A 72,089-nucleotide genomic window follows, 5' to 3' on the forward strand; every position below is an offset into this window, starting at 1 on the left:
CAACTTTCTCTGGCTTTCCCTGGTTTTCCTGCCCCTAGCCCTCCTTCCCCCTTTGGGCTCCCTATTCCATCTTCCTTAATTTATATTTCTTTCTAGCATTATCACTTTCTAACTTCCTATGCTACTTACTTATAAATTTGGTCACTTATTTTTTCCCTATCAACAGAATGTAAATCCATGAGGACTGCTGTTTTTTTTAAATATTTTGTTCACTGATGTGTCTAGATAGAGCAGAGCCCAAATGAATAATTTAAAAAATTGATCAGTTCAATATTGTCTTTATAATATTTAACATTATTGAAATAGACTCATTTGATGAAGAAAACCCCCTAGACCCTCAGGAGCAGCAAGTCCATGGCACGCACACCACTGCTCCCCCATCCTACCTTATGGCAGACTTCATAACGTTCACAAAATTCTTTCAGTTCTAATCAAGCACAACATTCTTTCCTATTAAACTTGGGCATAGCTACATAATGCTGGCTAAAAAAGTGTTTTAGACAAACACTACCAATTGAAAAGAGTTTGTACCCATTTGCCATCTAGTTCTAGAAGGAAGATACATACTTCAGGGTTATCTTACCTATAATTGTGGGAGTTTTCATTTATTAATACATTTGCAAAACTTTTATTGGGTACCTACTGGTTTTATTACTCACTTAAACATTCAGGATACAAGTGTTAATATTTATTTAGTGCCAACCATGTGTCAGGCACTGTTCTAGGTTCTGGGGATATGGCTATGTTGTGATGTAAACAAATAATTATGCTATATTATAAATATAATAATAGGTACAAGGTGCTATAGGCACACATTGGTGGGTGTTTGTGGGTAGATGAAGTGAGGAAATGTCAGTGGAAGAGCAAAGTCTTGGAAGATGTAAAATAATTTTTCCGAATAGGCATTTTCATAACAATTTCAATAGGTGATAAAATAAAAGCCATGATTTCATTTATTTAGTCCTTACAATAAACAACCCTTACATAGTCACTTTATCTGTGTTGTCTCATTTAATTCTTACATCAGGGCTCCCTAAGTATTCTATTTTATATATAGTATAATCAGTTACCCATCTAGGATGTGACAGAACAGACTGAAACCCAAGTCTGCTCTTACCCACTGCACCATTCAGCAGAAGAGTAATTAAGAAGAAATAGCAGGATAAAAAACTGAAAAATTTCCTAAAAGGCCTTATGTGTCTTGATAATCTTTGAACTTTATCCCCTAGGCAGTGGGGAGTTATTAAAGATTTAATCTGATACTTAATTGAAAACCCAGAGGAGAGTAGTAAAGAAACCGAGAAGGAAAATATTTGAGTGCTTGCTACATGCCAAATCATTCACATTCTTAGTTTATTTTAATTCACAAAACAGCCCTTGTAAATGCCATTTTATAGAAGATAAACTTGAGACTTGCAAAGATCAAATAATTGCCCTGTGGTCACACAGCTCAGAAGTGGTAGCAGTAGGATTCAAACCTAAGCCTGACTTTAAAGCACCTGCTCTTTAAGGTATGCTCTGATTCTTCCTAAGAAAGTCTAACTGATGAAGGTGGAAAAGTAAGCAAGAGTGAGTAAATGTTTGCCATTTGGCCATTTCTGCTGAATTATAGTTCCAATTAAACTTTCCCAGTTGGTATTAAATGATTGCCACTAAGTATGCTTTTATAGATGAGTTGTCATTAATATACTTTTTAAAAGTATAAAAATATTTTCCCCAATATATTTTTACTTATTGCTTTTAAATTGATTTTTTAAATTGTACCACCAAACATTATTGATTATCTACTACTATTCTTATAGCAGTACATTTTTCTCACCCTATACAATGACTATTACAAGATGAGTTGATTTTCTCCACAGGTTGGAGAAATAAAATAGGAAAAGACAAACCTTTTCTGTCTTTTCAAGGATAGAAAGAAAAGCCTAACCTATTTGCTACTTGAATGCTTCTTTGTCACCTATGTGATCATTGGCAAAGGAATTTATTATAATTTTAAAATTTCTTTACTGAAATATAGTTGACATAACAGTATTATGTAGCCTCAGATGTACTACATAGTGACTTGACATTTACATCCATTATGAAATAATCACCACCATAAATCTAGTAATCATCTGTCCCCATACAAAGTTATTACAGTATTATTGACCATATTCTTTATGTTTTATATTACATCCCTGTAATTTATTTATTTTGTAATTGGAGGTTTGTACCTCTTCAGCCCTTTTACCTATCAAGCACCACCACCACCACCACCACCACCACCCTTCCCCCGCCCCCGACACACACACCCCTCTGGCAACCAATTGTTTGTTCACTGTATCTGAGTCTGTTTGTTACCGAACTTTCAGTCAGGCCCCAACAAGGGTCCGCCTACCTGGTGTCGTTCGTGCCAATAGATGGAGACCAAGTTCAGTTCAGAAGCAAAGGAAAGCCTTGTTCTTTGATCAGAAAATCGAGAGGTGTGAGGTCACGCTCTAGAGCACTTACTCCCCCCAACAGGCCGTGGGCAGGGCTGCTTTATACGGGTCTCGTGGCCGGGGGTGGGGAGGTGGGAGGGGGCGGGGTTCTTGCAGGGCGGGCACAGCTGCGCTGCTCACCTTCTAGATGGAAGCGCAGAGCACCACGCCTCCGCACGCAGCCCGCGGCCGCCATCTTGAATTGCAGTATCCGTGCAGGCCAGCCAAGCGGAGGCGTCAGGCGCAGCGGCTCCGTGCTGGGAACTCTAATCCAACGTGTGAGGTGCAAGGCCTCTGCACAGGCAAGTGAAACCAGACCATGCACAAAAGAAGAGGTTAGACCTTATCTTATCACCTAGATTCCGTCCTATGTTTCCTGGGAATTGTTAATGGGCTTTGCTGGTGACAAATCCCTCCTCTGCCTTTTGTCCTGCGCCTCATTTTTTTTTTTTTTTTTTTTTTTGCGGTACGTGGGCCTCTTACCGCCGCGGCCTCTCCCGTCGCGGAGCACAGGCTCCGGACGCGCAGGCTCAGCGGCCATGGCTCACGGGCCCAGCCGCTCCGCTGCACGTGGGATCCTCCCGAACCGGGGCACGAACCCGCGTCCCCTGCATCGGCAGGCGGACTCTCAACCACTGCGCCACCAGGGAGGCCCGCACCTCATTCTTGAGGGGCACTGAGGGTGCAGTTTCAACTTCTGTAACTGCTTCTTGCTGAGTGTGGGCACCGTCATACCTCCAGGGAGAGGAGCAGCACTTCTCCCCAACTGGCTTTAGACATGTTTGATTGTCCCCGGGCCTAGAGCCCTGATGGTCCGTATCCCTGAGCACGCACCATTGGTAGTTTTGTAGATTCTAACCTTTTGGAGAAAAGGACACCACGCAATTTAAGGTACATGGGCCCACATATCAGCAAGAGAACAATGGTTATTAAGCATCCCAGGAAAGGTAGAAACTAAGTGACACAGGAGAGGGCCTGTTTTACCCTGCTCCACATTTTTCGGCCAGGTTGGGCTGGCTGCTTCTGTTAGCCAAGTTTCTTTTTCCAGGAGCCTGTCTGTACTTTCTCCAATCAGGCCACTTGCATTGATGTAAAAGCAACATGATGTATTTTTGGCCAGTGCACAGATCCCTCCCTGGTCAGCTAATAGATCATCTAGGGCAATTCGTTTATCCCAAAATCTCTACTGCTTGGCAAGGCAAAGAGGGTTACTTATCTTTTGTTGTTTTTTGGAAAAGGAGTTTTAGGTCCAAAAGAGATTCACAGGAGTAACTGGGGTGGGGGTGGGTGGGATGTCCATTGCCCCGGGTTGTCTCTCCAAAGGTTGGGGCCTGGATGCCCTCCTCACTCAAGTATGATATATGCATGGAGTGGTCCCCTGCAACTTTAGGGCAGCATGGGTGGTTAGAATCACCAAGTGGGGTCTGTCCTCCTAGGAGTGAGCTGATCTTGCGGGCTGCTGGTTTTCCAGGTTTTTAGGTTCCCTCAGTCTCCTGGCCAGAAGGGGTGTGCGGCCAGGTCAGTGGGTGTAGGCGGCACCTGGTTACCGTATTCCATGAGAGATTTCATGGTTTCTGCTATGTGAAGGGGCATATTTGAGTTGTTCGATTTCAAGGAGGTTAAGGTGTCCCTCCTCTCAGGCTTGGGGAACGGATCTATCATACATGAATTCAAATGCACTTACCTTTAATTTTACCTTTAATGCACTTACCCTTGGGGCCAAGCGCATGCAGAGCAGGGCAATCAGAAGCAATGTAATCCAGCTTTCTTGAGTTTCCTGACATAGCTTGGTTAAGGCCCATTTCAAGTTCTGATTGGATCTCTCCAGTTTCCCTGAGGATTGGGGTCTCCAGGCTGAGTGCAAGGTCTGTTTTATGCTCAGGGCACTCGTTATCCCCTTCCTCACTTGAGACACAAATGCTGGACCATTATCACTTTCTAGGGATCCAGGGAACCCAAACCTGGGGATTATTTCTTTCAGTAATGCCTTAACCACTTCAGCTGCCGTTTCAGTTCTAGCAGGGAATGCTTCTATTCACCCAGAAATGTGTCTACTAGCAGCAAGAGATACCTGAAATTGTCCAGTACTCTCAGCATGAGAGTGAAATCAGTCCACCAGTCTTCTCCAGGATATGTCCCTCTGGTCTGCATGGACCTTATTTGGGGGCCTCTGGGGGGTGTGGTTTTGGGGTTGTTCCTTGTGCAGATAGGGCATGTCTCCATTATCTGACTGATTATACTTTTCATGCCAGGAGTTACCATAACCTCTACTGACTAATTTTATAGGGCTTTCCTTCCATAGTGAATTCCTTGGTGGGTCTCCCTGATGGCTTGGCAAGCTACGGTTTGCGGAAAGAAGTGTTGTCCATGTTCATGAACTAGCCACCCATAGCTCCCTAAATTTCTAGTGAAGTCCCATTTTGGGTCTTTGTCTAATTCTTCCTTTGTGTAGATTGGGGAATAATTGAATGGATCTAGCCTTTGAGCTATGAGGGGTAGATGCCAAAATCTATGTATAGGTTTTTGTTTTTTGATTACCATGAGATTTACATATAACAACACATTTATTATATATGTATATTTAGGTTGAATACCTTTTAAGTTCAAACACATTCCAACAACCCTACAATTTACCTTCCCCTTTATGTTTAATGTTTTTGATGTCATGTTTTACATTTTTTTTGTTTTGTGTATCCCTTAACTAGTTATTGTGGATATAGATGATTTTACTACTTTCTTCTTTTAACTGTTCTTTTTACTTGCTTTATAAGTGGTTGATCTATTATCTTTACTGTATGTTTGCCTTTACCAGTGAGATTTTCCCTTTCATAATTTTTATATTTCAAATTGTGGTCTTTTCTTTTATGCTTAGAGAACTCCCTTTAACATTTCTTACAAAGCCGGTTTAGTAATGCTGAACATTTTTAACTTTTGCTTGTCTTTGTAACTGTCTGTCCTTCAAATCTGAATAATAATCTTTCCAGATAGAGTATTCTTAGTTGTAGTTTTTTTCTTTCACCATTTTGAATATATTGTTCCATTTCCTTATGACCTGCAAAGTTTATGCTGAAAAATCAGTTAATAACCATATGGGAGTTTCCTTATATGTAAATGCTTTTCCCTTGCTGATTTTAAGCTCCTCCATCTTTAATTTTCACCATTTTAATTATAATATATCTTGGTGTGGACCTGTTTGTTTTCATCCTGTTTGGGACTCTTTGTGATTCCTGGACTTGGATGTCTGTTTTCTTCCCCAGGTTAGAGATGTTTTCAGTTATTATTTCTTCAAATAAGTTCTCTGCCACTTTTTCTCTCTCTTCTCCTTCTGGGACGCCTGTGATGTGAATGTTAGTACACTTGATGTTGTCCCAGAGGTCTCTTAAACTATCCTCATTAAAAAAACTTCTTTTTACTCTTTTCTGTTCAGCTTGGGTGATTTCCACTACTCTGTCTTCTAGATCACTGATCAATTCCTTTGTATCATCTAATTTACTGTTTATTCTTTCCATTGTATTCAGTTATTGTATTTTTCAGCTCTGGTTCTTCTTTATATCAATATTTTCTAACTTTTTGTTAAACTTTTCACTGTGTTCCTCTATTCTTATCCTGAGTTCAGTGAGCATCTTTTTGATTATTACCTTGAACTCTTTATTGGATAGATTGCTTATTTCCCCTTTGTTTAGTTCTTCTTCTGAGGTCATATCTTATTTCTTCATTTGGAACATATTCCTCTGTCTCCTTATTTTGCCCAATTCTTTGTATCTATTTCTAAGTGTTAGGTCAGTGGGTTACATTTCCTGATCATGGAGAAGTGGCCTTATGTAGGAGAGGTCCTATGGGACCCAGCAGCATGCTCCCCTCTTGTCACCAGAGTTATATGCTCTAGGAGCGCTCTTATGTGGGCTGCATGTGCCCTTCTCGTGGTGGGGCCAACTACTGTAGGCACACTGGTTGGCAGGCCTGGCTCCCAGCCCAGTTGACTACAAGAACGTGACTTTATAGTGGCTGCAGGTCCATTAGAAGGTGAGGTAGGCTTTCCATGTGATTGGCTGAATGGATGGGCAGGGGGGTAGGAGGCGCATGTTGGTGCCAGCCTGCTAGAAGTTTGGGCCAGGTCCCCGTGTGACCTGGGAGGGGTATATGGAGCTGGTGCTAGCTAACTGGTGGGTGGGGTTGGGCCCCTGCATAACTGTCTACATGGCCCAGAGTGCTCTGGGCTGGTGCCCACTTGCTGGTGGGGTAGGTAAGCTCCTGGTGCTAATTAGGCTAGAGGGAGGATTCCAAAATGACTCTTGCCAGTACCAGTGTTATTGCTGTAGAACGAGCTTCCCAAATTGACTGCTGCCTGCATCTCCGTCCTCAGGGGGTGTCCCAGGTGTCTCCTCTCTTTGGGAGGGTCTCCAAGATGAACAAATGGGTCTTACTGAGGCTCCTTTCAGACTACTTCCCCTGCACCGGGATTCAGAACATGTGAAATTTTGTGCACACCCTTCAAGAGCAGTCTTTGTTTCCTGTAGCTTTCTAGCTCTCCTGAACATAAGCCTCACTGGTTTTCAAAGCCAGATGTCTTGGGGGCTTGTCTTCATGGTGAAGGACCTTTATGCTGGGGATTCTGATGTGGGGCTTGGAGCTCTTGCCCCTTGGGGAGGACTTTACAATTGTGATATTCCTCCCATTTGTGGGTTGCTGACTGGGGTCCTGACTATACCATGTCTCTGCCCCTCCTATTCATCTCATTGTGACTGTCTTTTGTTGTGGAAAATCTTTTCTGTTAGCTTTCAGGTTGTTTTCATAGATAGTTGCTTTGTAAGTAGTTGTAATTTTGGTGTGTCTGTGGGAGAAGGTGTGCTCAGGGTCTTCCTACTCTGCCATCTTGACCGCTGTAACTGTTAATATTTTTTAAAAGTTCAATGGATTTCTGGTGTTTGTTGGAGTATTTATGGGCCACTTAAAGATCTGTCCCTGAAAAGTCTGAGTTCTATCCTTGCTCAGCAGGTCTACCCCTATGTTTGCAGGCCTGGGGCAAGAGTTCAAATTGAGGTCCACTAATCATAAGTTTACATACTTAAAAGTTATCAAACTAATACACTGTTGCATAATATATACTCTGTAACTCCCTTGACAAATATAGCTTCATAATAGTTTGGAAGGCCAGGTTATAATTCTTGGACTCCTTGGTGATATTGTGGCCTGCCCTCCTTCAGTTCCCACCTCCAGTTCCATCCTGCACTGCAGGGACCTTGTGGTTAATTCTATCCTTAGTTTAAACAAAACAAAACAAAAATAGCTGGCTTTGGCCATCTGTTGGTCTTTGGTTTGTAGTCTTCCTTTAGGAGGATAGGCCTAGGAAGAATCCCACCCACGTTCTGGAAGAGAGCTTGGGGTCATTTGGGCAAGGAAATCTGGGGTTCTGGGTATCCAGAGTGTGTAGGAGTGGGGACATGGGTTCCAGAAGGGGCATACTCTATTTTTGGGTAGATTCCTTGGCTCTGGAGGAGAACCAGAGTGTGAGGTCTACAGTGTGAGGTCCACGTCATGGGCCACATCTGCCCTGGCCAAAGAGTGGTTCTGCCTTTCAGTTTTGCACGGCAGTTTTGCATGGCCGTGGTAGAAGCAGACTCTGGCCAGTCACAGGTGCTGGCAGGTGAAGGACAAAGTAGGGTATAGCTAGTACTTCTTCCTACCATATATTACTGAATAACTAAAAAAAAGATTATCTCGATATGAAGTTTCTGGAAAAATTCTCAGCAGGTGTTTGGAACCTCATCACCCTTCCTTCGCACTGACTCTCTTAGCCTGGAGCTCACTCATCAAACTGTGAAATTGCCTGAATTATTCCGTTGTTTTGCTCTTCCTTAGCTTCAGTTATCTTGATAATTCAAGAGGATGTAACTCTTTAATCTAGATTTCAGATACTTGCCGTTCAATCTCCTCTATTTTTTTTTTTTTTGACTTGGTTTGTTGAATAAGTCTTTGGATTCATGATTTTCTCTAGACTTAGAATTTAAAGGAAGATATTCTTTATCCATTTTTTTAAGTTTCAAGGTATATTTACCACCATGGAAAAAGACATGTAAATACAGTTACAGAAAAATACATCAACAGTTATTTTGGATATTATGTTGATTGAGAAAAATAAAATTGTATTTCTCTAATTTAATAATCATTGTTTATTTCATTCATAGAGGAGAAAAAATTAAGTTCTTGTGTGCTAAGTTTAAATATACTTTAAGGGCAAAAAATTAATGTATAATATTACATTATATTAATACATATCAGTCTTTAACTTGAAGATAGTTAAAAAGCAAACTTGAAAATATTTGCTTTGCTGTGTAGACTTTTCAACAGTTATTTTTAAAGACTGAGGAATTAAGCACCTGTCATTTTTGCCAGCTGGTGTAGATGTTAAAAATTACTGTCACTCTTCCGCCTGCTACTCTATTTTGCACCTGCTACAACTTGAGTTATGGGCATCTTACACATGGTAATTTAAGAAGGGTAGGTCCCATGACAGTGTACTAGATTGTTATCCCATGGGGAGTTAAAGCAGTTTTATGAGGTCTTGAGAGAAAAGTATTAAATATGAAGCTTGAGAACAAAAAATTTAGTGCCTTGCAGACATCACGTTTTTCTAATTGAAAAGTGTTAAAGGAGTGTAGAAGATGGGAAATTTAGCCACATATTCCAAAGCAAAAATTACCCTTTTATGATTGGACTGTTTGTACCAGTCAATTTCTCTACATGCTGACATTTATAATTTTTAAAAACACATTTTATTTCCTGATGTAACAACCAAATATAAATATGTATTGAGAGCTACTCTGTTCAGTATGGTATGCATGAGCCACATGTGGCTGTTTATATTAATTAAAATGAGATACAATTAAAAATTCAATTCTGCAGTCACACTAGCCACATTTCAGTCAACAAATGTGGTTAGTGATTACCATACAGAACAATGTAGATAGAAATTTCCATTTTTACTGAAGGCTCTATTGCATAGTGCTGTGTGAAATATCCAATTTCTGGTCTTAGGCAAACTTAGCCTTAAAGATCTTGAGGCCATAGTAAATTCTCCTTAAAAGAATGATTGTGATGTCTCAACATCATCTTGGCTACAGAAACTTAGGTCAAAGTTAAAGCTGTTGGCTACTGAAATCTGAGTGACCCTTGCTAAAGATAGGAGCATGATGACCTGAAGTGCCCGACATCAGGACAAAATTGTTTCAGGTTCCAAAAATGTATAGGCAGGCAGGTAATTTTCAGAGATTTTGAAATCCCATATATTTTAAGGATATCTTTTTAGAGAGTGGGGAACTATTTATCAGTTCATCTCTTCTAAATATCCAACTACTAACTTGCAAATTCTGCTTCTATTCTAAAGGAAAAGTGATACATGATAGCAATATGATATGATGAAGTGAGTTTACACGATAAACTTGTCTATCAATTAATCTTATCATTTCGAGCATGTATTAAAAGATCGGTGCTTTGTGACCACCTAGAGGGGTAGGATAGGGAGGGTGGGAAGGAGACGCAAGAGGGAGGGGATATGGGGATATATGTATACGTATAGCTGATTCACTTTGTTATACAGCAGAAACTAACACAACAATGTAAAGCAATTATATAATAAAGATGTTAAAAAATAAAAAAGATAGAACCAAGGTTTTGGGGACATGGACATGCAAAGTAGAGGAAATCATAGCAGGAGAGAGAATTTTAATAGACAGGATCTTGAGTTCTTGACCAAGAGTCTCATCCCCAGAGACGTTTTTTTAAGTAACAGCTGAAAGGTCACTTTAAATTTTATCCTTGAAGACATTCGGTGAGACATATCAAGGGCTTATTAGAATTTTCTAATAGGCCAGACTGTCACTAGAAGTGAAATAGGTCAAGCTATGTATACAGTGATTTACACAAAACTGAAGAAACCTGCTTTCATCTTAAATTGCCGGATAGCTTATATTAAACCATCTCTGATCCTATCTGAATTTCCTCAGTTTTCTATTTTGCATTTTCAATGATATATGATTATCATTATTATTCAGTTATTGTTGTGTAGACTATAATTATTTATTCTCTTAAAATTTTATAATTCATCAATATTCTGTACATTAACAAAAGAATTGGGGTTTTAAAAATAAGTTTCTCTAAGCAAGAAGATAAAAACAGTGCGACTTGAACATTCCAGACTGACCAAAATTATTTATTGATTTATTATTTTAAGGATGTTCTTTGACCCATGGTAGAAAATAAAGAGCAGTGCTTGGATTTGAGATTGTCAGTATTTTATCCTTCTTGTCTAGAGCAGCAGACACTTGGTTTGTGTGATATGAATATAATTCAGAGAGAAACGTAAGGTGTATGAAAATTCAGGGAGTCCTTCAGTCTAAAATGGTCCAAATTGTTTTGTTTTTCTGAATGATGGTAAACAGATTTGGACAGTTAGTCATGGGTGTTCTTAGAATAAGGTTCCAGCCAGTCTTCATAAACAATGCTTGATCTGTAAAGGAAAAAGGAAAAAGAGTTAGATGTTGATTGCATCTTTTCAGAAAGGAAATGGGGAAGGAAATAGTGTAAAGTGAAAAAGAAGAAAAAGCACAAAATGAACCATCACTTCCAAGGTAAGGCATTTCCTTGCTGCAAGAACCTGGTTTCAAGTGCTGTACTTTGGACTGTGATAGTATGGTTTTCTAGAGCAGTAATTGTTAAAAACTACTTCAATTTTTCAAAGAATATAGGCTAATGCTTTTATTATTGTTATGTTCCAACTAAATTAATCAGCTATTCTCTGGTTTGTTGAATCTCCACTGCTTAATTATAGTACAGACAAAGATAGGATCTATACATGAAAGCAAAAACCTCAGAAGTTTTTGCTTGTACACTTTTACAAAAATGCTGTATTTCTAAATAACCCATATCAAGGAGATGGGTTAATATAAATAACTTGTTAGTATTAATATATTAATTATATTAATGTGTTCTGGTTAATATAAATAACTTCATTAAGAAGCAATACTAATTATATCCACAGCATATAAGTGAGGCTGTTACATTAAAAAAATACAATATTGAGAAACCCTTATATATTAAAGAGGAAACAGATACCTTGAGAGCTCCATTTAGACAGACATGATGTGCTTGACAAAAGCTGTAGGGATAATACAGTTTAGAGTTAGAACACAGTCAAATTTAATAAGAGAGAAGTATAGTAAGTTAACTCAATTCTAATTATTCCTAGTTATAACTCTAGAGTTTATTTAAACTCTGTATAGCTTACTGTTCTTAATACTGGATTTATGGCTTTTCCCAGATTTTGTAAGTTTAGCTTTCTGATTACGTGTTATGTTCACATGGTTAAAATTTTTTCTTGAAAGTATGAAAGAGTTTATAAAAAAAAATGTTCTTCACCACTGTCTCCCAGCTATCTAGTTCCTCTCTTTATAGCTAAGTTGGTAGAGCTATTATGCATGTATAAGAAAATACAAATATATGTTTGTAAAAATCTTTTTTACACAAATGGTGGCATGTTCTACAAACTCTTTTGCACTTGCTTTTCTCACTTCGTAATGTATCTTAGAAATATTACCATAATCATAAACAAGGGTGTCCTTGTTCTTTTTTTAGGTCTGTAGGGAAATTCACTGTGAAGATGTACCAAAATCTATTCGATACATCGTACATTGATGGACATTAAGTTGTTCAAATATTTGGCTATCGTGAGCAACACAGTAATGAATAATGAATATGAATAATCATATATCACTCATTTCACTTGAGTGCATGTATGTGTAAAGACTACATCCCTTGAAGTAGATTTGCTGGAATTAATAATTAATACCACATCACCACATAGGGATTTTAATGATTTATATTCCCAACAAGAATGCATGAGATCACCTGTTTCCATACACTGTCCTCAACCTAAAGTGTGGTTAAACTTTTAATTTTGGCAATCAGTATATCTAAGTGTAGTGTTAATCTGCATTTCTTTTATTATTAGTGAAGTTCAGCATATTATATTCATATATATTTTTATTTCCTTTCCTATGAATTGTCTGTTCATGTACTTGTTAATTTTTCTATTGGGTTGTGGTCTTTTTATTAATTTGTAACTTTTTTTAAAATTAGGCAAATGAACTTTCTGATGTTGACTGCAGATTTTTTTTTCTGGTTTGTTATTTGTCTTTTGACTTTGTTTCTGGTGGCTGGCCACTTAGATAAAAAAAATAATGTGGTTGAATTTATTGAAATTTGTAATACCTTCTGGGTTTTGTATCAGTGTTGGAAATGCCTTCCCATTCCAAAAGTTATAAATAATTTTCCATGGGTTTTATACTTTTAGCTTTTACATTCAAATGTTTGACTCATGTGAAATTTATCCTAGTAGGAGATCGAGATCTGCCTTTATTTCCTAAATGACTATACCCTTGTCCAAACAATATTTATTGAATGATTCTTCTTTTATCTAATGTACTTATGGCAGTACCTGAATGTAAAACATAGTTTATAGGAAAAAAGTAAAGTTTAACCAAGATTGTCAGTGAAGATATGCTTGGCTTAGTTTTTTCTTTTCTCCTGTTCTCTTTTTTTCTCTCCTTTCCACTTCTCTTCCCGCCCCTCTGCTTTTCTTGTCTTACTTTTTTCTAAGTTATTAGACTTTATAAGTCCATATTTATATCAAAGCTGTCAACATAGCTTTATTGAGATGTGGTTAGATTAGTTTTTTGGGGGGATGGATAAGTTTTTCAATTTTGTTGCAAAATTTTAAATTTACAAGTTATATCATGCAACTTTTTTTTTTTTTTTTTTGCGGTACGCGGGCCTCTCACTGCTGTGGCCTCTCCCATTGCGGAGCACAGGCTCCGGACGCGCAGGCCCAGCGGCCATGGCTCACAGGCCCAGCCGCTCCGCGGCATGTGGGATCCTCCCAGACCGGAGCACGAACCTGTGTCCCCTGCATCGGCAGGCGGACTCTCAACCGCTGCACCACCAGGGAAGCCCTATATCATGCAGCTTTATCTTGCATCTTTATTTTGTGTGGTGTGTTGCTTTTCAGACCCTCTGGGTGAAGCTGCTATAAATTGATGGCAGAAAGACATGTACCACAATGTTCATTGCAGCTCTATTTACAATAACCAGGACATGGAAGCAATCTAAGTGTACATCAACAGATGAACGCATAAAGAAGATGTGGCAATGGAATATTACTCAGCCATGAAAAGAAGCGAAATTGAGGTATTTGTAGTGAGATGGATGGACTTAGAGTCTGTCATACAGAGTGAAGTAAATCAGAAAGAGAAAAACAATTACCATATGCTAACACATATATATGGAATCTAAAAAAAAAAAAGGTTCTGAAGAACCTAGGGGCAGGACAGGAATAAAGACGCAGACATAGAGAATGAACTTGAGGAAACGGGGAGTGGGAAAGGTAAGCTGGGACAAAGTGAGAGAATGGCATGGACATATATACACTACCAAATGTAAAATAGATAGCTAGTGGGAAGCAGCTGCATAGCACAGGGAGATCAGTTTGGTGCTTTGTGACCACCTAGAGGGCTGCGGTAGGGAGGGTGAGAGGGAGACGCAAGAGGGAGGAGATATGGGGATATATGTATATGTATAGCTGATTCACTTTGTTATAAAGCAGAAACTAACACATCATTGTAAAGCAATTATACTCCAATAAAGATGTTAAAAAAAATTGGTGGCAGGAAGTAGAGAATTGGCCACTATGAGATAAATTTCATTTAAGCAAGAACACTAGAAAAGGAGATATAAATTTTAGCACCAGCTTTGCCATTAATGATGTGACCTTCACTAAATAGCTAAATATCTTTGGCCTTCGGATTCCTCATTTTCATAACTGCTTGCTGTAAAGGATTTTGAGATCTCTCCAACTGTAATATTAAAGGATATTAGTATTTAATATTAAAATTTATTCTGACACAAACCCCATCTTACAGAGATGTTGTGAAGATCTAACAAGAAAAGATAAAAGTGAAAACACATTTTAACCTGTATAATAATGCACAGGAATGTTAAAACCCACTGGAGTAAATCTTATGTATATAGTCAGGTCCTTACAAGATATCTTTTTAGAGTTATTATATAACTGATTGATAATAAGTAACATTTGTATGTTCTCTTATTGAATAAGAGAGATAGAGAAGATAAGTTGTTTTAAGCTCAAAAGTTGTCCATCGTCAACCCAATCAGTTCAGAGTTGCTGTAACCACCAGAGCATGTGAGATTGTACCTTCATAGTTGATGCAGCCGTTGGAGTCTTCTTGACCTGCCATCAGGGCTTCCACTTCTTCTTCTTTCATCTTTTCACCTGATGAAACAAAACTCTTTCTTCAAAAAGAAAACCAGAGAATATTTTGAACATTCCACTGTAAGTGATCAGTTTTGGACTTCTGGAGACTATAACCTCTCGGAGGATAGAAACTAAGCCCTTCCTGTTCTCTAGCCAGAAGGTTATCAATAAATTGTTTTTGAATAAATGACTTAAATGCACACTATATACCTGATCATCCAAACTCTATCCTGTAAGAACTACAATGCTGCACATTACTTATTCAATACCAATAATTTAAGTTATCATTTCCCCCAAATAAACTCATTGACATTGAGGTTAATTGATATGGTCATTAACTTTTGACTATTCTTTTTCATTTTCTGTTTGTAGTCTTTCCCCCTACTTATTTTGGTTATAACATGATTGCCCTAATTCATGCTCTTTCCTATATATTCTGTCCTATTAAGTCCACTGAAATGAATACTTCTTACCTAGTGTAGCTAGTACATGACGAAGTTCAGCACCCATAACGGTGCCATTGCCTTCCTTGTCAAAGACACGCAGACCCTCAACAAAGTCTTCATAGGTGCCCTGGTCCTTGTTGTTGGAAATAGATTGCATCATGGGCAGAAATTGTTCAAACTCAATTTTCTTGGCATTCATCTCTGGAAGAAATTGCAATTTGGAGAGTTATTATCTATCATTAAATGCCATCTCTGAGTCACAAATTAAGCTTGAGAGTTCATTCTAGATCATCTGAAAAATCTTCATACAGCTTAAATTTCAGTTGGTAAATGACTGATGACAAAATGTTTGTAATAGATAATAGCATGAGCTCTGGAGTCGTAGTGCTTAAGCTTTTATCCTCAGCCCACCATTTACAACTGTGTGATCATGGGCAAATTTCTTTTTTTTTAGTGAGCTATTTATTTATTTATTTTATTTATTTATTTTTGGCTGCCTTGGGTCTTCGGTTGCTGTGTATGGGCTTTCTCTAGTTGCGGTGAGCGGGGGCTACTCTTCGTGCGGTATGTGGGCTTCTCATCCTGGTGGCTTCTCTTGTTGCAGAGCCCGGGCTCTAGGCATGGGGGCTTCAGTAGTTGCATCATGGGGGCTCTAGAGCGCAGGCTTAAGTTGTGGCGCACTGACTTAGTTGCTCCACAGCATGTGTGATCTTCCTGGACCAGGACTTGAACCCGTGTCCCCTGCATTGGCGGGAGGATTCTTAACCACTGCACCACCAGGGAAGCCCCATGGGCAAGTTCCTTAACCTCTTTGTACCTCAACTTTTTCATCTCTCAAAAGAGATACCTTGTAGTGGTAGTGTGAGCATTAAGTGAGATAATACATGCAAAATGTCTTACAATATCTGGGACAAACTGAGTGCTTAATCAGTGTTAGCTACTGATTTTATTAGTATTGTCAATTTAATATTTTCTATAAACACTAGGGAAGCAATATAGAAATATACTGATAACAAATCCATTAACATGTAAATGTAGCAAAACCTAACTGAACTTTAATATATATTCCACTTTGGTCTGAGCTTTTGTAGAGCCTTCAATTTCTTTAAATTTTAAGTAATTCAGAAAAGAAGCCTGTGAGGAGAGTGTGTGTGTTAAATACTTTGCGATCTCCTGATTTCTCTGCGGTTTTAGAGGCCTGGAGATAAGAATTTTTTTAGTATCTTCTGACAAGATAAACAGTATTCACAGCAAAAGTATAAAACAGACTATCCAGATGTATACAAATGGATAAAGTTATGTACCCCTAAAATCTAAATTCCCATTCAGCAGTCTTTCCTTATAGTGTAGAAATCTAGTACATTGAGTAATATTAAGAAGATTAAATTTGAATGCTGAATAAATGAACATTTACCTAATAATTCCATTAAAGATTAATGTTTGATAAGTTAGAAAATGGCATTTAAAGATGAATTTGGCTTATTACGCTCTTCCTTTATCTCATGCTCCCAGCTACTTTTTGCATGATTTACTTGGACATTTTCCTCTGAAGAAAATGAAGTTTGAGGAAAATTCCTGCAGACTGATTTAGAGGTAGGTTTTTTTGAAATCAAATTTTTTTTCTTTTGTAATAAAGGAAAATGGTCTTTTCTGGAAAAAAAAAAGATTATTTGCCTTCTCCTCCTTATTTTCCTTATGGCAAGGATAAATAGCCCAAATATCTACTTGAAAAAACTTCAGTTTTGTCTCCTTTTTTTTTGTTCAGAGTGGTATTTTTCAACAGACTATTATACTTGCCATGAATCATGGGATTGGAAAAAATTTCCTTGTTCCAGACTAATGACTGGATTACTGTATCCAGCAATGACTTCTTCAGTTTTGCCTCTTACGTATCAGATCACTGACTTTTGCCTTAGGATTTACCTTGGGGGACTGAATGCAGATTTTGGCTTAGGTTTTTAAGTCATTTTACAGTTCTTGGAAACAGAAAATAGTTTTATTAAGGTGTCATCTGTGTGTTCTTAAATTAGAAAGCTGAGTTTCCTTTAAGATGGTTTTTTTTTTTTGGCCGCACTCCGCGGCAGGCATATGGGATCTTAGTTCCCCGACCAGGGACCGAACCCATGTCCCCTGCATTGGAAACGTGCAGGCTTAACCACTGGACCGCCGGGGAAGTACTGTAGGGTATGTTTAGATAACATGGTGATGATGATGATATCAGCATTAGATATCATTTCCTTTCATTAACATGAAATTATATCATGCTTACAAATTCTAAAGGAAGGTTAACTTATTTTATGAGGATAAAAACTAAGACTCTAGATGGCCAAGAGGCACACTTACCATAAAAAGTAAATTAAACCCTATTCTGTGGAACTTCTCTATAAATCTCTCTCTCACATAAACACACACACACGCGCACACACACACACACACACACTTCCCAACTTCTTGGAAAAACATGTGTTTACCTTCATTGCTGGGGTTTCCCAGAACTGCCTTGACCTCTGCATTGGTGGGATTTGTGCCCAGAGCCCGAAGGACATCACCAACCTGGCTTAAGGTGATCTTGCTATCGCCTGTTCTGTCATATAGGAGAAATGCCTCCTTGAATTCTGAAAGAAGCAAGAAACATTAGGATGCCTTTTTTCTACTTCAGACCAATAAATTAATCCAAACTTCATCAGGGATCCAGTTCAAACTCTCCTCTACAGCTTTTGCCAGTCACTTAAGTTTTTATTGTTGGGCTCTCCCTTTTCTAAGCTCAACTGACAACTCCCTTTGGACATTTCTTTTGGGGTCTATTTTAAAGCAGGATTTCCAATTTCAAGTCATATGTTCTTATTCATCAGATATGGAAATTGAAACTGCTAGTCATATTTATTCATATCTCCTTCATCTGCCTTGGACACAGGACTGGGTTAAGAAATTCTGAGGCCTTGAGAAATCTTAAGAATTCCTCATAAAATCCCTTATATAATTAACAACGTTAATAAAATTTCAAGAAAACGAATTTTTCAATCGGGGTTGTGTCATGTGAGGTTAAACCAAACTTCTTAACTTATACAGAAAAACCTGCTCTTGAGGTACAAATTTCCTAGGCTCTTCTCTTAACTAGTTTTCTTCAGGAGTAACTTCATTTTTCAGGAAAAAAAGTAGATGAGGCCAATTTCTAAGTTCTATAGTGTCATTTAACCACTTCAATGTATGACTCTAATAGGCTCCGAGTGTAACTGATTCTGAAGACTTATTTGTTTGGATCTATTGCTATGGTGATCACTTTAAACTTTACTCTTTTTTCATATAATCACGTATGATAACATGTTGCTGTATTAGCTTTAGAATATAAGTACACGTTTTAAATTAAAATTTTATGGAGATAAGTATAGATTCACATGCAATTTTAAGAAAAAATACAGAGATCTCTTAAATACTCTGTCTAGTTTCCCCCAATAGTACCATTTTACAGAATTATAGTACACTATCACAACCAGAATATTCACATTGATAGACTCCACCTATTTCACTCAGATTTCCCTAGTTTTACTTGTATTCATGTGTGTATGTAAGCACATATTTTAAAAGTGTTGTTTATTTTTATCACAATCACTCTATTGTTTACTTTCCCTAAATTTTGTCATTCTCCTTTGAAGAGGAGAACCTTTCAGGAAAACCTGAAAGGTTTTGCCTTTCAGGATTACATTAACAAGGAATTAAGAAGTATACACCAAAAGGACAGAAAGAGGTGCTACTATGGATTTAGGGGCAAGTAAAGATATTTTAATTGAACTTTTAAAACTTAACTAAATTAAAATTTCTGGAGAACCTAAAAGTACTGATGGCAACTTGTTGGAGTTAATACCAACAACATTCAAAAACCCATTTGTGAATGAACTGGTAGAGGTGAAAACATTCTTTTTAGTCCATTAGTGGTCTCAGATCGAGAGATGCTATCTAGATAGATTACTCAGCAAAACATCCTATTTAACTATCCCTTCATCCCCTAATCTAAGATTGCACCAGACATTATGTTAACAATCAACTATAGATCATGTTATCATTCTTTGCTGAAATTTCCGCCTCAAGTTCTATGCAAATTGACATCACAGATCATTTCCCCAACTTAAAAGGCATGCGACAGGCACTGTGGGGTCATTAGTCAAATATTATATTTTATCTTTCTACGGGACGTGTGAAACTGAACTATCCTTATTACTGGCTCCAGGCTTTCATTCAGATTGCTCAGAGGGCTCACTATTACCCTGGTCAGATCTTGATGTAGAAATAGGGTTTTATGAGCTGTAATAGAATCTCTCTGACATGAACCCTTTTGTTGATTTAAAGGCGAAGGCCAGAAAAATATTGCTCCTCCTACACCAGATTTTTAAGGCTTAGTTATTCTCTTGAAGAGTCTAAAACATGGGTTAGCAAATGACTGCCTACGGGCTGGCTGCCTGTTTTTGTAAATAAAGTTTTATTGGAATACAGACATGCCCATTCATTTATGTATTGTCTATGGCTGTTTTCATACCTCAGTGACAGAACTGAGTTGTTTTTACAGAGACTGTTCTGCCAACAAAGCCTAACATATTTACTATTTAGCTCTCTAAGAAAAAATTTGCCAGCCCTTAGTCTAGAACAACACTGTTCTAGGGCTTTTTGTGATGATTGAAATATTCTGTATCTGGGCTGCCCAAAAGGGTAGTAGTTACCTTCCACCTGTGGCTTTTGAGCACTAAAATGTGACTAGTGCAAAGGAGAAAGTAGACTTTTAAATGCATTTATTTTTACTTAATTACAGGTTAAATTTAAATAGCCACATGTGGCTAGTGGCAACTCTACTGGACAGCACAGGACTTACACCTTTAGAATGCTATAATTTTCTAGTGTTTTTTTCTTTACCCCAAACTTGTGATACATTCAAGTAGAGCAGCCATGAGAAAAACTCTAATCATTGAAGAAGGAAGCAAACAAAGTATGTCTTTATTTATTTCTTAAAATGTAATATTTCCTTTTAATTTAAAATGCTTACATTTGTTTTCCTGGTACAGGAGAAAACCAGTCCACCACACCGATGTTTACTGAACCTCTATATCTAAAACCTATTTTACATATGGAGTAATGTGGTTAATGTTCAGCACCAAGTCCTCTGTCTCTGAAAGGGTTTTTAAGCCTTCTGTTGCTTGGTGCTACCATAGTTTGGCAGTCATAATGACACATAAATTAGATATTTAAGAGGACTGGGGTACAGTAGCAGATAATGTAGCAGCATCATTAGTTAAAATACATTAAAAATCAAACAAATTAGAGTAGAATTACCAACTGTTTTCAATAAGAAAAATTAGTCCTTTGTAGTATAATTTCAAATGATCATGGGTTCTGAGTCATCAGGTCATCTAATTTGTCTGCATGAAGGCATTAACCATGATGTAGATATATATGAGTCTGTACAATAGCAAATACCCTTTTTTTTCTTAACTGATTTCCAAACATGAGATATTCCAGACACTGAAACAGGCTGAAAAATGTTGAATCCTTTAGATAGAGAACTGAGTATAATTATAATTATGTACCTATGAGTATTATCACAATTATTTATATATTATAAATCATAACATATATACATACTTATCATTATGACCAATATCCAATTTATACAGTATTGTATAACTGAAATTTTCTTCCATCCCTTCCATAGATGTATTTTTGTCTCAGTTTATTTAAATATGTGACTCTTTCACTTCATAAGACATTCTGCCCTACACTTTCCAGTGAAACAAGAGTCTTAGGGCACAGGATCTCTTGGATGCAAAGACCTGAAGAAGAAAAAGTGGAAGTCTTAGGGAAACTATTCATATTCTTTTGAATCTCCAGAATTTGAAGTCTTCTAGTTAGAAACTGTTTCTATGAAATAAATTTCTAATTAATTTAAAGTAATATTAGATTTTGACCCTATCACTAATTCTTTGGATCTTCGAGTCAGTCTCAACACCTCTCTGGGAGCCTGTCCTGCATCTCTAAAGATGGACCAGGAGATGGCTAAGGCTCCTCCCACAGTTTTTTGATAAATAATTTTCCCCTCATTTTCTCTGATTGCACATTTTTTCTATATCCACTTCACCTGCTATTTCTCTCAACTCACTATGGTGCCCACTGAAATTATGTGTATTTGGTAATTGGGCAGTTTTAGAATCAATTTTGTTTTCTAAATTGAATAATTTAGACCTGCCAAATCACTCTTTAGGGATTTGATTAACAAATTAGCCATCCAGACTCCACATATTTTGGGGGGGTATATGTATGGTATTACCTACTGTATCAAATTGGTTCTATTTAGAAATCAGTGAATACAAGAAATTATTTTGTGGTATTTAGCTTTTGTTTGCCTAAACTTTTGATTACTGATTATACGTGAAGGGTTTATGTTGAGAGAATTTATATTTAGAGTGATTGAGAGCATTTCTATTTAGAGTGACAACATCAGTGGGGATAATTAGAAAGAGCTAATCTCATCTCAAGAGAGTTGGTTTTCTCACATGCCATCTTTATGAGTGTGCACATATTATATCGTTTAGACTTACCATCCTGCTGTTGCTGAGAGAACTCGATCTGTTAGAAAGAAATTAACCACAAAGAATATTTTAACCAAACAAAAATGTCCTGATTTTTAAATGTATCCAAGCTCATTCCCTGAGTAATCTTCAAAGTAAGCTGAAACTGTATGCCTACTTTTCAGAGTTCAGGCATAGCTTGGATACTAAGAGGTTGAGCCATGCAGTAACATGTCTTGGAGATGAGTGATATTTCAGAGGCTAAGAAGCGCTCTGCCTGCCTCTGGAATAGAGAAGCTCAATTCACTTACCAGCAATCTGGTCAGCACTGAAGGACTGCAATGGCGAGAGAGAGGAAGAAAGAAAGAAACAACTAGTACTCTTTCAAATGCGTTGACAGAAGAGAGTGCTCTCTGCTCTGAGATTTTTAGGAAGCTATGTAGGTGTCATAGAATAAGAAGGTTGCCTTAGGATACTTTTGAATCTAGGAAAAATAAAAAGCTGTTGCAAAAGATAGTTAGGGAACATCTTTCTATATCTTAATCCATGAGTCAATGATTTAACAAATGCTAAATCAGATTCTTTCTGGAATAATATAATAACCTATGGTGTATTTAACATATGTCTAATATAGACACACTGCATTAAAAAGGTCATTTGAAGTCTTTCTTCTATTTAACCAGTATATTTTTACCCAGTGCATGGAAAGTAGTTTATTTAATTTTAGTTATCAGCATCATTGGATTTTTTTTTAAGGTATAGTATTTTGCTATAGTTGCAGGTTTTTCCCTAAATTTAGATATAATAAAACTTATGTGATATAGAAAGTTGGTGAAGCATAAAGTACTGTTTTTGGGAGTAAGACATATTTTTCCAGTTGGCATAATACCTTGAATTAATCTCTCCTGTCCTCAACCCACTTTAATAAAAACCAAGAGTAGATTCTACACACATACTGAATATGTTCTCTCCTCAATTTTATTCCTATCTACTGTCTATATCTGTCTATAAATTACAAGTAGTTTTCTCACAGGACCCACCATGATGGAGCTTCTGGGCTGCAGACAGCGGCGAAGCTGAAGAGTGAGTTGAGGGCTGCTCCAATCCCTGAGTGGGGGCCTCCCTTGCTGAGGCTGCCTTTTATTTCTGGAGAAGCTGTGACCTCACAGCTAGCATCAGGTTTCAGAGAGAAGTAGCCACTCCCCTTGGAGAGTTTTTTAGCTTTCTTAGGGCAAAGGGAAAGAGGGATCTGTACCCTGAGGTCTATTTTTAGGAAATCAGAACCTAAGAGTGGACAGCCATGGTGAGACCAATGCCTATCAGTACTTTTATGGTCTTTATCCCTGAGATGTTTTCTTGAGCATCTTCCTTTAAGAAACTTCCTATTTGTTCAGTGGCAGAGAAGCTTAGAATTTCTCTAAAGGCTACAGCTGATCCCTTCTCTTGATGAATTATGGACTTTGCAAACTTCAAGTCAGCAGTTTTGGTATAAATGGAACTTTCTGGATGGGACTGGTTTGGGGTTTCAAATGGCAACTGCTATAGAAGAAACACTCTCTGCAGCTCTGTCCCTTATGGTAAAGTTCAGAGGACTTGAAAGGGGTACATACATTTTGTGTGTTTCTTGGGTCTATCCAAGTGAAAATCTGGTCAGTTTGTGAAATCTCCAATTAAAGACCACTCTTTGTACATTGTATTTTCAGGAGTATAGAGTTTATCTAAGCCAGGAATGGTTTTAATCTCCATTTTCAGCACTCTCCCTCAGTTTTCTTACATTAGGGCCGGGTATTTGCTTTCCTACCTGTTATCTTTATGGTGGCTGACTAGTCATATTTTTTGAATTCATGAAGTTCTTCTAGGAGGGATAGCTGATGGACCATTCTGTGTTCTTTTTCTCTCATTCTGTACATGTTCTTTTAAAATTTAAAAATGTTGCTTATGTTCTTACCAGAATGTGCTGATTCCCTTTCTGCCATGTCAAACATTTTATGACTCAGTCACCAGACTGAGAACCAAAAGAATACAAAGCAGGTGTTGTGAAATGCAAAGTTGTACTTTAGAATTTTAAAGGTATCCATGGCATTGGCTGGTAGTAAGTTTTTATGACAGCTTACCTGAAAATAGGGGACAACGCCCTTCCTAGAATGGTACTGAGAAGAGACCAGTCTAGTCAGAACTAAAGTTCAGACATGTTTATCAGTTTTCTACATATTTAAAGCAGCTCAAAGGCATAAAGAATGTTAGAGATAAATTCTAATTTAAGTATTGTTTCAGCAACTATTTTTAACGGAATGGTCACAAAAAGCATAATCTCCCTCTGCTAGGCAGATGTATACTTTGCAGCTTTTCCCCATGCCATTTGGAAAGAAATCAGCATTTAAACGCATATCATTTTTTGTCCAAAGTTTATAAGTAGTGAAAAAGATCTCATGGAGTCTGAGTCCCAAAATTAGAATTGAAAATATAACTTAAAAAATATTAGTAGTTGGCGCTTCCCTGGTGGCCCCCCGATGCAGGGGACACGGGTTCGTGCCCCGGTCTGGGAAGGTCCCACATGCCGCGGAGCGGCTGGACCCGTGAGCCATGGCCGCTGAGCCTGCGTGTCCGGAGCCTGTGCTCCGCAATGGGAGAGGCCACAACAGTGAGAGGCCCGCATACCGCAAAAAAAAAAAAAAAAAAAATTAGTAGCCAGGTAGACATATCTTCATGAATAGATTGACATTTTGAGAGGTTGTTGGGAAATGGAAGTTAATAGAAAAAATTTAAATCCTTTGACTCATTAGGGGAAAATGAGAGGGAGGGACAAAGGTAGAAATTTGTCACCTTTGATAGTTGTGTAATTTGGAGTCTCATGATTTCTGATGCAAAAATTAAAGCCATTAGAGCAGACCGTGTTTCTTTGTGTTTTACTCTTGTATTTAGGTATTGTGTCATTAAATTTGAATTGCCCTATAATCAGTATTGAGCACTAGCATATATCTTTGGTAGAATTGATAACTATGGATAATACAAAACAAACTCATCAAAGTTGTCTTACATAATGCCCATCCCATCATATAACCTACATAATGCTCATTTTCATTTTTTTCAGATAGAAAAATGTGTCCTTGAATACATATAAAATACAATCAATTTGTGTCAAATCTGTCAAGTAAACTGGAAAGTCGTTTTAATAGCTGTATTTACGTTATAAATAAGCTATTCATAACCACTTGCCTATTATGTAAAGGTTTATTATTTATTAAAATATAATGGAGGCAGTTAAACTATTTCACTCTAGTTTTTACCTGTATCTTTATCACATAGAGAATGAGAGTGTAGATTTTTTTGTGCTTACTGAGGATCAAAGTAAACATTTAAGCAAGCTATTGACAATGGTAGAGAAGGCTACAGTTTAGTCTAGTCTAGACAATAAGCTATAGTTTAAAAGTAAGAAGACCTAGATATTGTGCCCATAGAATAAGTGGGAGATGCTATTTATTCTCTGGTACACTTTTACAAATGGCCAAAACATTCTCTTGTATCTCTTCCTGGGTGTTATAATGATGAAGTAATCAACCCTTTGAAGAAAGGTGTGATATGAATACAAAATGTCAGCTGATTTTGGACTCAGTTTGCTATGTCATCATTTGGTTTGTTTTGAAAATTAGATTTTAAGTCTCTTCTATCTGGAATGTTCTCCTGTCATTTCTGCTTCTTAGAAATTAACTATCCTTCAAAGCCCTTGAAAGAACCTTTACTATTTGCCTAGCTCCTAGGATACTAGGAGCTATCCTTTCTGCCACTGAAATATGTTTTAACCTTCCTGGCTGTAAACGTTTGGGAAGCACAGGCTGTTACTGGAGACCATTTCCCTTGGTCCATGGTGTGAACCCAAGTGTGAGCCTCTCCCTCCTGGAATGCTACCCCTGCCTTATACTTAGATTGTATCCCCCATAACTCTATAAAATACCTTGCCTATATTATATGCTCAGCAGAATTTTAATTAAATTAAAATCTTTAGAACAGATGTATAGTAAGTTCCTCCTTCAAACAAATCTTCTCCTCTAGGATATTATCTTTTAAAAAATTTTTTATTTTATTTTTTTCTTAAGATTTATTTTTTATTTATTTTTTAAAAATTTATTTATTTATTTAACATCTTTATTGGAGTATAATTGCTTTACAATGGTGTGTTAGTTTCTGCTTTATAACAAAGTGAATCAGCTATACATATACATATATCCCCATATCTCCTCCCTCTTGCGTCTCCCTCCCACCCTCCCTACCGCAGCCCTCTAGGTGGTCACAAAGCACCAAACTGATCTCCCTGTGCCATGAGGCTGCTTCCCACTAGCTATCTATTTTACATTTGGTAGTGTATATATGTTCATGCCACTCTCTCAATTCGTCCCAGCTTACCCTTCCCCCTCCCTGTGTCCTCAAGTCCATTCTCCACTTCTGCGTCTTTATTCCAGTCCTGCCCCTAGGTTCTTCAGAAACCAGTTTTTTCTTTTTTACATTCCATATATATTTGTTAGCATACGGTATTTGTTTTTCTCTTTCTGACTTACTTCACTCTGTATGACAGACTCTAGGTCCATAGGATATTATCTTCCTTGAGAGAACGGACCTTGTCAGTTCCTTCAAAGAGCTTACATTCTAGAGTAGGGGCACACATTCTTCTTTGGTGCTGTATCTCCAGCACCTAGAACTGCCATGCATATAGTAGGCATGCTCATTTTAAGTTATTGATGTATATGCCTTTATATTTCCAGAATCTTTCCTTAGATTTTATATAAATGTTATGATCAGGACTTCTAATTTGCCAACCCCCAATTTGTTTTTTTAAAGGGTGTTTCCATTTTAGCCTAAATACTTATCTTAGACTGTTGGTAAAATAACTGCCTTCCACATTTTTACGATTTATGTACTATTTAGTATTGGATTTAGGTAAGTAGTAGTCAGCAAGGTACTGGTACTAAAAAAGATTTTTATTGCAATGTTTTCAGATTATTTTTCACTTTGTGAAGTACTTTTCTAATAGTAATCATGAGGTTTGGTTAATTGATTAAAGACAAGATAAAATTTCTGGTATATAGAAGGAATTGATTTATAGAAAAATATTAAAATGCATTTAATCAAACAGGCTCTGGAATTGATGTATCTTAAGCTTTAGTATAACAAGAAGAGCTATAATTAAAGACGATCTGGAAGTTATGTGATGTTGAATACTGAGGGCTAATGCCCTAGGAAGGAACATAGACTACAGTCTTTAAAGAACTTCATCTTCACTGCTAGATATTACAATAGGGCTAATGACTGGTGAGGCTAAGTAAAGACCTTAATCTAACCAGGGCCAGTTTTCAATCAAGAAAACATTGCTGCATGTTCTTTGATTTAATGCCTGGCAGGGAGAACAAAGACCTGGATGTATGCAAACCCTAACAAAAACTTAATAATTTTCACTCCAATCTTAGAGTTATGAGGAATCATTGTAAAAGGCTAGCAGAAGTACTATTTTGGAACTCTGAGAGTTTTGTGCTTCAGAACAATTCACTTAATTTAAAGGAAATAGATATTTTTATTGCAGTTTTTTATTTCAACAAAGGATATATTTAGGCTGGTGACTCTAATATGGTATAAAAAGGAGAAATTAAGATCAATGAGAATACAGTAGCAGCCCAGGTTGTCTAATACAAGAGAGAATAGATGGTTATATTGGATAAACTGATCTGAATAGAAGAGGAAATGAGTAATTCTGTGGTTAGGATGCCTAGACTAGTCAACTGAATTCAGTCACATTAGAGCAAAGGCTGAATTATTAAAATAATACAATTTAGACCCACAGGAATTAACAAAGAGGTTTAAGTGAATTTTAATAAAAATGTGACCTAAGTCTATACTACTTTGGATTTCTTATCAGCTTTCCCGTGAGAGTTGCACCTGCTCTACTTTGTGCATTTGTTTGTATGCAATTTAATTTAAAAATCCAAGTTGTGTTTACGTTCTTTCCTTCCTCTTTTTATTTTTAAAATAAAAGCATTTGTGAAAAATGCTTTGAAAAATGCTTTGTGTATGTGTTTTAAGAAATTACAAGTATCTGCTTTTTCCTCCATATCTGGAGTAGAAGTTCTGTTAGTGACAACAGGGATATATGAATATTGATATTACTATTTTGGAGATTTCAGGTCTTTGATATGGTGGAAAGAGACTTAGATGGGGATTGAGGTATTCTGAATTTTGTTCTGGCTCTCCTGTAACAAATCATGTGTCTTTTGATTAAATAACTTCTTTTATCTGGGTTATAGCTTTCTCAAATATGAAATATTAAACTGCATGATTTCTGTGGTTGCTTATGGTTCTATAATGTTGTGAGTTTTCCATCCTTTTGTCAGTAGTATCTATAGCAACTCACTTTTTTTTAATGGAAAAGGGTAATTTGCCTAAAAATTTGGTAAATGATATTATTTTGAAGTAGTTTAGATAAAGAGGAGTTAAGCAAAATAAAATTTCATAACACTGTGTTCAGATGAGTATTTTATAGCTCACTTATATCAGGAGATGGTATATCATTGGGTACTTACTAGGTACAAAGAACCTCACTTGCCACAGTGGAAGGAAGAAGATAAAGTTGAATAAGATGTGGTTTTATCTTTAGGAAAAATTTTCTGCTCTGGCTTCAACTCACTATTATTAATTTATGATCAGAATAACAAAGATTTATCATCCATATAATTTACATTTTAGCCAGTATAACTGAAGCCATTACTACTAGTATATTGCAATTTTTGCCCTCCAGGTTCTGATTTGCGGGGAGAAACAAACCGTAGAAGTTGATGCAGAAACAAACTACGGAAAATCTTATTTTCATAAAAAAACTATTCCAGTATGAAGAGAAGCAGAAGAAAGTGTAGTATCAGCAGACTAAATATAATCCTTTCCACAGTTTCCATGAGTCAGATGGTGCTTAATGCCGGGTAATTATGGAAAGGCTTCTAAAGACAACTTGCCAGGGGGTTCATTTCAGCACTGAAATGTCGAGAGGCTAAATTTGGCACTGTCACTTTGTGGTCTCCTTGTCTTGCACAAATTTCATTATCTTTAAAATTAAAAGTGCTGTTCACTATTAATTGGTGAACATACATATTCCTTTCCAAACTGCCTTTTACATTGCAAAGACATTATCCAGTTACATATTACTTAAAATATAATTTTAGACAGAGTTACAGAATGCCCTTTAATATCTTCCCACTCCACTCCACCTGTTCTCCTTTTACAGAGTAGATGTTTCAAAGTGGAAACTTGTTACTGATACCTAGTGATAATCTCACATAAATTTTGGTTTGCTTCTGAGGTTATAATCATGCCACAAATGGATGAATATCGCAGTTGGTTGAGATTTTAGTTGTATTAAAAATTAGTCTGTATTAAAAGGCCAGAGTAAAAGAAGACAAACTCTTAAAATTATATAAAGAAAACTTAGAAACAACTTATGTCTTCACTTATTTAGACATATGTCTTCACTTCTAATTAGAAATTGACTATGTCTTCTATTCCTATTTCTTTTCCTCAGATTAGTTAAGATTTAATCATTATACACGTGGCATTATATTTCTATATATGACTCCAAAGAATATTTGTTGAGATTTCCAGTTTAAATCATGATACTTATTTGTAAACAAAATAGAAACCCATCCCATTCTTAGAATATTAACCTGATGGAAAAATTTGGAGGTCATGTTTGAAATATGTGTATGTTTAATTAAACAAAAGCAAAATTATTTTAAAATACAATAAATTTCACTACATTTAACAATATTAAAAAATACTTTGGTATAGTTTTTTTCAAGCTTTATTGAGATATAATTTACATATAATATTGTATAAGTTTAAGGTGTACAACATGATGATTTAACACATGATAATTTTGATATGTGAAATGATTACCACAGTAAGGTTAGTTGGTTAACATAGCCATCATACTACACAGTTATATATATATATTTTTTTGTGGTGAAAACTTTTAAAATTTATTCTCTTAGCAACTTTCAAGTATACAATATGGTACTGTTAACTATAGTCACTATGTTGTATTTTAGATCCCAGAACTTATTAATCTTATAACTTGCAAGTTTGTACCCTCCGTTCACCTTCACTCTTTTCTTCCATCCCCACCCGACCCTAGCAACTACCAATCTACTCTCATAATAGCATTTTTAACATCCATGTTCCATTTACAACTTTTTACAGGAAGCTGGAGCAAAGTGCCTGTGGGTCTTTCTAGTTTCTTAATATCTCACCTTCCATCTGTAAATGAGAACACCCAACCCATCAGCAACAGGTGCTAAGATAGGGGGAAGCTGAGGAAAACAAAACAGTAATGAACTGCCAAGGTCAAAAGTCTTGATGACCTAGCTCTGATGTGTGCCTCTCACCCCCTCTTCTGGCTACCGAAGGGCTGTGAAGGGCAATGTGAGAATCACCCTTATATTGACCACTCTTAACCTCATATCCTTAAGAGCAAAAAAGGTTCCTTTTCACATTCTTGGAAACAGCAACTTCCCTTTTATAAACAGGAGGTAGTTTAGGATATGGTTAACACAATTGACTCTGGATTTGGCCTGCTAGGTTATATCCTAGCTCTGTCACATACTTGTTATTTGATCATGGGCCTGACATTGAACCTCATTTAGGCTCAGCTTCTTTTCTTGCAAAATGAGGCTAAAAACAACCTTAGTGTAATGTTTTGTGGATTAAATAAGATAATAAGGCACAGAGTAAATTCATAATAAATACTGATTATTATATTACAAAAAACTTTATAATTTTCAAAGCCTTTCATGAGCCATGACCTCATTTGATTTTTCCAACAATCCTTCTAAGTAGGACTGGGTTTGTATCAGCTTTGTTAGAGATGAGAAAAAATAATTTATAGATTAACACAAAAGGTCCTATACCTGGACAAGGACAAGTCAGGTGTTTCAATGAATACATAATATTTGCCTCCACTGAATACTCATCAGTAAGTAGATGTATTTATTGAGAATACTATATTTCCACCTTATTAACTGAAAGTTTAAATCTTCCCAAGCATATGGTCAATTGTTGCTGTGAGATTTGTTATTTGATGAGTTTCTGTCAATGCATTCTGTACCATTACCACTTTTTGTAATGTCGCCCGCAGTATCTGGTCAGGGATGACCTGATTGAGTGGTGAATACAACGAGAATTAAAATTTAAGCAGCACAATGACAGACATGATTCAAAGTCCCATCACCTCAGAGCAATCCTGACATATCAGCTAAGGCATGCATCATGCAAAAAATTTGCTTAAACATTGAAGATCTTTTAAAATCTAGGCACATGGTCATCTCATACTTATTTACTTTTGTTATTTCATTTGGTTGCAGTTTTGGGCAACAGGTGTTAATTCTTGTGTTTGTACTTGAAACTAAACTTATGCTGGGTTTTACTTCCCACACTTGGCGATTCTGTCAGGCTTTAGTCTGGGCATTGTTGCTGGAAGTATCAGCTCTCTGAAAGCAAAGAGTGCTTAGAACCACCCAGGACGGTAGCTTTAATGTTCAGATATCAGCAGTATTTGTGTTTTTGAAAAGGATATTCATAGAAAATCCATGGGGCTAGGACATCAGGTAAGCATTCCCTCAGAAAATATAAAAGGTTTTATGTCAGAACAACCAAAGAAATGTTCTAAAGAAATAACCAATAAAGCAGGAAATCAGGTTGAAAAACACATTTAAAAAATTGATAAAACTCATTCATATTGTTTAGAGTTTATGCAGAGTCAAATATGTGGCTAGTAACATAGTATATTATAATATGGAACATAGATATTAACTGGGATAGTATTGAGGGATTAAATACTATGATTGTAATGACTATAATATTACACTAAAATAGTTCCACTTAAACGTCAGCCCTACTCAAAGTGTAAAGAACAGCTAGATTTCCAATCTTATATGATTTATGAAAGAAAGTGTAAAATTCAATTAAGTTTTGTTCTTTATCGAGTTTTCAGAAAGTTAATGAACACATATAACAACTCGATTAATTTCTTTAAAGTTCATTTTCTCTGCTTGAAAAACGTTTATAACTTATATGAGGTAATATATCTAGAAATATCACATGATTAAAAGCATCATAATATGAAATGTTTTAATGCACATTTTAATTAGTCTTCTTACCTATTGGGATGAAATTAGATTTTATAAAGTTCTCAAGTTGCATCACATTCTTTGGCTATGTTATAATATCTATAAATATGCACTGATTTCATATTGTTGAATGCATATCATTAAAGCCATTTAAATTCTTTTGCAAAAATATGCTTCTTTTCTTTGTTCTCTTTCCATTAGGAACGGGCTCTCTGAATGAAAGATAATCTGTTTCTTCTAGATTCATTTAACTTCTCCTTTTTTGGTTTGTGTCCCTTATCAACATCCATCACATCTTTAATTCTACAATGAAATAGTGAAGATGGAGCATATCCCATCTTTACAGAGACTCTCTAGGAGTATTTCCTTCTTTTGCTTAGCTGTACTAGTTCACACTAGCATTAATTCAAGATATAGATGAAAGGATAAACCAGTTTTCAAGATACAGAAAAGCATCACTTCTCTGCTATGCAGAAGCGATCAGTTCATTTTTTTGGATTTAAAAAGTGATTTTTTGTCTTTTCTTGGAGACTTCTTACCTGCCAAACTAAATTTTTATTTATTTACTTATTCTTACTCTGTTCCTTGGGGAAGAAAATTAATGCCTCTTTTCATTAGTGGGATACTTCTTTTTCTCCTTAAGAAGACACATTTTTTTCTTTCCAAATGCTTGTAGTCCCAGATACAAAGGGATGATATTGTCTTATAAATCACAGTAAATATAAAGAGGAATAGCTTTGACACTGATTCATAAAATGGGGAGTCAAAGAATAGAGGCAATTGGAATTATTGCAGTGGCTATAATCATGCTTATTGTATAATGTAGTCAGTGTGCATCTATAAGATATTATTAACTAGTATTGCTGGAGATGAAAAATTTGATTTCCTCATAATGAACTGTATGCATGCAGTCCTCAAGACAGAAAAACATTTACTGGAAGATATGACATTCATTTTTGTCTCCTAAGTGGATATAAATTAGGAATAGTTCCTGATCAATATTAGATTCTACGACCAACTATTTTCCAAATATGACTTCAGTTACCTACTAACTCAAGAGAAAATGTCTGTCAAGATCTACTTCTACTCTGAAACATAAAATTTCATGTTTAATTGGAATGCTATAAAAATTTGGAATATATTTACTTAATATCATCATATACATCTAAGGGTGATCTGATTCAATATTTATGTCAGGAATATTTTTAAGAATCTACAGTTATACTCAAATAGTCAATGAATTATTTATTTATAGGTTAGCTTGGCTGTTGCAAGTAAACAGCATATTAAATGTCAGCAAGTATTAAGTTAGCAAAATTCAGATTTATTAAGCACAGAACTATTGGCTTAAGTGAAATGATCACCTCCTAGGCACTTTCACCCACTAGTTTTCCATATAAGGCAGGGTTCCCTACATGAAGATTTTCAAACTGTCATTCAGACCAATCAGAGCCCAATGAATGAGGAGATGGTGCACATTTGATGGGTCACATTGCCAAGAGGAAACAGGCACATCCATGGCGTCATTCTTCCAAAAGCGGATAATCTTTTGGCAGTGGAGAACTTTGATCACAGCAAAGTGTTGACATGAAAATCAATCACATTCTCTTTAGTTCAAGATCAGTATGCAAGAGGTCAAAGACATAAGCTCAAAGCCGTATAACTAGCAAGTTTTACCATATTTGGGGGGGGGTTAGTTTCATTTAGAAGCAACTCACATTCTGAATTAAATAATGTATATATAAATAAACAAGATGACAGTTATAGTCACTGAAACACTTGAGTGCATAGTTGTCTGCACTGGGATGTCATTTAGTGTGGTATCAAACTTTATTAAGCAAAGCTGGAGGGGGAATTGAATTGCAAAAATCTCTTTTTCATATGAAATAAAGCAGATGTCAAATAAATACATCTCGGACAACTGGGTCATCAGCTGTTTTTAAACTTTTGGAAACAAGTAGGGACTAAAACTTTCCTTTTGATGTAGCTTTAAGGAAGAGATCCAGTTTCCATAGAGATTTTATTAAAAAAAAAAAAGAAACCACTGGTTTAAATGTTTATAAAATTACACATTTTGCACTTTGACAATTTAGGGAAAAAAGGAAACAGAAACAAAAAGTAGAGCAAATACAGGTTCCAAATATAATGCCATACTCATAATAATTTTAGTGAAATTATATGCTACAGTTTATTTACTTTTTAAATCAAGATTCTCTTCTACCCAAATCCACCAGTTTGCTTAGTAATTCCATTCCTCTCAATGAAAAATATGCCCCTCTGAAAGTTCGTAGTGTTCCCTACTGTTGAAAGATGTTTCAGTGACCAAACAGTTCACCCTTTTCATTACCTTAATGGCAGAGAGGTCAATCTTTGCTTCTTTGGGTGGGGCAGGTGCAGGTGCAGGTGCAGGTGCCGGGGCAGGGGCAGGGGCTGGGGCAGCAGCGGCAGCAGGTTTCTTCACGTCCTTCTTTGGTGCCATTGTGTTTAAAAGGATGGGTTTAAAAAAAAAGAGAAGGAGAACCTCCTAAAGAACCTGTCAAACTGATTCTTGGAAGAGGAGTGGTGGTTTGCCTGATCCACAGACTGGTGTCTTGAAGGTGGACCCAGAGCATTAAATGGTATAAGGGCATGCATATATAGTTCACTTAGTGCCTAACAGCATCTTGACACTTGAGGCTGGATTGGACAGTTTGCTAGTCCAGGGGGATGGCATTCCGGCCCAGACTATAAATGGAAACTAAAGGGTCAGGGCTTCATCAATTTTTTTAACTCCTCGTGCGCTGTTCTTCCCCCCTCCCTCTACCTCCATGTATAAAGGAGAAAGAAGTATGACAAAGCCAGCCAGATTCAGATCCTTTGTTGAAAGTAAAGTAGATTGACTGATCCTTTCTCTTGGTAGAATGACAGTTCTGCTGAAGTTGTAAATCTTTTTTTCCCCCTATGCCTAAGAAACTTTCCTGAAGGATTTGATTTCAACTTGGAATTTTGGCAGAGGCAGTATCACCAGCTTTCACGCAGCTTATTTTCTCATGCCCCTCCTCCCTTGCCATAATTTGCAAGAAAATGTTTGTCAGCAAAGAGGTGATGGTGTTTAAAAATAAAAAGCAGACGTATAAGGAAAGCCCATTAAGTCTTAAAGTGGCTTCCCTTCTACGGAGTACAAACTCTGACTCTCTCTCTCTCTTAAATGGTGGTGAATTGTATGCTAAGAAAAATAATTAAAAACCCCTTCCTGTCACTTAAGTTTTTTCTATAATGAAAAATATCAAATGGGATGGAAATAACAGGAAGATTTACCCTCTTGCCAAACACTTTTTCTAAGAGTTAAGTAACTTTCAATCACAGTAGATATTTATCCATTTTACTTCCTAAATGGAACTAAGCCTAATTAGTTATCACCTAAATTTTTTATCCATACTAGGGAGATAAGATAAAATTTTAAATTTACCTAAGTGGCCAGAGAGATACAGAGAGAAAAGGACTTTATCAGTAGGTGGAAATTTTGGTGAGTAACTTGAAAGTTTTTCCTTTTCTGTCCTTGGCTTTCTCAGTTTGCAAGACTAGACTTTCATATGAAGAAACACGTGATTAGCCAATGTGCTAATCCTGTGATTAGCCAATGCACAACCCTCACTTGTGTTAACTTGTGAGATATATAATTACTGAGTAGTCATTAATCAGTAAAAAACCAACAAACAAAAACAAAACCAAAACAATCCAGTAGCAAGTTTGGGATTTTTTTTTTTTGCGGTACGCGGGCCTCTCACTGTTGCGGCCTCTCCTGCTGCGGAGCACAGGCTCCGGACACGGACACGCTGGCTCACCGGCCATGGCTCACAGGCCCAGCCGCTCCGCGGCATGTGGGATCCTCCCAGACCGGGGCACGAACCCACGTCCCCCGCATCGGCAGGCGGACTCCCAACCACTGCGCCACCAGGGAAGCCCCAAGTTTGGGATTTTAAAAGAGCAAATTTACACATTACATATATAAGAATATATAAACATTATATGTATGTTTACTTATACATATAAAGTATACATATATAAGTGTATATGTGTAAACACACACATTATATATTCTAATTGTTGAATATAATTGTGTTTAAAGATATAGATTTATTAGCCATTTACTTTTGGTCTGATATAAAAGCATTCCCCAACTTGGGGAAGGTCACTATTCCTCTCCATATATTATAGCTAAGAGGGATTAAGACTCATATGAGCAATCATTCATTAAGTCACCACTGACCCGCAGTTAGTCTGATCTCACATAGTGGCCTGATCTACTGGATTATGTTATCCACATAGGTTCAGGAGAAGCTTTTTTATTAGCTCCCTCCCCCATGCTACCCCACATCAAGGGCTCAATTATTACCTAAATTAGCTGCTCATACTCATTTCTGACATGTAAGACAGTCATGAGAATCAGAACATATTTCACCTAAGCATATTCCTTGTCTCAAATTTAAATAATTAGAATTAAGAAAATAATGCAGTGTTTTATAATAGAAACTGTTTTTGTAAATAGCAGAAATTTGTCCACCAGTTTGTTTTCCTTTGGATTATCAAATGAATTACTGAGTGATGGCTATGCTGTAACTTTAACTCACAGCCTATATTAATACTTTGCTCTATGTGCAGACATCCCTTAATATCTGTGACAGGCTTACAAGTAAAAGAGCTTTATGTCTTCTGAGCAAAACGATTTGAAATTGGAACACTTTATTTCATATTAAGGGGGGGAATGGCTTGATCTCACTGTATGTCTAAATCCTTTGTGTTAGGAAATAATGTACCGTAGGTTTATAAATTCACAGAGGAAAAATATGTTGGTGTAAAGTTTTCTTCTTGAAAAGTGGAAATCACAAAGGTACAATGCCATTCATATCTTATCGAGGGTACATGCTATCAACATGACATTACTCTTGATATTAACCTTGACCATGAGGCTGAGGTGGTGTTTGACAGGCTCCTCCTCAAAACCCACAACATAGTCTAATCATGTGAAAAACACCAAACTGAAATTGAGGGACATTTTACAAAATTCCTGAGGAGCACTTTAAAAAGTAGTCAAGATTATCAAAAACAAGGAAAGTCTAAGAAACTTTCACAGCCTAGAGGAGCCTAAGGAAACATGACGAGTAAATGTGGTATCCGAGTTGGAATCCTAGAATAAAAAAGGGACATTAGGTAGAAACTTGAATAAAGTTTCTAAATAAAGTTGAATAAAGGAAATTTGAATAAAGCATGGACTTCAGCTAATATTAGTGTATCAATATTGGTTCATTAATTATGACAAATGTACCATATTAAAGTAAGATGACAAGAATAGAGGAAACTGGGTGTGGAGTACATGGGATCTCCCCTCAACTTTTCTATAAATCTACAACTATCCTGAAAGAAATAATTTATTTAAAAAACCCATGAACTAAAAGAAGTAAAACTAATTCACCCTGAAGCTTCAAAGAAAGGAGGTGTAAGATCTCATTCCTACTTAGTCAACAATCTTTATGTTTTGGCCAGGCATATTATAGAAGGAAGGTCTAAAGGTGTACACAATTTATAGCACTGAGGCCTTTTTTGAAATGGTTAGTCCTATTGGACATGATATATCACTAAATGTTACTTTGTTAGGTGTTACTAGTTACACACAGAAATTATATGCAGAGAAAGAAGAATTTAGAGCCTATCTGCAACTATGATCCTAAGTAATTTAATATAATAATCAGAATCAAAGTGGAATTTCTCTCTTGACCCCTCCTTTTTGTAGGCCCATGTGACAAGTCTTACTTGTGAGGAGAAAGAAGGGTAACAGCTGAGGAATCATGTTCTTAGTGGCAGCTGATTTGCCCTGTGCTCAGATCTCCAAGTGTTTCTCATGCTTAACTGTACCATTTACTGTATACATTTTTTAGAGTCTTATCAAAGTGCAGGGGAATGGCAGAGAAAGGGCAAATTCACTACTGAAGGTGGTTCATCACATTCTACCTTCTAATCACTTTGTATTTTTTTTTTTACTACATGGTCAAGATTCAACACACATCAATCTTTTTCTTAAATGATTGTGTAGGTTTTTAGGTTCTTTTTGGCTAAGATAAAATATTTGTTTTCTATTTGGAAAGTTTGGGCCTGGAAAATGAGAGCAGACAATATTTCCCCTTCACTTCCTTATCACAACCTAACATGATTATCCACTGACCAGGCAACCACAGGGATTTATTTATCACACATATTGACCACCTATAATACGCTAGGCCCTGTTATAATGGCATTAGGCTTACTGGGTGAACAATATGGATTTGGTTCCTGTTCTCTTGGAGTTCTGCTGAAGATTGGGGGCTGTGAAAGACAGTAATCAACAAAATGAAATGATGGCAAATTGTCACAACTGATAGAGAAAGCAAACCAAGTGCTGTGAAAATATTTATTTGAAATGGGGTGGACACCCACTTTAGATCTCTGGGGAGCTACCATTTTAGCTGAAAAGGAGACCCTTTCCTAGTACTTGGTTTATACTTTTAGATTTTCTGAGACTTGGAGCAGAAGAAGTAATGATAGTACAAAACTTGCAATTATATGGAATTTAACCATTTGTAAAATGAGTTCAAAATGTAAAATGTATATATCCTTCAAGTCAGCAATTCGAATTCTTGACAATTAGTAATGACTCTCTACCCTGGTTGGATATTAAAATTACTTAGGGAGATTTTACTAAATCCCCATGCTTGGGTTCCACTTTCAGAAATTCTGATCTAACTGGTCAGGTTGGGGAGGGGAGCATGGGCAGCAGTATTTTTTTTTTTTTTTTTTTGTGGTACGCGGGCCTCTCACTGCTGTGGCCCCTCCCGTTGCGGAGCACAGGCTCCGGACGCGCAGGGTCAGCGGCCATGGCTCACGGGCCCAGCCGCTCAGCGGCATGTGGGATCTTCCCGGACCGGGGCACGAACCCGTGTCCTCTGCATCGGCAGGCGGACACTCAACCACTGCGCCACCAGGGAAGCCCGAGCAGCAGTATTTTTAAAAGCTCCACAGATGATTCTTATGTAAAGCCAGTTTTGAGAAACATTAGCCATAATGAAACACTCATGCCTATGAGACAGGATCCTGTACAAGGGTGTTACTACAGCATTTTTTCTAATAGGCATTTTTGTTGTGATCTTTTTCCTATCAATGAATGCTGGTTAAAATGACATGGTACATGTGTTTTTTCTATGCAATTCCATGGAATAATGAGGTAGGTAAAAATATACTGATATGGAAAAATCTCTAAGACATGAAAACAGCAAGTTGCAGAATATATATAGTATGACACCATGTATATAAATATACCCACAAAAATCTACATAATTCCATATGCATGTATGAATACAAGTCTAAGTTGGCTACTGTTCAGAGAGGCGAGAAAGGAGTTTGGGAACTTCAGAAAGATCCAAGCTGAGTGTCGATCGAGAGATCATAGGGAAAGATTAGGAAAACTACCTCCCATGCTGCCTCAGGACACTGAAGCATGATATCATGATTTAGGACATGAATTTGAAAGACGATGTTACTGTGCTGCTCAAAATGCCCATGGCTGTGTATGTTGCAACAGAAAGGTGATAGTATAAAGGGGCTTGGGATTTGGAAAAAGAAGCTATCAGGACTCACTTTCACATTCTCCCTTGTGGTGCTCTCTCTTTGATGGCACTGTCCCTTCCTCTTTCTTATTTGTGCCCGAGCTGTGGATCTCTGGGACACATACCCAGCACACACACACACACACACACACCCCTATAATGACACACAGACTCACTGACACACACACACACACACACACACACACACACATACACCTTTCTTCAGTAACCAAGTTACTGAAGAATTAGATCATGCTAAGAGCTTCTTACTATTTATCAAAGGAGATGAGTTTTGAGTGCTTATAAACTATAATATTCTCTAGGAGTGAAAGAGAGAGAGGGAGAGACTTGGGAATTTTGAAGTACTAGAGAATGAGATGATAAAAAGTATTGTAATAAAGGTTGTAGTGAACTAAGTTCTTGGACTCTTGATGTTTTAGAGAAAGAGAAGTGAATGAAATGTAGAAACTGTTGTCTAGGCTGGATTTCTTTAATTGTGTCAACACTCAGTGTTGTGGCTGATTTACATTAGATGCTCAAAGTTTATGATGAATAGATAATTTTGGATAATAACATGTAATTGTATTAATTAAATGAGTTTTATTTGAAACCACAAGGAAAAGCAAGATGATTTTTATAAAGTCAATTTAAATTAAAAATGTGTCAACTAGCAAGTGAATAAATGGCAACAACTTTTTTTTTTTTTTTTTTTTGCTGTACACGGGCCTTTCACTGTTGTGGCCTCTCCCGTTGCGGAGCACAGGCTCCGGACGCGCAGGCTCAGCGGCCATGGCTTACGGGCCCAGCCGCTCCGCGGCATGTGGGATCTTCCTGGACTGGGGCACGAACCCGTGTCCCCTGCATCGACAGGCGGACTCTCAACCACTGCGCCACCAGGGAAGCCCTGGCAACAACTTTTAATAGAATTTTTAGATTCCTCTTTTATATCAGGGCCGTGAGCTAATTTGGTACTCCTATTTCTTAGGTATAAGATAAATCATTGCTAAATTCAGAGTCAGATCTTTCCATAAGCCATGGACAGAGAGTAAAGATTTACTCTATTCCTGTTTTGGTGATAATACAGGATACAGAGCCTATTGTTTGTACTGCTATGACTGAACCAGGTTTAGAGCAAGCTGTTCTTATTAAAAAGGGATTACTCACTTTAGATGTAGAATGGGTAAAAAGATATTACTTATGAATCTTGAAAAATTATAGTCATGCAAATGTGTAGTAGTTCCTTAGTGTCGACTTATTGAAAGCCATGCATTTAGCATATGCTACATCTACCTTATAGACAGCACTGAATAAAGATTGGGGATGCAATCAAATTAGGTTAAAAAAAATATCTGTTGTCTCAGGAAATTTTATCAAACAAACATTTGTTAAATATTTCCATGTTCTGTGCACTGCGCTGGGCACTGCGAATACAGTTGTGACCAAAAACTTGAGCTTATAGTCTGGTGAGGGAGAAAAGCACTAGTGAATAATCACCCGAATAAATCTAAAATTACACTGAGATGAGAATTTGAGAGAGTATGTAAATGGGGCTATGAGACCATGAAGTTGGAGAATCTTGAGGGCATAAACGAAGTTCTCCCTGAGGAAAGAATAACTGGGTTCAGAACAGGAAGACAGGAGGTAATAGGTGAAGGAGAGGGGATGAGGATTCTAGCCAATGGGTGCAGCAGGACATCTTAACAAGGGTTGCCATACATAATAAAACAAATAAATATTAAAGCAAATTAGAAAAAATTAAATGGAGGTTAAAATTAAAAAGGGATTGAAAGTGGCTGCATCAGTTGCCCTTCATGACAAATCAAAAAGACATTTAACATGTAAATATTTGCCTTCTTGGTTGAGTCTGTATCTGCAAACTAACTTAGAAATCCCATCTGTCCAGCAAACTGGAATAAAAAGTAGGTGATAGAAAACTCAGAAAAATCTTGAGAATGCAAAGTGTGTAATGGATTTTACACACTATCTTTCCTCTTGTGAGGAAAGGAGGAGAAGGTAGTAGTATTCCAACTTCATAGCTAAGACTTTGAAAAAGATGGACGTTGACCTCGTCAGCTCCAGAAACTCAATGTGTTTTTCTTGCCCCTTACTAATTATTCCGCCCAAATAATTGAGGTTTGTGTGTGTGTGTTCCCTGCAGATATATTTCCTCAAAAGCATAGACACTTATTTTGTATTTCCCCACACTAAAAAGTTTTTAGTAAAGTCTTACTGAATTAGAATGGAATTTGTTGTCATAACCCCTTTATACATTCCTGAAGAAAAGGAGTTGTTAATCAATTGAGTACAGTTGGCTCTCCATATCCATGGGTTCTGAATCCTCGGATTCAACCGTGGATCAAAAATGTTTGAAAAAAAATTCCAGAAAGTTCCAAAAAGCAAAAGTTGAATTTGCTGCATGCCAGCAACAATTTACATAGCATTTACATTGAATTAGGTATTATAAGTAATCTAGAGATGATTTAAAGTATACAAGAGCATGCGCATAGATTACAGGCAAATAACTACATCATTTTATAGAGGGGATTGAGCATCTGCAGATTTTGGTACCTTTGGAGAAGGAGGGGTTCCTGAACCAGTCTCCCTTGGAGACTGAGGGATGACTATGTAGTAAACAATAACTGTGAAAATTTGAAGTTCTCCATATGAAACGTGTTTTTCATTTGTGATAATTATTTTTTGTTTGGTGTGACAAAGTATTAGGTTTAGAAATTTGTCTCAATTTCCTTTGATATATCTCTTTAGGTAAAATATATGTGTGAAGAATTAATGTGTATATGTGTGTGGGTAAAGAGCATGATGTTAATAATCGTTCTTTCTGAGTGGGAAAATTATGAATGAATTTCCTTTTGCTAATCTATACTTTCTGTTTTTCTTCTGTGGTTGCCGTTTGCTTATGTAATAAATAAATAATAAAATAATTTTAAAAGCCAGCAATAAGGATTAGATATGGGTACAATACTCAGAGTTCATGTAAAAGCCCACTTGTTAAACTTTCACTAAAGGTTCAGGATTTTTTCCCTTAACGCTTATATAGCTAAATTCATGTCTGTGTGATAACTATGTGAAAACTTGCCAGTGACAGGCACTTGGAATAAGTGGGCTTCACACAATTCCATGCCCCAACAGCTACTTCTCTAGATGTTAGCCCTTAGTTGACATATCCACGAAGCCCCAATATTTGCTTACTACAGCTCTTCTATCGCCTACAATTTATTTCCTTGTCTGAGTTTTGTCTATAAATTACAGTCCACATTTGGTGGGTAAGATCTGTATGGAAATCACATCTTCTTATTGTCTTTTCCCACTTAACAAATTGAATAAAAAGTAGAGTTCATGTTTCTGAGTCTCTCAAGCTTTAATGAGTAGCATTTATTAAATCATACACTACTCCAATCACAGTTTGCCCCATCAGGAATAAGACTGTATCTGTGATTTATTTAAGTAATGACTGTGTAGTTCCTATAGCCCAACCTCAAAGCTAAAGCCAGCAGTGAATAGTTGAATTATTTCTCCATGAGAATATTGGCTAGGGAAATCTGGTTTACTTCTAAGGAAGGAAGGAAGGAAAGAAGGAAGGAAGTTACCACTGACAGTTATTTTATTTTCAGAAAGGCTTAAATACAAAATGAGAGAAATTGATAAGGTAAGATCCATCATCTCTTTTTACTGCAAAGTTCTATGGTTTTTGCTTGTTGAACAGCATTATTATTAGTGGCCATCTGCTGAGGATTACTGTGTATTATCTCCATCAAAACTTACAATTCTGAGGTAGGGATATAGCCTACTATCCATTTTTCAGACCAAAAAAACTCAGACAGATAAAGTAATGCACTAGGTACACACAGTAAAAGTGTCAAAAACAGAAATAGAACATGGTTTTGATAATCTAAAGCCTAAGCTCTTAACTATTGCTTCCTGTTGGCCGAGAGAAGAATAATTACATGTGAAAAACTATGTGGATTGCACCTCAGCTGTTCAGTTATGTTAGAATTAAATCTTGCCTTGTAAAAAATGATTGATCTGAACATTATGTTTCAGAAGAGGAGCTCAAAGATGGAAGAGAACTACCAGGGGGCTAGAGATGCCAATGGCAGAGAGACCTTGGGAATACTGGAAACCACAAAGTGGAAGAGAGTACACAATAGTGATAGGATCAGATAGGATCATACTCTTGGCATTTACTATCCAGGGAAAAATATATATACGATCTTTCATTAATGGAATCATTACCCTATGGAACTTGCAAGATGAACTCCTAACAATGTTCAACAAGGTGGATTTGATCTGGTTCCCATCTGCCTCCCCTCACTGCTCTCTTATCTTTGCAGATCAAGCTGTAGTCACAGTGACCTTCCCATCTCAGGGCTGTATCCTATTGTACGTAGGCTGTATCCTTTGCCTGGAATACTTTTCCACACACCTTTTCATGTCTGCCTCCTGAGATCATTTAGAGTTCAGTCTAAGTGTTAGCTCTTCAGAAAGACTTTCCCCAGTCATGTTATCTTAAGCAGTCCCTATCCCAGTCCATTATTTAGGCCAGCATTTGGTTTTATTTTCCTCATAGCCTTTATAAGCTTCACATTTAAATTTGTCTTCTAATATATTTTAGGAAGTGTGCTCCATGAGATGAGGGACTCATCTGTCTGGTTCTACTCTGAATCTCAAGCTCTCAACTCATAGTAAGTTCAAAACATTTATTTGTTTGTTTGTTTGTTTATTTATGCCTGCGTTGGGTCTTCATTGGTGCGCATAGGCTTTGTCTAGTTGCAGTGAGCGGGGGCTACTCTTTGTTGCGGTGCGCGGACTTCTCACTGCAGTGGCTTCTCTTACTGCAGAGCATGAGCTCTAGGTGTGCGGGTTTCAGTAGTTGTGGCACGCGGGCTCTAGAGCGCAGGCTCAGTAGTTGTGACGCACGGGCTTAGTTGCTCCGCGGCATGTGGGATTTCCTGGACCAGGGCTTGAACCCGTGTCCCCTGCATTGGCAGGCGGATTCTCAACCACTGTGCCACCAGGGAAGTCCCAAAATATTTCATTTATTTATTGAATGAATGAATAAATAAATGAGTGGTATGGGTTTTGGTGTTGGTTAATTATAATTAAATGACTCGACAATTTGGAGCTCTAATTTTGAGAGCTAGGAAGAACTTGGATAGCTAGATTAGAAGAATGGCAATGAGTAGATAATTGACTACTAGAACCCATTCTGAGATGATAAAGACTTTGGCATTATTTAGTGGAAGGAAGGGAAAACAGTGGCTTAAAAGCAATTTTAATTATGTAAAATGTTACTGTTATGAGACTATTCATCAGTGGTTCTTAATATGAGACTAAGTGGGGTGAGTGAAGAGATTTTCTGTTAAAAATGAATAATTTACCAACTGGGGATTATGAGATACTCTAAAAGTGTTCTGAGATGTTGTAAACTGTTTCTTCTTAAGAGTAAATAGGTATTTAAGTGCAAGTATGCTAAAGGATTAGGGGTGGATAATAAAGATAAATTTTTTTTTTGATATTTACACTAAGTTTTTAACCAGTGTTATTTATTTAACAGTCAGTAAATCCCACCCTTGTGTAAGTAGAAGCTGGTGGTTTTTTCTCCTTCTGCTCTTAGAGTTACCTTCTTAGAGGTCATGCCACATCCAGGGCAAGCTGGGGTCAGTGCTTAGGAATCCTGTCTTCAGAGGAAGATGGTGAGCCATGTGGAAACGGAGTCAGCGTGATTCTTTACATGGTTAGCATGCTGCTTCCCTTGGAGGTGGGGTGTAATGTTTCTTAAGGAAGGACATTTATAGTGATTAAAATTGCTCAGAGCTTGCTTCATTGTGTAATTCTGATACTGTAGTATGTGATTTCGGTAAGAGGGGAGTATGAAAGGGACAGAAAATCCCAGAGGGTAAGGTCATGGAAGGGCACATGGTATGGATGCTACCTCAAGCAAAGGGGCTGTGGCAGCAGGAGAACACTCGCTGATTGGTCAGACTCCCAGTCAGAAATGCTTTGTGGTTATCTCCTGAGAAGGACAGCTGAGAGCACAAGTGCCCAAGGACAATAACTGTCTGTTAGCTCACTATCATTCTATAGTATTGAGCATAGCTCCAAGAACAAACTGGCCAAACAGGAGGCATTGGAGAGTTGATGTTTTTCTGGAAGATAAAGTGCAAAGTATCTTCCAGGGCAAAAATATTAAGAAGAAGTTCTAATTATGTGCATACCTTAAAAGCCAGTAATTCTACTCCTATGCACATGCCTTACAACAATGTCTACATATGTGCGTAAACATTCTTAGCAACATTATCAAAATAGCACAAAGCCGAAAACAATTCAGATGTCTAATAACAGTAGGAAGGATAAGTAAGGTGTGGTATATTCATATAATGATACATTACACAGCAATAAGAAGGAACAAACTACAGGTACGTGTAATAACGCAGGTCAGTCTCACATAGTGTTGAGTTAAGGAACCCAGATTAAAAAACAGTATGGATAATATGATTCCATTTGTATAAAGTTCAAAACCAAGTGAAAGTAACTGATGGCATTAGAAGATAGGGTGGTGGTTAACTCTGAGAAGAGAGTGGGGAAGTGATGATGAGTGAAGAGGCCAGTGGTTACATGACTATGTTCACTTTGTGGTTATTCATCAACCTGTACACTGAAGATTTTTGCACTGTCCCAAATGTATAACTTAACAAAAGGCTCAGTAAGGAAAAGAAGTAATACTGCCCTCCAAAGTAAAGTGACAGTAGATGGAATCAAAGGGACTGAGGGACCCTGTTTTCAAGTGTGTTTTAGGGGCTTCAGGTGGCGTGTGTGTGGCTGTCTCCATTTTGAGGATGGCCAGCAACTTCAGGGACAGGAATAGCCTGTGGCTGACAGTGCATTTGCTACTTGTCATCCTGGTCAAGGTTTTCTAATTCGTGTCCAGGAGAGTATCCGTATCTCTAGGAGGCCACACTGTGGCACGTTAAGCATTCTCTAGGGACTGGCAGCCTCAGCCCGTGCATTTGGACGAGTTCTAGAAGAGAGGACAGCACAAAGGGCATGCTGGTCCCACTGTAAACCGGCACCAGGGTCTAAAAAATGCCAGACACCTGTTCCCCTGTAATTAGAAATTTCAACGTGAGATTTCTGGCTTTTTAAGTACCTCATACATTCTTGTATGTCAAATAATTGTGGGCTTTTCTGACATGGGGGAAGTTAGGACCATGAAAGCTGGGAAGAAGGCAAAATGGAGCTGCCGGCTTCTTTCTCAGTTTGTAATGAACTATTTGTAGTCAAGACCAAGCACTCGCGTATTGATTCTCATCAAGTGAGATTCTTTAGAGTGAAAGCATCGCCTGCCCTGGAGGTGAGCCCCATGGGACCGTTCCTGCTGCACTCTTTCAAATGAACAGATTAAACTCCTCATAAGATGCTTCTTCTGACACATCCACACTGTATATATTAAAATCCCCTCAGTGTCCTTTTGGCAGTTAGGATGCTTGTGAGCTTCAGTGCACTGCAGCTTGTGTACCAGCTGGCAAGGTGATCTTTTTTTTTATCCTTCCCTGGAATGTGTAAAGGAAGAATTAGATTGCTGTTTGTTGAAACAGACTGTATATCTCACAAGTCCCATTTCAGTAATCTTCTAGAGATGAGAATGAATTTGGGATTGGAAAGGGCATTACTATGTGGCTAGATAAATAGCATGGGGCCCCTCAGCACCTGGCCAGCAAGCAGTGCTACAATGTGACTTCCAGCCTTTACATTTCACAGCCTCTTTCTTCAGCAAACAGTCTGAAAGGTCTTACAGAGAGACAGAATTTTAAGTCTGAACACTCAGGAAAATTGATCTTCAAACTCCAAAGCTGTCACACAATCCCCTGAGAAGTGCCAGGAACTTTTCAAGTAAACTTTTTATGTCTCCAATAATTGTTAAATCCAACATGCCCTAGGTTTCCCCTCAAATTTAGTCTTTTGAGCTGTATACATATTCCTGTACATTTCTCCAGCATTAAGACTGGACTCCACCTTCATAGGGGTATGGAGACCTTCTATAGGGACGTGCATTGATATTGCAAGTCTAGAAATCCAAGATATCCTGGCAGAGGGACAAAGACCTTTGGTTGGGGCTTGGAGGAGTGGGAAATCTGAGTGCTCAAGTTTGATGCGTGGTTTGGTCCCATGTCTTACCTCAGTCTATATTTCTTTAGGTGTGAAGGAGAGGGACCATCTAAAGCAGGCCTTGTGTGTGAGTGGGATTATTTTCATAGTGGAAGAAAAATGAACGAGCTCCTACCTTATCTCATGTTACTGTCCTCCTCACACATTGGACTCTGGTCATTCTGGCTTTTCAGTTCATTCATTATGTCTCTGTACCTCATGACCTTTGGGTATGCTATTCTCTCTTCCTGGATTAACCTTCCCAGTTTTCTTTCAGTGACTATTTTTTCCTGTCCTTTAAGTGTTAGATGTCATCTCCTCAGAGAGGCCTTACCTATCGCACTATGTAAAGTATTTTATTTCCCCCATTCCACATTGCAACACTCCATTTGAGGGACTCCTGGCACTTATCAGAATTTGAGTTATTTATTTACTTGCTTACTGTGCATTTTACCTATTATAATGTAAATTCCATGAGGCAGCATTCATGGCTCTCTCGTTTAGTGTTGTACTTCTCTAACTTAGCATAGTGTCTGACATATATAGTATTATGCACAGTATTTGTTTTTCTTTTTTTACACACACACATTGTATTATATTTTTACAAGAGATAAATGAACTGACACCAGGCATTGTAAATGGATGACCACAACAAAAGCAACAATGATTGCAATTACCAAACACGAAACACACTCATACTATGTCATAATATTGACATTCGGTCCAGTAATCCACCACTGTAACAGCTCCTTTACTTTGCAGTGAAAATTGATTTGTATATTTTTTGCCTCTGAGTCCTTCTGGGACTTTTTTTTTTATTCAAACAGAAAGTCACAAAAATTATAATCATCCTCATCAGTTCACTCGGTCCCATGTAATTATTTTTTTTTATCTTGATCTTTTGTTAGCACTTATATGAATTCATCAGTTTTCCATTAGAGTTCTGAAAATGCTTATTCATTCAGTTCAGCAGTATAGTCAGTTACCAGAAACCTGTACTTGTCAGAGTCTTTTTTTTTTTTTAACATCTTTATTGGAGTATAATTGCTTTACAGTGGTGTGTTAATTTCTGTTTTATAACAAAGTGAACCAGTTATACATACACATATGTTCCCATGTCTCTTCCCTCTTCCATCTCCCTCCCTCCCACTCATCTAGGTGGTCACAAAGCACCGAGCTGATCTCCCTGTGCTATGCGGCTGCTTCCCACTAGCTATCTATTTTACGTTTGGTAGTGTGTATATGTCCATGCCTCTCTCTCGCTTTGTCACAGCTTACCCTTCCCCCTCCCCATATCCTCAAGTCTATTCTCTAGTAGGTCTGTGTCTTTATTCCTGTCTTACCCCTAGGTTCTTCATGACATTTTCTTTTCTTAGATTCCATATGTATGTGTTAGCATACGGTATTTGTCTTTTTCTTTCTGACTTACTTCACTCTGTATGAAAGACTGTAGGTACATCCACCTACTACAAATAACTCAGTTTCGTTTCTTTTTATGGCTGAGTAATATTCCATTGTACATATGTGTCACATCTTCGTTATCCATTCATCTGAAAATGGACATTTAGGTTGCTTCCATGTCCTGGCTATTGTAAATAGAGCTGCAATGAACATTTTGGTATGTGACTCGTTTTGAATTATGGCTTTCTCAGGGTATATGCCCAGTAGAGGGATTGCTGGGTCATATGGTAGTTCTATTTGTAGTTTTTTAAGGAACCTCCATACTGTTCTCCATAGTGGCTGAACCAATTCACATTCCCACCAGCAGTGCAAGAGTGTTCCCTTTTCTCCACACCCTCTCCAGCATTTATTGTTCCTAGATTTTTTGATGATGGCCATTCTGACTGGTGTGAGATGATATCTCATTGTAGTTTTGATGTGCATTTCTCTAATGATTAATGATGTTGAGCATTCTTTCATGTGTTTGTTGGCAATCTGTATATCTTCTTTGGAGAAATGTCGTTTAGGTCATCTCCCCATTTTTGGATTGGGTTGTTTGTTTTTTTTTGTTATTGAGCTGCATGAGCTGCTTGGAAATTTTGGAGATTAATCCTTTGTCATTTAGTTCATTTGCAAATATTTTCTCACATTCTGAGGGTTGTCTTTTGGTCTTGTTTATGGTTTCCTTTGCTGTGCAAAAGCTTTTAAGTTTCATTATGTCCCATTTGTTTATTTTTGTTTCTATTTCCATTTCTTTAGGAGGTGGGTCAAAAAGGATCTTGCTGTGATTTATGTCATAGAGTGTTCTGCCTATGTTTTCCTCTAAGAGTTCGATAGTTTCTGGCCTTACATTTAGGTCTTTAATCCATTTTGAGCTTATTTTTATGTATGGTGTTAGCGAGTGTTCTAATCTCATCCTTTTACATGTAGCTGTCCAGTTTTCCCAGCACCAGTTATTGAAGAGGCTGTCCTTTCTCCACTGTACATTCCTGCCTGCTTTATCAAAGATAAGGTGACCATATGTGCGTGGAATTATCTCTCGGCTTTCTGTCCTGTTCCATTGATCTATATTTCTGTTTTTGTGCCAGTACTATACTGTTTTGATTACTGTAGCTTTGTAGTATAGTCTGAAGTCAGGGAGCCCGATTCCTCCAGCTCTGTTTTTCTTTTGCAAGATTGCTTTGGCTAATCGGGGTCTTTTGTGTTTCCATACAAATTATGAAATTTTTTGTTCTAGTTTTGTGAAAAATGCCAGTGGTAGTTTGATAGGGATTGCATTGAATCTGTAGATTGCTTTGGGTAGTAGAGTCATTTTCACAATGTTGATTCTTCCAATCCAAGAACATGGTATATCACTCCATCTATTTGTATCATCTTTAATTTCTTTCCTCAGTGTCTTATAGTTTTCTGCATACAGGTCTTTTGTCTCCTTAGGTAGGTTTATTCCTAGATATTTTATTCTTTTTGTTGCAATGGTAAATGGGAGTGTTTTCTTGATCTCACTTTCAGATTTTTCATCCTTAGTGTATAGGAATGCCAGAGATTTCTGTGCATTAATTTTGTATCCTGCTACTTTACTGAATTCATTGATTAGCTCTAGTAGTTTTCTGGTAGCATCTTTAGGATTCTCTATGTATAGTATCATGTCATCTGCAAAGAGTGACAGCTTTATTTCTTCTTTTCCGATTTGGATTCCTTTCATTTCCTTTTCTTCTCTGATTGCTGTGGCTAAAACTTCCAAAACTATGTTGAATAGGAGTGGTGAGAGTGGGCAACCTTGTCTTGTTCCTGATCTTAGTGGAAATACTTTCAGCTTCTCACCATTGAGGACGATGTTGGCTGTGGGTTTGTCATATATGGCCTTTATTATGTTGAGGAAAGTTCCCTCTATGCCTACTTTCTGCAGGGTTTTTATCATAAATGGATGTTGAATTTTGTCGAAAGCTTTCTCTGCATCTGTTGATATGATCATATGATTTTTCTCCTTCAATTTGTTAATATGATGTATTGCGTTGATTGATTTGCATATATTGAAGAATCCTTGCATTCCTGGAATAAACCCCACTTGATCATGGTGTATGATCCTTTTAATGTGCTCTTGGATTGTGTTTGATAGTATTTTGTTGAGGATTTTTGCATCTGTGTTCATCAGTGATATTGGCCTGTAGTTTTCTTTCTTTGTGACATGTTTGTCTGGTTTTGGTATCAGGGTGATGGTGGCCTCGTAGAATGAGTTTGGAAGTGTTCCTCCCTCTCCTATATTTTGGAAGAGTTTGAGAAGGATAGGTGTTAGCTCTTCTCTAAATGTTTGATAGAATTCGCCTGTGAAGCCATCTGGTCCTGGGCTTTTGTTTGTTGGAAGATTTTTAATCACAGTTTCAATTTCACTGCTTGTGATTGGTCTATTCATATTTTCTGTTTCTTCCTGATTCAGTCTTGGCAGATTGTGCATTTCTAAGAATTTGTCCATTTCTTCCAGGTTGTCCATTTTATTGGCATAGAGTTGCTTGTAGTAATCTCTCATGATCTTTTGTATTTCTGCAGTGTGAGTTGTTACTTCTCCTTTTTCATGTCTAATTGTATTGATTTGAGTCCTCTCCCTTTTTTTCTTCTTTTTTTGGGGGGGTGGTATGTGGGCCTCTCATTGTTGTGGCCTCTCCCATTGTGAAGCACGGGCTCTGGACACGCAGGCTCAGCGGCCATGGCTCACGGGCCCAGCCGCTGCGTGGCATGTGGGATCTTCCCGGACCGGGGCTTGAACCCGTGTCCCCTGCATTGGCAGGTGGACTCTCAACCACCGCGCCACCAGGGAAGCCCTCCCTTTTTTTCTTGATGAGTATGGCTTATTGTTTGATGGCTTTTTTCTTGATGGCTTATGGCTTATGGTTTCTCAATTTTGTTTATCTTCTCAAAGAACTGGCTTTTAGTTTTATTGATCTTTGCTATCGTTTCCTTCATTTCTTTTTCATTTATTTCTGATCTGATCTTTGTGATTTCTTTCCTTCTGCTAACTTTGGGGATTTTTTGTTCTTCTTTCTCTAATTGCTTGAGGTGCAAGGTTAGGTTGTTTATTCGAGATGTTTCCTGTTTCTTAAAGTAGGATTGTATTGTTATAAACTTCCCTCTTAGAACTGCTTTTGCTGCATCCCATAGGTTTTGGGTGGTCGTGTCTCCATTGTCATTTGTTTCTAGGCATTTTTTGATTTCCTCTTTGATTTCTTCAGTGATCACTTCCTTATTAAGTAGTGTATTGTTTAGCCTCTATGTGTTTGTATTTTTTACAGGTCTTTTCCTGTAATTGACATCTAGTCTCATAGTGTTGTGGTTGGAAAAGATACTTGATACAATTTCAGTTTCCTTAAGTTTACCAAGGCTTGATTTGTGACCCAGGATATGACCTATCCTGGAGAATGTTCCATGAGGATTTGAGAAAAATGTGTATTCTGTTGTTTTTGGATGGAATGTCCTATAAATATCAATTAAGTCCATCTTGTTTAATGTATCATTTATACTTGTGTTTCCTTATTTATCTTCATTTTGGATGATCTGTCCATGGGTGACAGTGGGTTGTTAAAGTCCCCTACTATGAATGTGTTACTGTCGATTTCCCCTTTTATGGCTGTCTGTGTTTGCCTTATGTATTGAGGTGCTCCTATGTTGGGTGCATAAATATTTACAATTGTTATATCTTCTTCTGGGATTGATCCCTTGATCATTATGTAGTGTCCTTCTTTGTCTCTTGTAATAGTCTTTATTTTAAAGTCTATTTTGTCTGATATGAGAATTGCTATTCCAGCTTTCTTTTGATTTCCATTTGCATGGAATATCTTTTTCCATACCCTCGTTTTCAGTCTGTATGTGTCCCTAGGTCTGAAGTGGGTCTCTTGTAGACAGCATATATATGGGTCTTGTTTTTGTATCCATTCAGCCAGTCTGTGTCTTTTGGTAGGAGCATTTAAATTTACATTTAAGGTAACTATTGATATGTATGTTTCTATTCCCATTTTCTTAATTGTTTTGGGTTTGTTATTTTAGGTGTTTTCCTTTTCTTGTGTTTCTTGCCTAGAGAAGTTCCTGTAACATTTGTTGTAAAGCTGGTTTTGTGGTGTTGAACTTGAGAGGCTTTTGCTTGTCTGTAAAGGTTTTAGTTTCTCCATCAATTTTGCATGAGATCCTTGATGGGTAGAGTAATCTTGGTTGTAGGTTTTTCTCCTTCATCACTTTAAATATGTCCTGCCACTCCCTTCTGGCTTGCAGCGTTTCTGCTGAAAGATCAGCTGTTAACCTTATGGGGATTCCCTTGTATATTATTTGTTGTTTTTCCCTTGCTGCTTTTAATATGTTTTCTTTGTATTTAATTTTTGACAGTTTGATTAATATGTGTCTTGGCGTGTTTCTCCTTGGATTTATCCTGTATGGGACTCTTTGTGCTTCCTGGACTTGATTAACTATTTCCTTTCCCATATTAGGGAAGTTTTCAAGTATAATCTCTTCAAATATTTTGGCAGTCCCTTTCTTTTTCTCTTCTTCTTCTGGGACCCCTATAATTCGAATGTTGGTGCGTTTAATGTTGTCCCAGAGGTCTCTAAGACTGTCCTCAGTTCTTTTCATTCTGTTTTCTTTATTGTGCTCTGCAGTAGTTATATCCACTATTTTATCTTCCAGGTCACTTATCCATTCTTCTGCCTCAGTTATTCTGCTACTGATCCCTTCTAGAGTATTTTTAATTTCATTTATTGTGTTGTTCATTGTTGCTTGTTTCCTTTTTAGGTCCTTGTTAAATGTTTCTTGCATTTTGTCTATTCTATTTCCAAGATTTTGGATCATCTTTACTATCATTATTCTGAATTCTTTTTCAGGTAGACTGCCTATTTTCTCTTTATTTGTTAGGTCTGGTGGGTTTTTATCTTGCTCCTTCATCTGCGGTGTGTTTTTCTGTCTTCACATGTTGCTTATCTTACTGTGTTTGGGGTCTCCTTTTTGCAGGCTGCAGGTTCTTAGTTCCCGTTGTTTTTGGTGTCTTCCCCCAGTGGCTAAATTTGGTTCAGTGGGTTGTGTAGGCTTCCTGGTGGAAGGGACTAGTACCTGTGTTCTGGTGGATGAGGCTGGATCTTGTCTTTCTGGTGGGCAGGTCCACATCTGGTGGTGTGTTTGGGGGTGTCTGTGGCCTTATTATGACTTTAGGCAGCCTCTCTGCTAATGGGTGGATAGTTTTCCTGTCTTGCTAGTTGTTTGGCATAGGGTGTCCAGCACTGTAGTTTGCTGGTCGTTGAGTGAAGCTGGGTGTTGGTGTTGAGATGGAGATCTCTGGAAGATTTTCGCCATTTGATATTACGTGGAGCTGGGAGGTCAGTTGTGGACCAGTGTCCTGAAGTTGGCTGTTCCACATCAGAGGCACAGCACTGACTCCTGGCTGCAGCACCAAGAGCCTTTCATCCACACGGCTCCAAATAAAAGGGAGAACAAGTAGAAAGAAAAAGAAAGAGAGAAAGAGAGAAGGAGAGAAAGAGAGGAAGGGAGGAAGGGAGGAAAGGAAAGAAAGAAAGAAAGAAAGAAAGAAAGAAAGAAAGAAAGAAAGAAAGAAAGAAAGAAAAATAAAGTAAGATAAAATAAAGTTATTAAAAAATAATTATTAAGAAAAAAAATTTTTTTTTAAATAAAAAAAAAAAAAACAAAAAAATGGACGGACAGAACCCTAGGACAAATAGTAAAAGCAAAGCTATACATACAAAATCTCACACAGAAGCATACACGTACACAGTCACAAAAGGAGGAAAAGGGGAAAAAATAATATATCTTGCTTTCAAAGTCCATCTCCTCAATTTGGGATGATTCGTTGTCTATTCAGGTATTCCACCGATGCAGGGTACGTCAAATTGTGGAGATTTAATCCGCTGCTCCTGAGGCTGCTGGGAGAGATTTCCCTTTCTCTTCTTTGTTTACACAGCTCCTGGGGTTCAGCTTTGGATTTGGCCCCACCTCTGCGTGTAGGTCGCAGGAGGGCGTCTGTTCTTCGCTCAGACAGGACGGGGTTAAAGTAGCCGCGATTCGGGGGCTCTGGCTCACTCAGGCCGGGGGAGGCTGGGGTACGGATGCGGGGCGGGCCTGCGGCGGCAGAAGCCAGCGTGACGTTGCACCAGCCTGAGGCTCGCCGTGTGTTCTCCCGGGGAAGTTGTCCCTGGCAGTGGCGGGCTGCACAGGCTCCCGGGAAGGGAGGTGTGGAGAGTGACCTGTGCTCGCACACAGGCTTCTTGGTGGCGGCAGCAGCAGCCTTAGCGTCTCATGCCCGTCTCTGGAGTCCGTGCTGTTAGCCGTGGCTCGCGGCCGTCTCTGGAGCTCCTTTAAGCGGCACTTTGAATCCCCTCTCCTCGCGCACCAGGAAACAAAGAGGCAAGAAAAAGTCTCTTGCCTCTTCGGCAGTTCCAGACCTTTTCCTGGACTCCCTCCAGGCTCGTCGTGGTGCACTTACCCCTTTAGGCTGTGTTCACGCCGCCAGTCCTCTCCTTGGGCTCCGACCGAAGCCCGAGCCTCAGCTCCCAGACCCCACCCATCCCGGCGGGTGAGCAGACAAGCCTCTTGGGCTGGTGAGTGCTGGTCGGCACCAGTCCTCTGTGCGGGAATCTCTCTGCTTTGCCCCCCGCACCCCTGTTGCTGGGCTCTCCTCTGCGGCTCCGAAGCTTCCCCCTCCGCCACCTGCAGTCTCCGCCCACGAAGGGGCTTCCTAATGTGTGGAAACCTTTCCTCCTTCACAGCTCCCTCCCACTGGTGCAGGTCCCGTCCCTATTCTTTGTCTGTGTTTATTCTTTTTTCTTTTGCCCTACCCAGGTAAGTGGGGAATTTCTTGCCTTTTGGGAGGTCTGAGATCTTCTGCCAGCGTCCTGTAGGTGTTCTGTAGGAGTTGTTCCACGTGTAGGTGTATTTCTGATGTATCTGTGGTGAGGAAGGTGATCTCCACGTCTTACTCTTCTGCCATCTTTCCCCTTTCTCCACTTGTCAGAATCTTTTCCATGAATTCCTTGAAGATGAAACCCTTTTATAGGAACATTTTTGCAAAAGCATCAGAGTACACCCAGAACTGTCTGTAAATGACAAAAGACGTAAAAATGACCACGGTTAAAGATTTGATGAAACTTCATAATAATGCAATTGACAAGGAAATTTAGTTATTTCTGAGATATACATTTTAAAGTAATAACTAGAATTATGACTTATAACATTATACCAGAACATATAAAATTTTTAGAAATTTCATGTAATGTCTGAAACATTTATATTAACATATTTCCATACAAATAACTCAAAGTTTAGTATTAGTTGTTTTGTTTGTTTTTTTATACTGCAGGTTCTTGTTAGTCATCAATTTTATACACATCAGTGTGTACATGTCAATCCCAATCGCCCAATTCACCACACCACCATCCCCACTCCACCACGTTTTCCCCCCCTTGGTGTCCATATGTTTGTTTTCTACATCTGTGTCTCAACTTCTGCCCTGCAAAGGGGCTCATCTGTACCACTTTTCTAGGTTCCACATACATGCGTTAATATACGATATTTGTTTTTCTCTTTCTGACTTACTTCACTCTGTATGACAGTCTCTAGATCCGTCCACGTCTCAACAAATGACTTAATTTCGTTCCCTTTTATGGCTGAGTAATATTCCACTGTATATATGTACCACATCTTCTTTATCCATTCATCTGTCGATGGGCATTAAGGTTGCTTCCATAACCTGGCTATTGTGAATAGTGCTACAATGAACATTGGGGTGCATGTGTCTTTTTGAATTATGGTTTTCTCTGGGTATATGCCCAGTAGTGGGATTGCTGGGTCATATGGTAATTCTATTTTTAGTTTTTTAAGGAACCTCCATACTGTTCTCCATAGTGGCTGTATCAATTTACATTCCCACCAACAGTACAAGAGGGTTCCCTTTTCTCCACACCCTCTCCAGCATTTGTTGTTTGTAGATTTTCTGATGATGCCCATTCTAACTGGTGTGAGGTGATAACTCATTGTAGTTTTGATTTGCATTTCTCTAATAATTAGTGATGTTGAGCAGCTTTTCATGTGCTTCTTGGCCATCTGTATGTCTTCTTTGGAGAAATTTCTATGTAGTTCTTCTGCCCATTTTTGGATTGGGTTGATTGTTTCTTTAATATTGAGCTGCAGGAGATGTTTACATGTTTTGGAGATTAATCCTTTGTCAATTGCTTCATTTGCAAATATTTTTTCCCATTCAGAGGGTTGTCTTTTCATCTTGTTTATGGTTTCCTTTGCTATGCAAAAGCTTTGAAGTTTCATTAGGTCCCATTTGTTTATTATTGTTTTTATTTCCATTACTCTAGGAGGTGGAGCAAAAAAGGTCTTGCTGTAATTTATGTCAAAGAGTGTTCTTCCTATGTTTTCCTCTAAGAGTTTTATAGTGGCCCGTCTTACATTTAGCTCTCGAATCCATTTTGAGTTTATTTTTGCGTATGGTGTTATAGAGTACTGTAATTTCATTCTTTTACATGTAGCTGTCCAGTTTTCCCAGCACCACTTATTGAAGAGACTCTTTTCTCCATTGTATATCTTTGCCTCCTTTGTCATAGATTAGTGGACCATAGGTGCGTGGGTTTATATCTGGGCTTTCCATCTTGTTCCATTGATCTATGGTTCTGTTTTTGTGCCAGTACCATATTGTCTTGATTACTGTAGCTTTGTAGTATCGTCTGAAGTCAGGGAGTCTGATTCCTACAGCTCCGTTTTTTTCCCTCAAGACTGCTTTGGCTATTCGTGGTCTTTTGTGTCTCCATGCAGATTTTAAGATGATTTGTTCTAGTTCCATAAAAAATGCCATTGGTAATTTGATAGGGATTGCATTGAATCTGTAGATTGCTTTGGGTAGTAGAGTCATTTTCACAATATTGATTCTTCCAATCCAAGAACATGGTATATCTCTCCATCTGTTGGTATCATCTTTAATTTCTTTCCTCAGTGTCTTACAGTTTTCAGCATACAGGTCTTCTGACTCCCTAGGTAGGTTTATTCCTAGGTATTTTATTATTTTTGTTGCAGTGGTAAATGGAAGTGTTTCCATAATTTCTCTTTCAGATTTTCCATCATTAATGTATAGGAATGCAAGAGATTTCTGTGCATTAATTTTGTATCCTGCAACTTTACCAAATTCATTGATTAGCCCTAGTAGTTTTCTGGTGGCATCTTTAGGATTCTCTATGTATAGTATCATGTCATCTGCAAACAGTGACAGTTTTACTTCTTCTTTTCTGATTTGCATAACTTTTATTTCTTTTTCTTCTCTGATTGCCATGGCTAGGACTTGCAAAAGTATGTTGAATAATAGTGGTGAGACTGGACATTCTTGTCTCGTTCCTGATCTTAGAGGAAATGCATTCAATTTTTCACCATTGAGAATGATGTTTGCTGTGGGTTTGTCATATATGGCCTTTATTATGTTGAGGTAGTTTCCCTTGATGCCCACTTTCTGGAGAGTTTTTATCATAAATGGGTGTTGAAATTTGTCAAAAGTTGGTTTGCATCTATTGAGATGATCATATGGTCTTTTTTTTTTTTGCGGTACGCAGGCCCCTTATTGTTGTGTCCTCTCCCATTGCAGAGCATAGGCTCCAGATGCGTAGGCTCAGCGGCCATGGCTCACGGGCCTAGCCTCTCCACGGCATGTGGGATCTTCCCAGACCGGGGCACGAACCCATGTCCCCCGCATTGGCAGGCCGACTCTCAACCACTGTGCCAGCAAGGAAGCCCGATCATATGGTTTTTATTCTTTAGTTTGTTTATATGGTGTATCACATTGATTGATTTGTGTATACTGAAGAATCTTTGCATCCCTGGGACAAATCCCACTTGATCTTGGTGTATGATCCTTTTAATGTGTTGTTGGATTCTGTTTGCTAGTATTTTGTTGAGGATTTTTACATCTAATTTCATCAGTGATATTGGTCTGTAATTTTCTTTTTTTGTAGTATCTTTGTCTGATTTTTCTATCAGGGTGATGGTGGCCTCATAGAATGAGTTTGGAGTGTTCCTTCCTCTGCAATTTTTGGGAAGAGTTTGAGAAGGATGGGTGTTAGCTCTTCTCTAAATGTTTGATAGAATTCACCTATGAAGCCATCTTGTCCTGGACTTTTGTTTGTTGGAAGATTTTTAATCACAGTTTCAATTTCATTACTTGTGATTGGTCTGTTCATATTTTTTGTTTCTTCCTGGTTTAGTCTTGGAAGCTTGTGCATTTCTAAGAATTTGTCCATTTCTTCCAGGTTGTCCATTTTATTGGCATAGAGTTGCTTGTAGTAGTCTCTTAGGATGCTTTGTACTTCTGCAGTGTCTGTTGTAACTTCTCCTTTTTCATTTCTAATTTTATTGATTTGAGTCCTCTCCCTCTTTTTCTTGATGAGTCTGGCTAATGGTTTATCAATTTTGTTTATCTTCTCAAAGAACCAGCTTTTAGTTTTATTGATCTTTACTATTGTTTTCTTTGTTTCTATCTCATTTATTTCTGCTCTGATCTTTATGATTTCTTTCCTTCTGCTAACTTTGGGTTTGTTTGTTCTTCTTTCTCTAGTTCCTTTAGGTGTAAGTTTAGATTGTTTACTTGAAATTTCTCTTGTTTCTTGAGGTAGGCTTGTATAGCTATAAACTTCCCTCTTAGAACTGCTTTTGCTGCATCCCATAGGTTTTGGATCATCGTGTTTTCATTGTCATTTGTCTCTAGGAATTTTTTGATTTCCTCCTTGATTTCTTCAATGATCTCTTGGTTATTTAGTAATGTATTTTTTAGCCTCCATGTGTTTGTGTTTTTTACTCTGTAATTCATTTCTAATCTCATAGCATTGTGGTCAGAAAGGATGCTTGATATGATTTCAATTTTCTTAAATTTACTAAGAGTTGATTTGTGACCCAAGATTTGATCTATCCTGGAGAACGTTCTGTGCGCACTTGAGAAGAAAGTGTAATCTGCTGTTTTTGGATGGAATGTCGTATAAATATCAATTAAATCTATCTGCTGAATTGTGTCATTTAAAGCCTTTGTTTCCTTATTTATTTTCATTTTGGATGATCTGTCCATTGGTGTAAGTGAGGTGTTAATGTCCCCCACTATTATTATGTTACTGTCGATTTCCTATTTTATAGCTGTTAACAGTTGCCTTATGTATTGAGGTGTTCTTGTGTTGGGTGCATATATATTTATAATTGTTATAGCTCCTTCTTGGATTGATCCCTTGATCATTATGTAGTGTCCTTCCTTGTCTCTTGTAACATTCTTTATTTTAAAGTCTATTTTATCTGATATGAGTATAGCTACTCCAGCTTTCTTTTAATTTCCATTAGCATGGAATATCTTTTTCCATCCCCTCACTTTCAGTCTGTATGTGTTGCTAGGTCTGAAGTGTGTCTCATGTAGACAGCATATATATGGGTCTTGTTTTTGTATCTATTCAGCAAGCCTGTGTCTTTTGGTTGGAGCATTTAATCCATTCACATTTAAGGTAATTATCAATATGTATGTTCCTATGACCATTTTCTTAATTGTTTTGGGTTTGTTTTTGTAGGTCCTTTTCTCCTCTTGTGTTTCCCACTTAGCGAAGTTCCTTTAGCATTTGTTGTAGAGCTGGTTTGTTGGTGCTGAATTTTCTTAGCTTTTGCTTGTCTGTAAAGCTTTTGATTTCTCCATCGAATTCTGAATGAGATCCTTGCGGGATAGAGTAATCTTGGTTGTAGGTTCTTCCCTTTCATCACTTTAAGTATATAATGCCACTCCCTTCTGGCTTGTAGAGTTTCTGCTGAGAAATCAGTTGTTAAGCTTATGGGAGTTCCCTTGTATGGTATTTGTCATTTTTCCCTTGCTGCTTTCATTAATTTTTCTTTGTATTTAATTTTTTCCAATATGATTACCATGTGTCTCTGCATGTTTCTCCTTGGGTTTATCATGTATGGGACTTGCTGCATTTCCGGGACTTGAATGGCTATTTCCTTTCCCATGTTAGGGAAGTTTTCAACTATAATCTCTTCAAATATTTTCTCGGGTCCTCTCTCTCTCTCTTTTCCTTCTGGGACCCCTATAATGTGAATGTTTTTGCATTTAATGTTGTCCCAGAGGTCTGTTAGGCTGTCTTCATTTCTTTTCATTCTTTTTTCTTTAGTCTGTTTCACAGCAGTGAATTCCACCATTCTGTCTTTCAGGTCACATATCTGTTCTTCTGCCTCAGTTATTCTGCTATTGATTCCTTCTAGTGTAGTTTTCATTTCAGTTATTGTATTGTTCATCTCTGTTTGTTTGTTCTTTAATTCTTCTAGGTCTTTGTTAAAAATTTCTTGCATCTTCTTGATCTCTGCCTCCATTCTTTTCCCGAGGTCCTGGATCATCTTCACTATCATTATTCTGAATTCTTTTTCTGGAAGGTTGCCTATCTCCACTTCATTTAGTTGTTTTTCTGGGACTTTATCTTGTTCCTTCTTTTGGTATATAGTCCTCTGCCTTTTCATCTTGTCTATCTTTCTGTGAATGTGGTTTTTGTTCCACAGGCTGCAGGATTGTAGTTCTTGCTTCTGCTGTCTGCCCTCTGGTGAATGAGGCTATCTAAGAGGTTTGACGGGATGTACTGGTGGTGGGTAGAGCTGACTGCTGCTCTAGTGGGCAGAGCTCAGTAAAACTTTAATCCACTTGACTCTTGATGTGTGGGGCTGGTGGTTTGGCCTGAGGCAACCCAACACTGGAGCCTACCTGGGCTCTTTGGTCGGGCTAATGACATACAATGAGAGGGCTCACTCCAAGGAGTACTTCCCAGAACTTGTGCTGCCAGTGTCCTTGTCCCCACGGTGAAACAGAGCCACCACCCCCTGCCTCTGCAGGAGACCCTCCAACACTAGCAGGTAGGTCTGGTTCAGTCTCCCCTGGGGTCACTGCTCCTTCCCGTGGGTCCCGATGCACACACTACTTTGTGTGTGCCCTCCAAGTGTGGAGTCTCTGTTTCCCCCAGTCCTGTCAAATTCCTGCAATCAATTCCCACTAGGCTTTAAAGTCTGATTCTCTAGGAATTCCTCCTCCCGTTGCCAGACTCCCAGGTTGGGAAGCCTGACGTGGGGCTCAGAACCTTCACTCCAGTGGGTGGACTTCTGTGGTATAAGTGTTCTCCAATCTGTGAGTCACCCAACCACCAGTTATGGGATTTGATTTTACTGTGATTGCGCCCCTCCTACCATCTCATTGTGGCTTCTCCTTTGCCTTTGGATGTAGGGTATCTTTTTTGGTGAGTTCCAGTGTCTTCCTGTCGATGATTGTCCAGCAGCTCGTTGTGATTCTGGTGTTCTCGCAAGAGGGAGTGAGAGCACGTCCTTCTACTCCACCATCTTGGTTCCTCCCTCAGTATTTGTTGAATAAATAAACGAATAAACTCATTTTGGGTGATACAGTTTTCTTTTTACTGTACAGGGTTTTCCTGAGGCAAGTGTCTTAGATGTTTTTCTCTCATAGAGACTATTAAAGCCCTTTAAATAGAAAAAGTAAAGAGAAACATTTATTACAGTTTTGGAGAAAGGAAGAAAGAGAGTTGGTCTTATTTTCTCTTTCCAACCCTGTATTAGTCATCTGTTGCTGCATCACAAACTACCCCAAAATGTAACAGCCTAAAGCAACAATAAACATTTATCTAGCATAGTTTCCATGGATCAGGAACTCAGGGCCAGGTGAAATGAGTGATTCTGGCTCAGAGACTCTCATGAGGTTGTAATTAAGATGTCATTCAGGGCTGCAGTCATCTGCAAAGGGGCTGGTGGTCCATGCAGGTGGCTAGCTGGTAGGGGCTGGATGTTGACAGGAGGGCTCAGTTCCCTGGTATGTAGGTTTTTCTGTATGGCTGAATGAGTGTTTTCACAAAATGACTGCTGGCTTCCAGCAGAGCAATTGATCCAAGACAGCAAGCTGAAGTTGCAGTGTCTTTCATGGCTTAGCCTCAGGTGTCACACACTTTCATTCTCAATATATTATTTGTTACTCACGTCAGTCTATTACTATTTGATATGGGAGGGGACTACGTAAAGTGTGAGTACCAGAAGGCAAGAATCACTGGAGGCCATTCTGGATACTGGCTTCCTCAAATCCCTATGTGGTTGTGTTCTTGGGTTTCTGGGGTTTTTCATCCTGTTTCTCTCCCTCAGTCAGCTAATAGCAACATCGACCCTCTAATAAGGAGATACCTCAGGACACAGAGATAACATCATAGACATCTGTATGCAAGAAAATAACATTGTTTGTGCTTACTAATTTCAATTTCTGTATGCACAGAGATCTCACTGTGCCTGCACAAAGAAAAAATACATAGAAGGTTCTCCACTAATATAATTTTTTTGAATGAGAGACTGAAAAAACAAAGGGATCTGTTTTTTTCCCTCATGAACCTGAGGTCTGGTTTTGTGCTGTGACTTACATACACAGTTTCCAGCCTTCAGAAATACCATAAATTTTAATCAAAAAGAATTAAACCTGCTATTAAACTTTTAATTTTCAGAGTCTGGGTAGATGCCCATCTGACTTGAAACCCATTCAACACAAACCAGACGATTTCACTTTCACTCATGAGCAGTTTTATCCCGTTCTTCTTCTCTGGTTTTTAAAAAAAGTATTTGCATTTTGTGGAGTTTATTCTGACCATTAGATTTAATGACTAATACAGAGAATGCATATTTTTAATCCTTTACCTACTTGCCTTAGTTATAATCAATCAACAAAACTAATCTATAAATGTTACCCCTATGGACCCGACTACTGTCATTAAATTTGCATCCTACTTATTTATAAAATGTTTTGGCGATTAAAATAATATCTACATTCCAATAATACCTACCCAAGTTATTTTTCCTTAAAAGGCTCAGAGACTATAAGATCCTTCTTTAGCAATGGAGCATCAAGTGACAGTATATCATAAGAATACCATTTATTATGATTCTCATTTAAGTGATTTGGTGGCTAGGCTTTGCTAAAGATAATTTTAGAGCACTGCCAGAAAACTGAAATTAGGAACTCTCATCCAGGGCTTGTGGGAGTATACATTTATGGCATAACTACTTGTAGATCAATTTAACAATATCTAGTGGAGTTGAAATTATATATTTTCTATGGACCAGTAATTCCAGTCCTGAGTATATACATTAGTAACACTCAACCACATAAGTGTGAGAATGTGCACGGCAACATTGTTAGAGTGAAAATTTTGAAAGTGTAAAAGGTAAAAGCACAAATGGATGACAACAGAAACCATTACAAACATGAAAGATTGATATAATTTATACAACAAAATATACTACAGAAGCAAAAATCAGTAAAATAGTACACATATCAACTTAAGTGAATCTCAGAAACATTACATTGAAAGATAAAAAGCAGGTTGTACAAGCATACATAGTATATGATTCCATTTATACAGCCTAAAACATGTAAACCAATATTATATTATTTATGGTCTAAACAGACAATAAAAATACAACAGTATTAATGAAAATTACAAACCTCAAATTTAATATAGAAATTTTCCTTCTAAGAAGGAGGGGAGGGTAAATAGGATCTGGGGTGGGTAGATAGAGGGATTTAATTGTAGTTGTAATGTTTTATTTCTTGAGCTAGATGGTAGGTGAATGAATTTTTGTTTTATTATTTGTATTTTGCAAAATAATTCATAATTTAAAATATTCAAGAAGTGCTGAAATCTTCTGAGAACCATAAGCTTGGTTGCTTAATGGTGAAAATTGAGATAGAGTTATAACAATGGTCAACATGTGTGCAAACAATATTTTATGTGATTTTTTAAATTGGAGTTTCCTTATTTTTATATATACCTCTGCTGCTGCCAATGTTGATTTCTCCTTTTGTCCAACTGATTACTTTTTGTAAAATCAAATGTACCTCTTTCTCACTTTCATCTGTAAAAGTGCGTTGGTTGCATTAAGTCATTTTTGGCCTAATGTATAGTTTGGCTGTAAGACTTGGTTTAAGTATAAAAATTTGAATATTAAAAATTAAGACCTTAAGAAATAAATCTAGGTTCATAAAAGGGAGAATTAGCCTCTTAAAATTTTTTAAACTGCTTCCCCCACATATTCTAAATAATCTTTAAAATATAAACATTTAACAATTATTTGTGCTTTTGCTCTTTCTGTTTGCCTTTCTAGGGTTGCAAGAGGGCTCAGGAAAAGAAAGGGAGGAAACAATGAAGGAAGGGACACTCCAAGGGTTGCTAGCTTTTTTTTCTGTATATGGTAGAGTTGCACTTCTGTCACCTGGCAAGTGCTCAGAGACTTGCAGATTAAATTTCTGCAAGTGCTTTGGAAATTCCCTCATACAGTCTCTGAGCATTCTACCCTTAGTTGGAGAAATATGGGTTTTGACACGTGGCATTGGCTATCCTGGAATGGCTGTACTATTCTAAGTTCTAATAATCATATTTAAATCTCTATGATCTTAAAAAAAACAGCACCTCAGTATCACGAACTGAAATTTCCAGCATCCTAGCTGTCAGCAATATGGCAAACAAACAATCAAAACAAAACCCAAAACCCCACAAATGAAAAACCTAGGGAATAAGGAAAAATAAATCCCAGAATGCAAAGACATAGTTGTCCCAAGTTTTATTAAACGATTGGTTCTCAACCTTGACTGCACATTGGAATTACTTGGGGAGTTGTAAAAAAAAAAAAACACTGATGCTTGGTCTCTTTCCCAGAGATTATGGTTTATGTAGTATGGATGCAGCCTGGGCAACAGGATTTTAAAGAACCTTCCAAGTGGTTCTAATGTAAAGTTTATGAACTACTGCATTAAATTAATTTTTTTTCTCCATGAGAGGGCCTGAAAGTGCGATTCAAAACTTATTGACTCTCAATTCACATATATTACTAACCACCACTTAATCAGTTTTTGCAGATTAAAGGTAACTTATTAAATGAATGCTATTAAGAGCCAGTCCCAATGCACACAGAAATGAGAGCTGGCAGCCAGGATGCACGTAAGGAGAAGTAATGTCCATTTTTCCCTCTTATGTGAGTAGAAGCAGAAACTTATTATTAGAGTCCCTGGGTGTTAAGCACCTGTGAAATGGTATCATGAGTACGTAGCAATGCTTTAGACATAGTGAGCATTGAATACATATTCATTGAATTAACGGGTGAATACATGAATAAAAGAAGGGAACTTTAAATACAAGGAATACTCAGTGAAGGCATCTCGCTGGTGAGAACTAAAATTACCTAGCGATTCTATAACATTTCTAAAACAAAGTTGAAAGTCCCACATCTCTATTCTGTTTATTCCCTTGGCATTTGTTGAAAGGAACTGTATCCTTGTAATGTTGATTCTCCCTAATCCTAAACAGGATGGAGATTGCTGCTCATCTCAGTTCTGGTTTGAGTTCACCTACCATTCAGTTCCCTCCCAGGATGCTAGAAAAGGGAAGCTCTTCACAGCCAAGATCAAGAGGCTCCCCAAATAAAATTAAACACTGAACATTCAAGGACATTTCCCGATGAGATATGCTTCTTTTTTTACTTTCTCAGCAGTACCTTAAGTATTGAAAAGAACATTTGATGAATGATAGTTCTGGGGCTTTTTAATTTCCTTACCAGCTCAAGAAGCCTGTTAGGCTTCCCACTCCCCCAGGCTTGTGCCTCTGCCCTCTGCACCAAACTGCTGTAAACTGGTTCATAGAAGATGGACTTTCGCTTTGAGACAGCGGCTACCTCCTTCCATGAATTCTGTTAAAGGGGCTTCATCTCAGGATATTTACACCACTTCAGGTTGAATTAAGTTCTCCTTAACCTTCCCAAAGGAGGCAGGAAAATACTGAAGTGCTTCGCTTAACCCTCTGCTAAATCAGTGCTGCACTTGACTGGTTTCCACTTGACTCATTATGTTAGTATGGGAGAAAATTTTTTTTCAACTAACATCGAAGATGATTAGACCAAAAAGAAGTACCTAAGTTTGTCAGACTAATAAGGACAGAAAAAAAAAAACAGGAAATAATTTTGGTTGACTATTTTTGCCTTTTATATGAGTCCTAATGTCCTGATTCCAGGTTGCTGTTTTCTTGGAGACTCTAATACAAAAGAGAAGAAGGGCATGGGAAGGGTTTGGGTTTATTTACTTTAACAATAGATTTACTGCCAGTCATTTACCTTTGGGAAAGTCTTATTTTTTATGCTAGGCAAAAGTAAAAATTTTAACATGAAAACAATAGTGGGCAAAAGACTCCATGACTCAAGACTCTTTGGGTTAGTTAATGTAGGTTAATAATTTTATTGCTTTTCTGTTTGTAAAACTAACACCTGCTCATTGTAAAACATTTAAATACTGCAGAAGTCCATAATTTAGAAAAGATAAATTTTCCATAATTCCACTCTAAGCAATAATAGTTTAGCATATATTTTTTGCATTTTTTCTATACATAGCCTAACATTAATAATAATAACATGGTATTTTTTATAAAAACAAGATTATATTTTACATATTGTTGTGCAACTTTTTTTGTTTTGTTTCACAATATATCCTAGTTGTCTTTTCATCTGGGCTATGCTGTATTGCCAATTTGGGGTCACTTAATTCAAAAAATATGTGTTAAGTTTTCATGTCTCAACTGGATTCAAAACCTTATCCTCAGGCACATGCCTGAGAAGGGATTTTGTCATCATAATTGTTTATTTGCATTATAGAAATAATAGCCTAGCTCCATTTGGAAAGGCAGCACAAGCATTTACTGAACATGTACCATATGTTATGTGTAGGGGTGATGCAAAAATGAATAAACTGTGTTCCCGTCTACTGCAGGTGACAGACGAGTCTGTCTGTTTTCTTAAAAAAATATTTATTTATTTGTTTGGCTGCACTGGGTCTTAGTTGTAGCACCCGGGCTCTTAGTTGTGTCATGTGGGATCTGGTTCCCATGCTCAGAGTGAATTTCTGAGTTATGAGAGTGCCTTTATGTTAGAATATACTTACACTAGAAAATTATTTGTTGTTTATCTGAAATTCTATCTTAACTAAGCACCCAGTAGTTTTATTTGCTGAATCTCGCAGCCCTACTCACATATAGTTATAGCCTTCTCCAGTTAGTCCGGCTGATTCTCTTCTTTTTCCTTTCTTTTTCTTTAACACTTCTAGATGCAGCCTCTAACAGTTTAGATGTGCCAGGAGATACTGAGATTCACTGTGCAAATTTAAAGGGATGTTACTGAGGCTTCTGCATTACGTGCTTGCCTTTAATGTTGTCAGACTCCAACCTTTTTTTTTTTTTTTTAATGGATAACCACGTGTAAATATAAATGCCCTCTCAAGAAATTTTGGTTAACGTAAGACCCATTGTGGACTTTGAGTTAACCCTATGCCTAATATAGCTGCCATGGGGCACACTGAAAAGGGATACCAATTGTCTGTTTACCGGTACTCATAATGAAAGTCTTTATTCTGTTTCCTTGCCTATAAAATTATAAAGTATTTAATCCATATAAAAATATAGGGACTTAAATTATGCATATACTTCTGTATCTCACTTCATACATTCAAAACTGTTTTTTGAGATTTATCCATACTGATACATGTTGCTCTAATCAGTCGTTTTTCATGACTGTATAATATTTCACTGTAAAAATACAACATAATTTATTTATCCATTCTCCTGTTGATGCCGTTTGAGCATTCTTGTATGTATGTCTTTGTATACCTGCAAGAGTTTCTTTAAGGTATATAGAATGGACTTGCTAGTCCATAGGATACAGGTATTAACTTTGCTACATATTATTGGATTGATCTCCAAAGACAGAACTTAATTGTACATTCCTATCATATTTGAGAGTTCCTGATGCTACATGTTCTCACTAAAACTTGAAAAAAAAGATTAGGCTTTAAAAATATATGTTAATCTGAATGGAATAAATTAATATCCTTACTTTAATTAGCATTTTAATTATTAATGAGGTTGAATATTGCTACTGATAATGCTTATTGGCCATTTAGAGTTACCTGTTGTGAACTGCCTGTATATAACCTTTGCCCATTTTATGACTAGGTTTTTTGTCTTTTTCTTATTCATTTGAATGAGCTCTTTATTCTGAATACAGATAATTTTTATATGGTTTGTAAATATGCTCTCTCTGTAATATATCTTTTTATTTATATGTTGTTATATACAGGTTTTAAATTTTAAAGTTGTCAATTTTATTAATCTTTTCTTTTAGGGCTTGTGCCTTTTGTTTAAGAAATCATTCTAAAGAAATTTTTTCCTAATCCAAGTTCTTTAGGGTATTTTCCCATATTGTCTTCCATATTTCTGTGTTTTTGAGTATGACGTAAAGTAGTGACTTTTTTTTAACATAGGAATAATAAAATGTCTCAAGGCTATGTATTGAACAGTTCTTCTTTTCCCCTACTGGTTTGTAACACTTCCTATAAACAGCGTGTCCATATACCTGATAATCTGTTTCTGGAGTTTCTGCTGTGCCCTTTTGGTCTATTTCTCTATGCCTGTGCTAAAATCTCAAGGGACAGTCACTATAGTTGCACAATAACCATGCAACACAGAAGGATGATTTTCCCACTGAGTCCATTTTGGAGAAATATCACATTCAAGTATGTTGATGGTTATGTTTAAATTAAAATACATTTAGTGCTAATTGTATGATCAATAGAAGAAACCAAGCACCTCCTTATTCCCTCCAGTTCTCTCATTTTTATATTGTGAAGAAGAAATTAGACTCTCGGCTATAAGATCTCTTTCTCTACATTCAAGCTTTTCAAAGAGTTCTTAGCATGCTTGAAGTTCACTGCTGATGAACAGCTTGGAATCAGGCTATTAATATTCACAGAACAGGCCTATGCTAAGTGACATGATTGTAAAATATTCGGGAAGCCAACCTTGTAGCGCTTTCTGGTGGCATTAAGTGTTTCCAATAAAATCCCATTAAAGAAGGGAAATTAGTGTCACTAGTAGCAACTTTGTATATTTCATCTTCTCACTATAATTTTATTTAAAAATGAATCTAGTGTACATAAACCTTTCTGTCTTTAAAAGTTGATCACATTTTCTTTATTTAATTTTTTGCCTTTTCTTTTTTTTTTTTTACTACTTAGGAGTTTTACACCCACTGTTGGATAACTTTACATTAAAGATACTTACACATATACTTCACTATGAATTTTAACAATTAAGCAGTTTCTACTAGCTTCCCCCTAAGAAAGATGAACATTTAAGTACACATTTACCTTCTCCTCATTTCCTAGAATTTGTTGATGTAATCTGGAATTGTAGACCCAGAGCATTACTTTTTTGATTATGAATCTTCTTCAAAAAACATCTTGATATTAACAATAATTATTTGCCTAATTCTAAAACTCCTTTAAAATTTTGTCTTCCTCTTACTCAAATTATTTTTCGTTATTGATCTATTTTAGTTTACTTTTTAAAACAGCTTTAACAGGCTTAACTGGTATACAAGAGATTGAATGTGTTTAAAGTGTACAATTTGTTTATATGCATATATCTACCTGTATCTGTATCTGTGACACCATCACCTCAATCAATTTAATAAACACATCCATCACACCTAAGTTTCTTCATGCCCCCTCAAATGTTTATTAGGATTTGAACGGCTCATGTCCTTGAATGAAAATTTCAAAACAAGATTTCTAGCAATTTTACATAACCATACAGCCTTAACATGTGGGTTATAGAAAGTTCATGGATCCCCATTCAAGGTAGACTCCAGTAACAACCTGGAGATTCAGGCAAGATCAGGATTCTTCCCACAGTTACTGCTCGCTCTGTGTCTTCTCATTCCATTTCATCTTCTGATTGAGGGAATTTTAATGAAAACGTCAGGGACAGGAGAAAATTCAATTTTTTCTTCTGGTTGGCTTCCTCCATGACTGTGATAAATAGTGACCAGTGTTGCTTCCCCACAGTTGCTATATTTCCCATGGAATTTACTCAGAATGTCATGTTTTTGGTGGGACTTCCCTCAAGAGGTCATACATGTCATTCATATAGTAAAGAAATGCCTCAGATGTTTCCAGGTTTGGGTAAAGCTGTTGTCAAACTGGATTATGGGTGTCAGAACTTGGATAGACCTGGCAGAAATGTTTAATGAATACTTTTTGAATAAATAATACATGAGTTCCAAGTAGAGGAGGGGAAGAGGGCTAAACCACATCCTAGGGTTTCCTACACCGAGAAAACGCCAGCTCATGAGAAATCCTCAATTCACCTTTGCTGCTTTCCTTGTTGATGGGTTTCTGATTTTAGTGTTTTCTTAATTAATTTCATAATGGTTTTATAGTCAACAGTTGCAGGGTTTTTCTTTAATTAAAATATAAATATCAGTTTATTTAGTAAATGTTGCAAATCAAATAAGTAACTCATAATAGGAATTAATATGTACCCAGAATGGTTTAAATGTTTTTAAAATTTAGTGCTCTTAGTAACTAAATTTAATGACAAACGTTTCTAAAAGTCTGAGGGTCTCTTTGAAATCATTAATACTTAACATTTTGCATGGAATTCTCTGGACGCGCATGTTTTCTTTTCAACTGGAGCTTTTGAGGCAGTGCAAAGTTCTCTTTGAAATTCAGTATGGTTGCATTTAATTGAAGGCTATTGTAGAATATAATGGGGCTTAAGCTGGTATTTGTGTAATTAGTCCTGAAACACATCTTGTTGATTGTGTGAAGGATTCAAAGGGAAAGGGACAAAGCTTCAGCTATGGTATTAAAATGAACACCAGCAGAATATTTCTGGACTCTCTTCTCTGAGTCTTTTTATTCTCCATTCCCAGAGATTATGTGAACAATATTCTTTTCTCCTAAGCAGCTCAGAATAAAATGAATGAGGGAAAAAGTCCAAGAAAATGATGCTGGGAAATGTTCATAGCAAT

The 72,089-nt window shown here is 37.4% G+C and overlaps 1 protein-coding gene across 1 annotated transcript; it reads right to left on the reverse strand.

Moving 5' to 3' along the window:
- Positions 1-14,683: 14,683 nt before the first annotated feature.
- MYL1 (myosin light chain 1) lies at positions 14,684-34,420 on the reverse strand (the record flags this gene model as incomplete). Its single annotated transcript, XM_082841478.1, has 5 exons — positions 14,684-14,805; positions 15,261-15,434; positions 17,705-17,848; positions 21,815-21,842; positions 34,289-34,420. The coding sequence occupies 5 exons, from the start codon at positions 34,418-34,420 to the stop codon at positions 14,684-14,686; spliced, it is 600 nt and encodes a 199-aa protein (XP_082697604.1).
- Positions 34,421-72,089: the final 37,669 nt, after the last annotated feature.

The sequence above is a fragment of the Leucopleurus acutus genome (assembly GCF_964270905.1).
Source record: "Leucopleurus acutus genome assembly, chromosome: 6".
NCBI classification, from domain to species: Eukaryota; Metazoa; Chordata; class Mammalia; order Artiodactyla; family Delphinidae; genus Leucopleurus; species Leucopleurus acutus.